Genomic DNA, 72,089 nt, shown 5'->3' with positions numbered 1-72,089 from the left:
AACCTCACCATCTCACACCAAACAAAGTTCTCTCTCTTCTAGGCCACCTCAATTTTCGCCATGCGAATCATTCCCCAGGGCCGCCCTTTCATCTCGCATCTCTCCTAAACTGCAAGCCACAGCAACCCCATCTCGAGAAGGCGTGGTATATCTAGATGCCCAGTGCCTGGCCGATCTCAAACTCTGGAGGATGTTTTTAGACGAATGGAATGGTCTGTGCATGTTCTACGACGACTGCCAATCATCTCCAGAAGACCTCCAGTTGTACACAGATGCAGCCCCCTCAATAGGCTTCGGAGGCTTTTTCAAAGGCCGCTGGTTTGCATCCCCTTGGCCGCTAGAGTTCAGAGAGCTAATAACGGAAAACGAATCGTCAGCTGTGTTCGAACTCTACCCCGTAGTCATTGCGGCCCTGCTCTGGGGGAAGGAGTGGACCTCCAAGAGCGTGCTAATCCACAGCGACAACGAAGCCGTAGTGCACGTCATAAATAACTCGCGCTCAAAATCGCCTGCGCTTTCCCCTCTTATTAGGCGTCTAATCTGGATAGCAGCCAGCTACCAGTTCATTATAAGAGCCGCGCACGTCCCCGGTTGCCACAATGAAATTGCTGACTCTCTTTCTCGTCTTAATTTCCAGAGATTCAGAAGCTTGGCTCCAGAGGCGGACCCGTACCCTACTCCACTCCCCAGCTTTTTAGGAGACCATCTTCCTATAAACCACCCCCCCTCAGCTATCTTCCAGCCCATCACGGCCGACCCTAGCCCTCCAAGCCCCTCACCCAGGACCATGCAGTCCTACTGGACTGCTTGGTCGTGCTTCAAACAGTTCCATGCAAAGCACACTACCATTTCCCAGTTTCGATGCAGTCACCATATCATCATTTATCACCTACGCCCACACTTCACTCGGGATCAAAGTCTCTTCCATTAGAGTCTACCTAGCTGGCATTCATTTCGTCTACAAACTCCTCCACGGCTCCGAATGCCCTTCCTTCTCTGACACCAGGATAGGCTTGTTAATCAAATGTATCCGTAGGCAACAGCCAGTCCCCCAAGACTTCCGTCTTCCCATTACCTCAAGCATTCTCGCCACCTGCCTCGCTACCCTTCGCAAAGGGTTCATATCACCACATTCCGATTTCACCATCTCCGTTATGTTTATACTGGCCTTTTTTGGGCTGCTGAGATGTAGCGAGTTTACATGCCCTTCGTCTCTCTTCATTCCCGATGTCCACCCGTGCATCGCAGATCTAGAGCAGCTAGACCAAGACACCATTCTATTTACCACTCAAACAGAGTAAAATCGATCAGTTTTGAAAAGGACACTCCATATTCATTTTTAACTCCGCCTCAGATCTTCAGCCTTTCCAATACCTATCTCACTACATCTCATACCGGTCAGTTCAAGCTTCGATCTACTAGCCAGCTCTTAGGTGTCAGGCGAAGGGCTACCCATCACTCGCCACAGATTCCAGACACTCTTAAAAAAACATACTAGTCAAATCTGGTTTTCCCGCGGATCGCTACTCCGCACACTCCTTCAGGATAGGAGCTGCCACAACAGCTGCGCTCAACGGCTTATCAGACAACAAATTAAAATACTGGGCGTTGGTCTCGGATGCCTACCAGTCTTACATCCGCTCAATCTAGCGGATTTCACGACACAAGCTCAGCAAGCACTTATGTAGTTGGTAGCGGCCTTTCTCTGTGATCTTTTGGGGTGCAAGCGGTCATCGCTCTATTGCGATGTCCGCTCCAGGCACTCCAGGACCACGGACAGCTACCTTGCCAAACACGCACTTCTCCCATACATTCTAGTCTAGCTGAAGCAATCATATAGAAGGGCGAACTAGTGAAATGATGTTTTTCTAAACAAAGTTCGGGAGGAGCCTTCGGGATGATTGACAGCAATTAACTCACCCACTGCCGCCGCAGGGTAGGCCTATTTAAGCCGACCTCCTTTTCCATACGTCACACGCTCCGACGTTCGCGAAATCATCCCCCCTCCTCCCCCTACTCCTCCATTTCACCAACTGCCCTGTTACTCCTTACTCCTCCTTACACGGGGGGTGCAAGCGGTCATCGCTCTATCGCGATGTCCGCTCCAGGCACTCCAGGACCACGGACAGCTACCTTGCCAAACACGCACTTCTCCCATACATTCTAGTCTAGCTGAAGCAATCATATAGAAGGGCGAACTAGTGAACATGGGGATTTTGAATTATTGTACCTGTTAAACTCTCGCGGGGACGAAGAAATCGGAAATGCAGACATTTTGCTCTACACAGTTTTGTCCTCTGCCTTCGAGTGGATACTGTGGTACGTGAAGACGGCACAGTTTGAGCCTTGTTACCCCAGAGCTAACTTACAATGCAACTTGCCATAGGTAGTAAGCTTCAATTAACACCCGGATCTCCTTATATGGGCAAAGATGGCAGCTTTGGCTCTTTTTTTTATAGGCGAACTTCAGAGGTCTACTGTATGAACCACAATTAGTTGTATGTTGAGCTGAAAGCCAGAGATGTGTTAAAATTTTGCAAAAACTAAGGCAAATGTAAGCAGTGACTGCCTTGTTGCTTGCTGATTTTGTTTACAGTTCAAAGTAAAAAATGTAAATGTTTTACAAAAACAAAATGTTAAAAGAAAACACATCCGCCAGTAACCTTCGGCTCTGTTTATGCTTGCTTTAGCCTCAATAAGGGGTTTTATGTCAATTGTAAATCCTTAGGCATAAGTATCTTAACTTTTCCACAGGCCTGGAGCCTGAGGCTGGGGAGCGATCTTCATTCTCCTGTCAACTGCTTTTAGGGGGTTTACCACTTACTCTGAGCCAACTTACCCAGGAGTACACTGAACCGTAGCGGTAAGTGATTACATAGCTTAGTTAAGAGACTAAAGCTAAATGTCATTTGGTAAGATGAAGAGTTAAGTACTACCTGCACACATTTTCTGTGGAGTTTTGCACCGAATATGTAATACTACCATCATGTATAAAACATTTTGTATTACTACTACTCTTACTATACATGTATTCCTGTATTAAAAAAATACTTCTAAACACAGGATGTTACAGTATGGTCTGATAATGGACATTGCAGAACTGAAACTGGTGTTTGTGTAGACATGTACTGTATGTGAGTAAAGAAACATTATATCTGCCTCTTCCTCTCTCACAGACCTTTTGACATTACTGTGGCAATTAAGGTATATAAATCCAGAGTTATCCACCTGGCTACCTCAGCCAAACGAAGAAACATTCTTCTGAACATAAAACCTGAATGTGCTTTGCACACTTCATCATGTGGTGGAAACAGACGAGGGTTCCTTCACCCCACAATGGGAAATTTCTGCCTGAGGCTTTGTGAACTTGTGCTGAACTTATCTCTTGTAGTTGTAAGAAAAGGATGTCAGGATCCTGCCTGAGCTGACCAAAGATCTGGCCTGGACTGCCTATATGCCACCCTGGTGGTCATTTTGTTATGTGCTTGTTGCTGTTCCCCATGTGCTCTGTGTTTACCTAACTTCTGTCATGTGACTGTCTCCACCCCTTTCCTTATTTGGTCCTTTTTGCACTTCTTGTCTTGTTAGTTTCCCTCCATTTCTGCTCTCACCTGTTCCCCATTATTTGTCTTGTGGTCTCGTCCAGTCCTCTGTCACTCTGTTAATTGGTCTGTGTATTTCTACATACATTTTGGATTGTCTGCTTTTCTATGTTGTCTGGAATCTGTCTACACCCCCACGCCTGTCCCTTGGGAGTTTGTGTCTGTCTGCTGTCCTGATTGTGTCGTTAGTAAAGTGTGTTTGTCTGTACCCCTGCATCTTTGAGTCTTGCAATTGAGTCCTGTCCTGCCATCCCTGACAAAGGATGCCACAAATGGTGTAAATGCAATAGCCAATCAGAAATGCACTTATCTCTGTTTCCGGGATGGTGAATTTGACTAAATCAGTTATTTATTTTTTTTTGTTGTTGAAAATTATGGTTTCTTGGATTGGGTTAATTTGTAATGTTAGTATATATGGATACGTTTAAAAGTGCAGAATTGTATGTTCTTTCTTTGTTTCTTATCCTTTCTCTTATTTCTTATATATGCTTATTAATGTATTTTTATTTTGCATAGTAATACATCTTATCTCATAGTATGGGATATCTGTAGAAGGAAGTTTTGCTGAATATTTTTGCCTAAGCTTTGCTAAATCACATAATTATTCCTGTTTTTGTTTACATATTCCTTTAATTTTAATATATAATAATTTCTCTATACATTATGTATATGTAGTCTAGTGTGTACTAGCCTACGTCTATGTCATTATCTGTAGTGAAAAGTGGAAAAAGTAGCAGATACCAAAAGTCAACGTTTCTTTCGCTGCTGGATGCTAATCATGGCTTCTGCCAAGTACAGTTGAATAAAGAGGGCTCCAAATTATGCAGTTTCAACACTCCATTTTAGAGATATTGGTTCTTGAGACTTCCTTTTGGTGTCAGATAGGATACTGTATGATGTACGATTGGAGCACTTAGAGGGAGTTAAGATAACTACTCATAATTGGCAATATTAATGTAGAGTTGAAAGAAGACAATGCACAATATGGATGAATGAAATCAGTTATATTCTGACCACAGATGGACCAATAAAAAAGTTAGAGCTGAATAGAACTTGTCAGAGCCAGAAGACAAAGCAGAACTGATTAGGGCCTTATGAATGTATCATTCTGGCAAAGTTCGTTTAAGACCTGCACCTTTACAGAAGCTCTTAAAGGTAGCTTGGCACTGGGAGGCAGAGCTGCGAGGGACTGAAGTCACTTGTGACCAATGCCCCAGTATTGAAGTTTGTTTCAAACCTCCACCTTTTACGGAAGCTCCAAAAGACATGAGACAGTTTGTCACTGCATAGGAGCTTTGGGAGACTGAAGTTGCTTGTGACCAATGTTGAGGTGTGTTGATGTCAACAAAGAGGTAACCAACACTCAGTAATTTCAAGTGCTGAAGGTAAATAAAGCGAGCAGGAAGTCCAGACAATAAAGAATCTGCTTAAAAAAAGCCCAGGACACAACACATCTGGGGGGGTATTCCAGAAAGGAGGTTTAACAAACACTGAGATAAAACTTAACCTCTGGGTTGTCTGAACCTGTGGTGACTAAACCCGAGCTGTCGGTTCCAAAACACCGGTTACCAGTTCAATCAACCCTGTGTTAGTTAACCTAGAGTTGTGCGCGTTCACGGCGAACTTATAAAGGCATCATCTATTGAGAGTCGAAACCATGATTGAAACCGGCGAAACGAAGAGCACCATATTTTTCAGAAGTGGAGTAGCAAGTTCTCCTCGAGGATTGCGAGGAGGAGAGAACTGTAATAACAAAAAAGAGCAATAGGCTACTTGAGCATCTGCCAAGGAACAAGACCTTGTTTTGCAGAGAATGGCTTAAAGGGACACCAGGCAAGCCTGATGCTTTTTCTTTACGAAACTCCCCCTCGCTCGGTCTGAAGCTCTTTTCCTTTTCTTTGCGGCTTCCGTCAAGGGTTTTTGCTGCTTCTTCGCCGGCTCTGCCATTATACACACGTTTGCAACAATCTCTAGCGTTTCGTTAGCCTGCCTCTGTGTTGTAAACTGATCCTGCTTCGGTCGGCGGGTAGGATACACCGAACTTGCAAGTGGGATATTCTTCCTACAGGCAGTAGGGGCAGGCGAGAGAGCCTTCATTCGCCCCGTAATGAGTCATTTAACCATATACCGACTTACGAAGATGATTAATTAACACGAAAACGTTGCCTGGTGTCCCTTTAATTGACTGTGTGTAAATGCGTAAGTTTAGGATAGCCTATTAATGTCAAAAGCACAATTAAATAATTCAGTGAACATTACGTATTGTATTGACTGCTTTGAATGATGCTTTCTTAAACTAGCCTACCTTGTCACAGATTGAGTGGGCCATAGACTCCTTGAGAATCCCAAATGTAATTTTCTATTTTAACGTGGGTTCTACAGCTGTGGGCCAAGTTAAACCTTTGCGCTCCAGCATCGGAAGGGTGATTGAATGTCGGAAGGCATGGGTAGCCTATCCTCTATCCCCCAGTAGCATACCCATCAAGTTCTCCTGTAATTGCACATACAGTATGACATTAAGTTACAGCCTACACATTAATTAGTCTGTAGTGGATCTGATAATATTCTAGTAAAGTGTAGCCTGCCCTAACACACCCTGTTGAAATGTGTCGCTCAAATTAGATTCCCGTTACATCCTGGCATCGTGTAGGCCTACTGGGCCCTGCCATTTCGCCTCCACGTTTGTGATAAGATGTGAAGCATCACATATCATCTGGCAATTATTAAAATAAAAATGTGTTTTTAAACACCAACACCATTAAGAGAGCATCCAAAAATAGAAGTGGCCTATGACCTATCCATTTGACCTTAAGGACATTCTGAAAAAGCCAAAGCCCGTTAATTGAAACTCACCATCTAAGACAGCTGACCAGCTAAGACCCTATTGTCGGTGCACATTTGGAAAGTGTGTGCTGACCTGCCAGTTGGTAACACTACAGTACAATTTAATAATTCTCGTGGGTTTCTGTCCAGGAAAACGAAGTTGCGCAGGAACAGCCTTAGCGGAAGGCAAATTTACGCACTGACCGACAGCTTGTCGATATGCTCTGCGTCTCCAACACTACAAAAAATCCCAGTCAGAGAGCGATCGTCGATGCACATAATTTGGAGAGGCAAAAAGTGTAGCCTATTAAAAAGCTATTTTATCCCAAATGCCATCAGCATTCTTAACCAAACTTAGTGACAACACGCATACCCGGATGAGCTAATGTAGGCCCAGTCTATATTTAAACTTATTTAGGCCTATTAATTTTCAATATGTTTTCCCTTTTTTGTACTGTAGCCTACTTGCTTTAATTATATCTTCAATGTGTCTGAAATGTGGTTTGTCCATCTGTCTGAGCCAAAGACAAATATCTGCTAGGCTAGCCTACATTAAAGATTTATTTTATTCTATCCCACCATGCGTAATGTAGGCAGGGATGGGCAGTATTTCTAATACATGTATTTAAAATACGTATTTCAAATACAAGATACTATTTTGTCATTTGTATTTTATTGAGATGGTGAAAATGCCTTCGTATTTTGTATCAAAATACTTCAGTATTGTGTATTTTTGTATTTTCAAAATACTGTAAAATACTTTCTGTGAAACACTGTGATGACATCTATCTAACTATCTATAAAGCACAAAATCTCTGTCTCTGTCTGTCTGTGGCACCCTCGCATGGTCAAGCCCCTCTGCTCCAGTAGAGCATTTATTTTCCTTTGCTGGACTGATTAACAGCTCCCATACTGTAGGTGTCATCTGAATGCAACACTGTTTGAGAAGTTAGTTGTGCTTAAAGGCATCAACTGAGGAGACACAACTAGCTAGGACAGCACAAGGACTTGCGTTCACAAGCTTATATTGCAACACTTGAGTAAATCGGCAATCGACTCCTACGGACTTTCCCCTAAAGAAGCCAGCTGCAGCAGCAACATTTCCAGAAAGGTACTGGCTTGATGAAATTCATTCTGGACTCTATCCGACCACATAAAGACCTCGGGATACTTCGGTTTGGCTTTAGGGACCCTCTACTCACTACCACGTAAGTGTAATGTTGTTTGGAACTGTAGAAGAGGTATAAAAATAGCGTTTTGCAGCGGCGAAATGACATGCCCGGGTCACTTCCAGGCTAACGAGTTTTGACTAAAAACGGTAAAATCGAACTTTCTCAAAACACATCCGAATGACATGATTTTGATGTCAACTCAACGTATGTACTCCCAATCATCCGTAAATTGATCTAAAGTGCATTTTACTCCGGATAATTCCTTTAAGCCAGTAAACCTGCTTTCTGGAATACCCCCCAGTACAACTGTTGAAATCACATCTGTGCCACAATGTACATAGAGCATCAAGGAGGGGCTGCTGACACCTCTAGGGGGTTACATATCACACAAATCCCCATGATTAGTAAGGACAATAATGACTTTTGTGATTGCTGGTGTGAGATCCTAAATTAATGCTCCTTAGACCTGATGGCTTTAACTATACAAGAAGCCCAAACCCAACTCTCCAGAGTAAGAGAGGAATTCACTGCACAAAAGAAACTTTTGACATGAAAACATCAGCGAAGAGGAAATCACTGCAACAATGATGGACTGTCATAGATTCTAGCAGAATGCAAAAAGCAAAACAAAAAAAAACTGGGAAAATACATTACCGCTTACAAACATAACAAAAGTGTGATGGAGTGGTGCTTTACTCCCTCTGATCAACCAGATGCACAAACGTGGAGGTGGGGTGGAGAGAACAAGTAACACTGTCCTGTAGCTCATCTTCACTGCACTCCGACAGCACCAATATGGCCAAAGGTGTCAACCAACAAAAAAGGAAAGATACCGCTGCAGCAAGATCCTATCCAGTAAGCCCATCTCCCACACACGCATGTCTGCCCCAAGTAACACGATAATTGCCATTCTTCCAGTCTAACGGCTCCTACACACAGTTGTGTGCGTTGCAGTGCTGGAGACGCATCCCATTCACTTTACATGGGCTCACGTCATCCGTTGCCGAACTGAATTGTGGGTCCGTTGCGTCGCGTTTCTCCCATCACTCGCGTTGAGAAGTTCAGCTGTTGCTGCACCGACAGACGGCACCGGCCAATCAAGCCAATCGACGGACGGCACCAACCAATCAAATTACGGTTATACTTCAAGTCATTTGCATAGCTACCATCGGGAACACCCACTGGCATGCGTTGGCGGAACGCAACTGTGTGTAGAAGCCATATGACAGGGATCCCCAAACTGTGGTACGTGTGAAATTCCTCTATAGTCTAAGACAGGGGTGTCAAACTCATATTACACAGTGGGCCAGATTTGATGGAATGAGATCTCGTGGGGGCCGTCACTGTCATGGTCCATTTAATCATTTCTCTGCACTGATATTAGTGTTGTTTGGTGATACTCTTTTACTTTACCCACTTGAGAGCAAACAAGTACAAATCATCTACTGCCATATTCTGCTCTTTCTCTCTTGAAACACCCTACTTCCATGTCAGTTTTTTGGCCTCTTTCTCCTGACGATGGTTTGTAGTCCTAGGTTCAATCAATTTATCACAGAATTTCCCCCCCTTCCTACCTAAAACATCTGGTTGGCCGTATGAAACCTTTGACACCTGAAAGGTTTGACACCACTGGTCTAAGAGGTCATACGGGCCAATCCAACTCTATGGCTCACTCTACAACCTCCCAGAATGCAAATCCACTTTCAGTCCACCGACACAACACAGAAATGTTTCTCTGGACACATACTGTCGCCTGGTGGAAAGGGAAGGTACTACCATCCTTCATAATACGGAATGTACAGGTGCTGGTCATATAGTTAGAATATCATGAAAAAGTTGATTTATTTCAGTAATTCCATTCAAAAAGTGAAACTTGTATAATGTATACATTCATTCCACACAGACTGATATATTTCAAGTGTTTATTTTTTTTAAATTTTGATGATTATAACCATGACAACCAGTGATGCCAGTAACGCGTTACTAAGTAACGCGTTAGTCTATTTTGACCACTTTTTTCGGTAACGAGTAATCTAACGCGCTACTATTTACAAACCAGTAATCAGATTAAAGTTACTTATCTAAGTCACTGTGCGTTACTATTTTTGTCATTTTCCTTGGTAAAAAGATATATTCTTTGCTTTCTTCTTGTCTCGGGGATTAACGTCATGTAGGCTATGCCAACCTTTTCAGTATGAGGACAACTCGCGTGTAAAACCATGCAGCGACACAAACGTAAACAATGGAGGGAGGAGAGATATGCACATTTTATCTATACAGTCATTATTTTGAGTTTGTGTCAGCTAAACATGACAACATTAAGGTACATTGTACATACTGTGCTGGCGACAAAGTGCTGTCTAGCTAGACATCCCAAGTCTCCCGAAGTTTTGGGAGTCTCCCACATATTGATATCCTGACGCCCGCAAATTACCTACATAAAATCTCAAGGAACCTAGAGCGAACAAGAGCACGCAAGCCAGACCGGACATCAAATCGTGTGTGCATCTGCGTTAAACGCGCACACAACGTAGAGGGAGAGAGAGAGGAGTGGTGTGTGTGTGCCTGCAAGCGCATCCAAGACAGAGAGCATGGTCTGTTTTGCTAAATCAACCAATCAGTTTTCAGTGTAGGTGGGCTTAGCTTATATCTCTTTTCTCCCGAACTTAATTAATCAGTTCAGTTAGTGTATCTAGGAACAGGAGCGTCATGGCAGAGTCAGTGCCCCTCAAAAAGAACATTTAAGACCCATTTCACATCAGACTACAAAAAGTGTACCCAATTGTCTCTTAAGAGTAAAACATAATGATAGTCTTGCACACTGCACTGTTTGTAACACTGACTTTAGCATTGCTCACGGCAGGTTAAATGATTGCAAAAGACTTGTTGAGGTGACTTTAACAAGTGTAATTTCATTTGCATATTACTCAGGCCTATACTAGATGGCTAGTTGCCAAGGCTACATGAAAAGGCCAAACTACAAAATCTACATATTTTACTATCACAATTTATATCAATAGGCCTTCCTTATTTGGTGTACTGACTAGACATTATTGAACAAACATCTGAATTTCAGTATCTAAGTAGGTTAGGTTGGGATGTCTGCTATACATTTTTGGCATTACTGTTAAAATGCACTTCCAGTATAGTGAGTATTAGCAAAACCTGTTATCATTTTTATGTTGAGGCGGTGGGGGTGTTGTCGGCAGTAACTAAGTTACTTTTTAAAGGAGTAATCGGTAATCAGATTACTTTTTCAAGGTAACTGTGGCAACACTGCTGACAACTAATGAAAACCCCAAATTCAGTATCAGAAAAATTAAAATATTGTGAAAAGGTTCAATATTGAAGACACCTGGTGCCCCACCAAGTTTTGTGTACCCAGGTCTTTCAGTGTCCCGGGAATCCTTGATGGAAATTTGGCCATGCGAAAAAGAAAAAAAGAAAAAAAAATATGACTAAACCTATAGTCACTGCGCGGCGGTCATAATAACAGGCTCACCGGTAGGCCAACTAAGATCCCTGGTTTCTGTAAACTGTAAATCATAATGCCAATTGTGCCGGTCCAGATTGAACAGAAAAGTTGTTGAGAAAGGTGTCTTTATTATAAGTTTCAGTTTCACTTGCGCAGACGCGCATAAACATTGAATGAGCGCTCACTTTAGGCCTACTACCCACCAAATGTAGGCTATGCCTCTTTATTTGATCACACAATTAAGAAATATTTTAATCTGGAACATGTTTAGTTTTTTTCCGGACAGCGGTTCTATAGTCTACCATTAATTTATGCCGCAAATGATCAGACGTGTGACAGACGCATGGGCATAGCCAAGGGCGCGGGAAGGGGGGTGCACCCCCTGCTGGCAGGAGATAGATTTTTAACATTTGTATAGCTATATTTTTAAATACTTACTAATTCGCTGTCTGTCATTATTTATATTTGTGTATGTGAAATGATGAGTCAAATAGCAAAAAAGGGTTATGGATTGTTTGGAATATAGGCTACTAAAAATTAACAGTTATAGAGATCAACGTGAACGTGAGTCAGTTACTGTAAGAAACGTAGCGTGGTTTCAGCTATGTGATAGCCAGAGAATGTCTAATCTGTAAACGGGCTCTGGTGATAGCGATCAAGTGTGTAGGCCTATGATTGATATAGGCCTACATATTCTATGCGATTTACACATTCAAAAAGCATGGATAAGCTGAAAGAAACTTTAATTGTGTTGTACAGTTTTGCAAAATTAATAAATTATAGCTAGTGAAATCATTTCACTAGTCGCAGATAGAAATTATTAGGACACATTCTTGCTGTGGAGACAACACACTTTAGGCTATTCAGGAATTATTTGCGAGATCATTGCAGCCTGATTATTAGCCTATATTTAAAGCCAAACATCTCTGGTGTGGTTTTGACGATCAGAAAAGTAATTTTCCTTAGCTATACTGAAATAGGCTAATGATGTCAAATGCGCTTCTGTGGGTGCAGTGGAGTCGGAGTGCTGTCGCGGAACATTGGAATTTGTGGCTGCCCAGGACGTAGATAGATAGATAGATAGATATTCTTTATTGATCCCTAAAACTTCTCTCTATCACCCGCACATCGCACTAAAATGATGTATTTAGCAGTCAAAATCCGAAACATGTCCAGGAGGGGAGAAATCGTCGGACATCCATTATTTTTGTTATTCAGAACCCCTGGTCAAAAATAGGTTCCCGCGCGCCTGGGCATAGCCTGTAACTTCGCTGCTTCGCGGACTCGCAATCTCATCGGAGAGGAGGCCCTAACGCTGCAGATAATAGACAGAGAAAGGCAAGCATATGCTCAGGGCACAGAACACAGTTGCATGTCCAGTATAGCCATGGGTCTGGTGAATATAGCCTACCGAATGCAGAAGACTACAAGCTCACGCTTTGCCTGGTCTAGACTAGTTTCAAAGATTTAGAAATGGGGCACGTAGCGCTCTATCTTTGGTAGCAACCCAGCCCCCTGGTGAAACAAACATGTTTGTCAAAGAGAAAAAAATACTGATCATAAAATGTAATGTAAAAAGGAACGATGGTGTTGTAGAAATTACTGTGTCAGTATTATAATTTAAATAATATAAAAGTGTTTTACTTTTACCTTTGTGGTTACTCATTCATTTTGTGATTTATGTTTTATTTAATATGCCATTTAAGAAGCTTTAGTCTTTAGGAACTTTTTAATTGCGGTTAATCGAGATTAATTCATTTCAAAATATATATTTTTAATCGTTTGACAGATATCCTGGCTATATCCTAGTTTTGTGCAATAGGCCCCTGAACAATGCAGAAATGAGTAGGCCAAGTAAACATACTATTGTAGCCTATGTTGACAACACAAACGTTATAGCTCAACTTCTGTAATTAAACCAAACGCTATATGGCCCGACATGTTTTGACGTTTCATGAATCAAACTTTCAATAAAAGGAAAATATTATGTCAGCCATTATTGTTAGGCCTACATACAGTGGGCAGTGCTTCGACTTGGCCAGCTTCACTCGCGGTCCGCACGTGGGTATCACGCGACTTTAATTTGTATTTTTCCAGTGAGACGCTGCAACAACCCAAACAACCGGTAGATGGCTCAAGTGAGCAGGGTGTCTCGTAAAAAGAAATGGAGCCTGGAAAACCCTACACAGACTTCACTACAGACTTTAGCAGACTGGTTTAGAAATAATGTAATAGCCAGAAATATGCCTGCCCTGCCCTAATAAAGAAATATTTGGTTAACTGCGAAAGTGAATCCCGCTTTGCAGCCAGAGAGACGCAGGACAAATTAAACATTCTGGTTTTCTCCGAGTGCAACGATGATAGACAGACATCATTTGGACAAAATATAGAGTATTAACCTCTGTTGCTCAGCCAAATGCCTTCCTGTTACGTCCTGTTATCACGGAGTTACAGGCGATAAACGATTTTTGAAGTTTACTTCATTAGGGACTGTTCGTTATTTATTTAAGGGCTACCGGAGGAGTTTTGGGAGCATTAGTCCAAAAAAGACGGACCCTCCCTCGCCAGCAATACATTTTTCTATGACCCTCCAAAGTGATTATGAAAAAATCACTGTCAACTTTTTTCCGGTTTATCGCCTACTGTATTTTAACGTTTTCACATATTTGGCCATAAGCCGTTTATCATAGGCTATCTAAAACCAAACTACAAAGGCTTAACACTTTAACAGGGGAATTAATTGGGCATGAATCATGCTGAACGCTATTTCGCTACCTTAGAATAATAAGGTTCTATCTGCGTTTTGAGTAGGTACAACCGGACGATTGAAACGGGACGAATGAAACATTCCGGTTTTCTCCGAGTGCAACGATGATAGTCACCATTTGGACAAAACATGGAGCATATTAACCTCCGTTGCTCAGCCAAATGCCTTCCTGTTACGCCCTGGTATCACAGAGTTGCCGATAAGCGATTTTGATGGTCACAAGTTTACTTCATTAGCGGTTTATTTTTTGGATTATTAAAGAATGTTTTTCATTTAAAGGTTTGACTTCGTGCTTATTCAGTAGAGCATTTAGTGCTCTCCCCAATCCCAGACGTTCACATTGCATGTTTGTTTGTAATGGATGCAACCGCGAGATAGGCCATGCGTTTGACAATGAGTTGTTAACAGAACCAAGACATATAGCCCAGCAGCAATCTAGGGACTGATCGTTATTTATTGAAGGGGCCACCGAGGAATTTTGAGTGCTTCAGTTGGAAGTTGCATGACCCTCTCTTGCCTGCTAGAAATTGTTCAATGACCCTCTGACAGAATTGTTAAAAAAGACATGACCCTCCCCTGCCAATTGTCTTCAGCCCGCGCCACAGCCACACACTTTGTGATATCGTTCTTAAATCAATCTTTCCCGTGGAGCTTGCATGCTACCAGTCCTTCCTTTTCAAATGTGTTGCCTGTTTGCACAATTTCACAAATAATCATATGTGATTAATAGTATGACAAATAATCCCTGTGCACGGGACCTAAAAACAATGCATGCCAACTTTTTCCGTGTTTATCACGTATTTTAACTTTCCCCCGCTGTCTTGCCGTTTTTTAATGTTTTCCGTAGAATATCCCATATTTTAATACTCTCATAACAGCCCTGCCATCGGGCCTGTCTCTGTGTTGCCCTGTTGCTACCCCCTTGCCCTTCCAACTAAAACAGATGTCTTCAAATCATCGTTTTCTTGCTTGAAGGCTTAACTTAGAGTGATGTTAACCTATTTAAGTTTACCGGGCTGATTGTCGGAGAGCACGATTCATTGGGCTTGCATGTTCGGCCTTATGTCACGCGGCACCTGAGGCTACTCAGCTGCAAGAGAAATAATTTCCCCCCTGTTTGTATGTTCACTGCAAGTTGGCCTACCATAACTTACCAACTCTGCACTGTAGACTGGCTATTTATATTTTTCTGTGAAATAAGCAAATGTATTTGTTCAACTTTTTATGAAGCAGAATTACGATAGGATACTTGGAACATAATACATTTGACAAAGGACAGATGAATGTTGCTAGTGACAAAATATTAACTTTCAGTGTTTTATGATGTCTTTGTCATGGGGAAGTGTTTTTCCCCATGCATTTATTCTAGGTTACTGTCAGTGACTGACGCGAGAGAAGCGGGGTCTGTGTTGTGTTGTGTTGCGCTATGCTAATTTATTTTCATTGGGCATACCGCGTCGCGTCAGCCCACAGCTCTTCAGTTCTGACAAAGCCAAAATTACTCCTTTTGAAACAATGAGTGCAGGAAGCGCGTTTGTATGGTTGTATTGCTTGACGGAGGGGGTCCCAAGCAGCTTTCAGCCATAAGGCTACTTTGAGAACATTTCAATTCACCCGACACTAATATTCAAAATGTTGAAAACTATTTCGGCATAGCCTATAAAGCAGTTTAATTAAATAGAATGTTAGTTGTAAACAAACGAGCTACTTGGTGAGGCTTGGCCTCACAGATGCCGCGTGCCTTAGATGGCAGGAAAAATCTTCACGATAGGCCTATTAACTAACCACCCGATTCCACGTTGGCTGGGGAAGGGGCCATCAGACAATTGTGCCCAGTTAATCCGGCCCTTCCCCCAAAAAATCACACCTTCCCACCTCTGACAGCTTAAAAGAAGTCAAGAGGACTCCTTACTCACAGACCTATTCACAATGTAGAATGTAGAAATTATTAGCCTGTATTGCTTTTAAATTACATGATTGAAGTTGAGACAAGATTGAAACGCAGACATGTTTTAATGTCATTGTTCTAAATGGCAAAGCTTTAGGCTAGGCCTAGGCTATTCCTTCTTTATTTCTATGTGCATGATATTATGGATTATGGACATTTTCCGGAAAGAAAAGAACGTAAATTCACAAACAGATAGCATCCTATATAAAACAGGGCTACCCACAAATTTCGCCTGACTCTTGCAATACAACACAACTCATTCCGACACTAGAGCGGGTGCCCTGGATCGCGCAATTCAAAGCCTTTGAATCAGATTCCGAAGCAGTCACGTGGGTGTGTGTCCCAAATGAAGCTTCAGACGTCACACTCACAAACCGAGGCCTCGTTTGTCATCAGTCACGTGATTTTTATGGAAACGACACAAGCCTCGAACCGGGGCTTCATCTGGCACGCCCCTTTCTGCTCGACACAAGCTCCGAAGCCTCGCTTCATTGGGCACATCACTAGTGGAAAGTACTGGATTAACTGCTGGCTTATGAAAGACAATTTTCTGTTAAGTATTGTCGAGGACATTTTTTTGTTGGATTTATATCCACTTTATTTTTGTTTATTTAGTTATTTTGGTTTGTTAATATTTTGCATTGTGGGAAATAAAACCCCTTTCAAACGTCAGTTGCTACTGTGACCTGTCCTTCCATCCTGCTCAAACACTTCCAACCCGTTTGCACAATCCCAAAACAGTGGTCTGCCCCGGGCAGTATCACATTTGGTGGCAGTGGTGGGATTGTGGCGCCATCCGGAGCGACAAAGAAGAAGGCAGGAAGAGGAAGGGGCCGAGGTCGAGGCTGCGGCACGAAGCTGGGCACCGTGGAAAACCGGATAATGCATCGACGGCTAGCCACAGAACCGGAAGAGGATCGTGAGATTCCAGGTCCAACTCAACCAGTTCCGGGATGAGCTAGAGGAGCAGCGGGGCACCAGACCAGCACCAGCGCCTGCACCAACACCAGCACCAGAGCCTGCACCAGCACCAGTACCAGACCCCAGACCCCATACATGGGCAAAGGCTGTGGTGCCACGACTGGAGGAGTCAGATGACGTTGAGCAGTACCTCACCACTTTTGAACGGCTGGCTACTGCGTACCAATGGCCCCAAGAGGACTGGGCGGTTCATTTGCTGCCATACCTGACTGGGAGAGCCAGGAGTGCCTATGTTTCCATGGACATGGAGGAGACACTGGAGTATTCCAGAGTCAAGGAGGCCATTTTGGCCAAATATGAGATTAATGAGGAAGTGTACCACCAGAGATTCCGGGATCCCGAGGTGAGAGCAGGTGAAACACCAAAGGAACTCTACAGCCGCCTCAAAGACCTCTTCAAGAAGTGGATCCGACCTGCAGGAAAGACTGTGGCGGAAGTGGGAGAAATATTGATTCTTGAACAATATCTTCGTTCACTCTCACCAGAGATTTGAGTCTGGGTCAAGGAGCATAACCCTAAAACTGCCCCATAACCCCATTGCCCCACCAGAAAAGAGCAGAGTTCTAACCTTTGCGTGGTACCCAGACTAGAGAGGGATGTCCACTGTGTAACGGAAAGAATGCAGACAGCCCCTGTAATGGTAAATGGTCGGCCCACTACAGCACTTATAGATACTGGTAGCACACAGACCCTTATTCAGCCACAGTTACTTACAGAAGGTAAATATGGAAAGGGATGTATAAAAATCTGTTGTGTTCATGGAGATGAGCATGCCTACAGGACGGCCCAGATCTATTTAGAGGTGTTGGGGCAAGCATTTAGCCTTACTGTTGGGGTGGTAAAGGGATTAAGTCATCCAGTGGTGTTGGGTCAAGATGTGATGGTGCTACCTAAAATTAGTTCAGGCTAGCAAGCCAGTAAATATGGTAGTTACCAGGTCCAGGGCTAAGAGGGGAACTTCTACAGAAAGGGAAAGGCGAGCCATATTCAGGGAGATGACTGCTATTACAGGAGGGGAGGCAGAGGAAAGGGCCGTTAAAGTAAAGAAAACTGTCAGACAGAAGAGACAAGATCAATTATCATGGGAGGTCAAGAAGGCAGAGGAAGCGGGCTTAGCACAACCTGATCTAGAGGTGAAAAGTGTAGTGTCAGATGACATAGGACCCTTACAAAAAGCAGATTCCACATTAAGAAAAGCTTTTGACAATGTTAGGGAAGTGGAAGGCATAGTTAAAGATGCTGGGCATTCTCTGTCAGGGGAGTACTACTTTCTAAAAGGGGGTGTGCTCTATCATCAGCCAGAGGGAGGACTACCTGAGCAGCTAGTGTTACCCAAGGATTTGCGCAAGGAAGTTCTTCATATGGGCCATAGCATCCCGTGGGCGGGGCATTTAGGCAGTGTAAAGACCTTGGATCGCATTGCCAGTAGGTTTTTTTGGCCGGGGATGTACACGGATGTGCAGGGATATTGCCGTATTGCCGAGTGTCAGCTCTCTAGCCATAGTAAGGTTAAACCTTTCCCTCTCCAACCTTTGCCCATAATTGGTGTGCCTTTCTCCAGGATGGGCATGGACATTGTAGGCCCCTTAGAAAGAACACAAGGTGGTCATAGGTTCATTTTAGTAGTCTGTGACTATGCGACTCGCTATCCTGAAGTATTTCCTCTACGCAAAATTACCGCCCGAGCCATAGGTCAGGCCTTACTGCAGCTTTTTTCACGGGTGGGAATACCGCAGGAAATACTGACAGACCAGGGCACAGCTTTCCTCTCCAAAACCCTTAAGCAGGTCTATGGTCTGTTGGGCACTAAGGGTATAAAGACCACTCCGTACCACCCCCAGACTGATGGATTGGTGGAGAGATACAATCAAACTCTCAAGGCCATGATTAGGAAGTTTGTCTCCTCTAATGGCAAGGACTGGGATCGGTGGTTGCCTTATCTTTTGTTTGCCTACAGAGAGGTGTCCCAGGCATCCACTGGATTCTCTCCGTTCGAGCTACTCTATGGCCGACGTGTGAGGGGACCACTTGATGTGCTGCGGGACGCCTTGGAGAAACCTAAAGAACCATCGACCACCAGTGTACTTGCCTATGTCCTGGCCATGCGGGACAGGATGGAGGAGATGGCTGAGCTGGTGAAAGAACAGCTGGAACAAGCTCAAAAGACCCCTGCTGTTGCTGCCCACCTCTGAGAACAAGTTAATGGCTCGGTGGCAGGGCCCTTATACCATCCTGAGGAAGATGGGACCAGCTACCTATGAGGTGGCAATGCCCGAGCGATGGAGAACCAAGCAGACGTTCCATGTTAATCTGCTGAAGGAGTGGAAAGAACGGGAGGAACAGGTCAGCCAGCAGCTTCTCATCCAGCGAGTTGGGGGGGATGAGGATGACCTTGAGCAGGTCTTCCCCACCGCATGACAGGCATCGTCCCTGGACCTGTCACATCTGTCCGATGACCAGCAGAGGGAGCTGGAGGCCATTATTCCAGCGGAACTGCTACAGGAGAGACTGGGATACACCACGCTGGTGGACCATGACATTCCTCTGAGGGACACCACCCCTGTAAGGCAGAGGATGTACCGTATCCCTGAGCGCCTGCTTCCAGTTCTCCGGGAGGAGTTGCAGGTAATGGAGTCCCTGGGCGTCATTGAACGGTCACAGAGTGAGTGGAGCAGCCCTGTTGTGCTAGTCCCTAAGAAGGATGGAAGTCTCCAGTTCTGCATTGACTTTCGCTGAGTGAATGCACAAAGTCGCTTTGATGCCTACCCCATGCCACGTTTAAAAGACCTGGTTGAGCGACTGGGTAATCGCAGTTTATCAGCACCCTGGATCTATGCAAAGTGTATTGGCAGGTGCCCCTGGCTGAAGCGGCACGGCCGGTGACTGCCTTCCGTACTCCTCAGGGATTGTATCAATTCAAGGTAATGCCCTTTGGCCTGCAGGGGGCACCAGCTACCCTCCAGCGCCTGATGGACCGTGTGCTGGCGGGTGCTGGGGACTTCTGTGCCGCATATCTGGATGACATTGTCGTCTACAGCAGCTCCTGGAAGGAGCACCTTGAACATCTTCAGGAGGTACTTGGACGCCTTCAAAGAGCTGGCTTGACCCTCCAGCCCAAGAAATGCGTTCTAGCCCAGAGGGAGGCTAGGTATCTGGGGCATGTCCTTGGGGGATGGGTCATTAGACCTCAGCAGGACAAGGTGCAAGCCATCCTGGACTACAAGCAACCTAAGACCAAGAAGGAGCTGCGATCTTTTCTGGGATTATCTGGATTTTATCGGCGGTTTGCAGGATTTCAGCACAATAGCCGCACCGTTGAGTGATATGACCAGTAAGTCGGGGTCAAATGGTATCCAGTGGGGGCCAGAACAGGAGAAGGCTTTCCTAGATCTTAAAGGGGCCCTTTGCCAGAGTCCTGTCCTCCAAAGCCCAGATTTTACTGCACCCTTCACAGTTCAGACTGACGCTTCAGGTGTTGGACTGGGGGCTGTGCTGCTGCAGGGGGAAGGCGGTGCCAACAAAAGCCAGTGGCCTATTTGAGCCGCAAGCTGTTCCCCAGAGAAACCAGGTACTCTGCAGTTGAGCAAGAGTGTTTGGCTGTAAAATGGGCAGTTGAGGCCCTAAAATATTACCTGCTCGGCAGGGACTTCATTGTGGAGACTGATCATCGGGCTCTACAGTGGTTGCACCGGATGAAGGACACAAATTCCCGGGTCACCCGGTGGTGGTTGGCACTGCAGCCATACCGATACACTGTCCGATACCGGGCAGGAAAGGACAATGTGGTAGCAGATTTTCTGTCTCGCCATCCTGATGGCAAGACCCTGGAGGGGGAAGGAAATGTGGAAAAGATCGGGTGTTCTTTTCCTGTCTCACCTCCGTGTTCTCCGAGGTCTACTACGCACCTCCCTGAACTATGAAACACCGTTCATTCATTCATTCATTAATTCATTCATTCATTCACTGATATGCGCAAGTAGCGCGCTGGTCGCGTATCCCCTTCGCATACATACACACTCGCATACATACACACACGCACACACACAATGTTACTGATTAAAACTTCTGTGTTCCATCTCCCCGTTTTGCTACAATGTAGGATCCCATTGCAGTGAAACCGTGTGCATAGTTGTGCTGTTCTGTAACATACATACGCACTTACTGATACCGACACTTTCTTTCACCGTTGCGTTTCTCCCGCCGTCTTCCGCATTCGTGATGGTCAAACAAGAGCGCACTATGCGCCAGTACTATTTAAAAGACTGTTTGGGTCATGGGAAATGGTGTGGGGAAGATCAAGTATTCTGTTTTTCGTGTGTATGTGTATAAGTATGTGTTGTCATCCGTTATCCAATTCTGTGTTGCCTGCATTGCTATAGAAAACAAACGGCTGTAGATGCGGAAATGTTATGGGGAGCCACTGGTGCCAAAAGCACTTAATTGATTTGCCAGGAAATTAAGATGTGTTACCTGTAGTTGGTTTTCTCCCAAATGTTGCATTATGGGTGAGGGCACCTATATGAAGCAGTCAGTTTGTGATATGAGAAAAGGAAGTAACAGCTTGTTGTGAGGATGTGGTGGTATGTTACTGTGTAGTGGAAAGTACTGGATTAACTGCTGGCTAATGAAAGACAATTTTCTGTTAAGTATTGTCGAGGACAATTTTTTGTTGGATTTATATCCACTTTATTTTTGTTTATTTAGTTATTTTGGTTTGTTAATATTTTGCATTGTGGGAAATAAAACCCCTTTCAAACATCAGTTGTTACTGTGACCTGTCCTTCCATCCTGCTCAAACACTTCCAACCCGTTTGCACAATCCCAAAACAGTGGTCTGCCCCGGGCAGTATCACAGAAGGCAAACTACTTCAGGTAATTCACAAGTAGTGGCTCCTTATCGGCAATGTCAGACTGCTGTTATGGCTTACCGGTAATATCAGAAAAAACTTCACAGACTTCACAGAGATGAAAATTAAGTATAAAGGTGCAAATATAATATTATTTGCTAAGTAAACATCAGTGTATTGAATAAAAATGAAGATAAAATCCTGGGAGAGGCCTTCCCCATATTCCCCCCTGAAATAGGTCAGACATTTTGTTGTTTGGTCATTTTGAAGAAAGTCTGATAAAATTGTGTGAAGTCTAAATATTATATAAGCCCATTAAAACAGTGCAATAACACAATCTTAAATCATTACTATGGGGTATTAAAGGAATCTTAAGGGTCTGTTATTTATGTGTCTCGGGCTTCATGGGAGTTGATCATGCCCGGATTGCAACACAGACTTTTCACAGTTGATTTATAAGTCCTGGGAATGTAATAAAAGCTGCTCACTCAAGCAAATGCCGTTGTTATCCAATTAAAACTCTCTCTGTGCTGGAGAATTATAATAAGTTATTTTCTTGGTTTTGTCAAAGGTGGTATACATACAATTTCGGACCACTTTCAGAGAAAAAGGGATACAGTGGTACCCTGGAGATATGTAGAAAGAAATGCTCCAGGTGGGTTTTAATTCAAACAATATTAAATAAGAACTTTAACTTTTTTGACTGTTTTTCCTCCAATATGAATGAAGCAGAGCCCATTATGTCTAAACTCACTGTGTCTGATTTAGCCAGATGACATTTGATCAGAGGATGAGTTGAGGATAAAAATATTAAAATTGTGTTTGATATTCTATGATATGTACCACAGAACACATACAGGAGTCATTAACTTTATTAAGCAATATAAAATATACACCAGGGAAAATAACTTCCTCTCTCAGTCTCAGATATTTTTTACATAATTGTGTGCTTTTTAATTGAAAAACACATGTTGTCTCCTTCCACTTGTAGAACCTAGTGAAAAAGAACAGTCAATACAGTACATCAAAAGTGAACAAATCTGCACAGTTTTAAAAAACAGAGTCTCTGCTGAATCCTCTCATTAGGAAATGAGTCAGATGGTAAAAAAAAGTAGTTTTTTGTTTTTTTGTTCCTGGCCTCATATCAAACACTGATTGATGTCAGGGGTTGTGCTCATTGTCATGCTCCCTAAATAGTATGGACAGTGTGTGAACCTCCGGGCCCCAGTCGTCCAGCTCTGCTGGGTCCAGCTCAGATGGCACCCCAGGGAGGTCCAGCGAACTGATGGAGCCAGTGGGGGAGCCGTGGCCCTCGTAGGCATACGTCTGGAGGGAGTCGTACGGCGGCCCTCTCATGTCCCGGTCGGCCACCACCACCCTCTCCCTGATGACCCTGTGGATGTCCTCCTCGTCCAGCATAAGCGACGTGCAGCTGGCCCCAGCGGCAGCAGCGGCGGCGGCCACCTCCCAGGCCTGGGCCAGGGCATCCCTCCGGAGACGAAGCTCCTCGGCGGCAGCTGGGTTCCTCAGTGCCACGATGTCAAAGGCCTCCGTGTCCTCCTCGCCTCCACCCTCGTCGTCGTATGTCACCACGTTCTCCCGCACGTCCTCCTCTGAGATGATGAGGGGTTCCTTCTTGCTCTTCTTGCTCCGCAGGGTGACAAACAACACAACGATGGCTGCATAAAACAAAAAAGAGCAGATAGAAGTCTTTACTGTGCCACCTGGAGCAAGTGAAGCACAGTGAGAGACAGTTGGGAACTCAAGGAGACAGTATGTAGAGCAGTGATGGAAGCAAAGCAGTTCCAACCAGATCTCCTTGTGGACCTCTGCATGACTGCTTTCAAGCTCTGAAGTGTTTTATAAAGGAAGATAAGATGAAAAAAGTTCCTAAACACACAAAAATACTTTGGTCTCTGAACTTGAGATTTACTCTGACTTTTCTCTTTCTTCCCTTCATCTCCCACCCCCTCTTGCTCTTACCCAGCAGAATGACGATGCAGAGGAGGATGGCGACGAGGGCTCCGGTGCTGAGTCCAGCAGAGGACAGGAAGGCCTGTGCCTGGCAGGCCCTGAGCCGGCCGCCCCTCTGGCAGGGGCACACGCGCAATGTGAGGGTGCTGATGCTGCTGAGTGCCGGCTCGCCGCCGTCCCACACCTCCACGGCCAGCTCGTACAGCTCCTGCTCCGTCTGGCTGAAGCCGCGTCGCTGCGACACGATGCTCGCACTGTTATCTGGTGCAGGACGAAACACAAACGAGATGTTGTTATGGTTTGGTTGCTTTTGTTGTTGTCGAAGTCTGCAGATGCTGGGAACCCCTAAGGGAATGCGCTTGGTGTTATGGCAGATGGACAACTAGGCTGTCGGCTAGTTCATTATTGGGAGGCTACAAAATGCTCTGAAATAAAGAGGACTAGAATTTGGCAAAACTGTAGGTCATTATATATCAGAACTGTTCTCCTGACAGATGGAGATGATAGTGTTTCAACTGAATAAAATCAGGAAGCTTTTCCCCTGAGATTGTGTTCCATGTCTTTCACCACTCTGCTGGTCTTCTCTTTTTTTTTTTTTTTTGATAAAATAGAGGGAGCTGGTGGAGCCGTAAAAAACGCCTGTGCGGCGCCAAAAACTTCACGCCTTATTAAATCCACTCTGGCGCCTGGGCCTCAGCTCGTACCGGGGAGGCTTGTGTGTGTGTGTGTGTGTGTGTGTGTGTAGTGAGCATTTCAACCTCGCCTCCCCAGAGCCGAGGATCAGTGTGTGCAATCACGGCCCACCTCTTGAAAATGCAGATTCATGTTCCCCTCGGAGTGCCGAGCCTCCCAATAGCCCGATGCCTGCGGCCGCCAGGGGAGACGCAGGCGGAGGGGGAGGAGCGCCAGTCTCCAGGCAAGAGCCTGCCTACTCGTGAATGTCAACACGGCCATGTGCAAACTGGAGCCCCTGGAGGCCGGTACCTTCCTCCACAGAACCCTGTCTGATTTACACTGGATCCGTGCCGAGGAGGGGTCAACGCAATGCTCATTGCCAGGCTGGGAGTTGAAATTTATTACGACACCGTCACCCACAGCTAGCTACCTAGAAGGGCTGGCTGAATGCCAGGCAATTTGCAGAGCCATGGAAGAGACTGCCAGCATGATAATACAAATAAAAGCACAAACCCTCCTTCCACTGGTTGCAACAGTGGTGTTCTAATGTTGTTTATTAGTAATTAGTAAAAAATTGAGTCATTTGTTGAAGCTGAACAGGCACCCACTGGTCTCTAGGCATAAAACACAGGAGACTCACTCAAACACTCTTAAACCCTCTTTCTGTAAACACATGTACTTTTTCTGTTGCATAAAAACAGCAATTTTTTGAATTGGTGTATTTTTAAATGCAATGGAAGTGCCTTGCGTAAGTAGTGCAATTAATTTCTCTGAAGAGGGATCCTGTGTGAAGGAACATAGCTTTGGCACTCTTAATAGCTGTAGTGGTCCAAAAACATGAGTGCAGCAGCTAAAGTGTGTAGTTAAAAAGGATTTCATGAAGGCAAGACAGATGAAGCAAATGGGGGTGGGGGGAGGGGACTAGAGCCCATAAGAGACACTTCTGTCACTAATGTCCCCTGTGTGACAGATGGGACACGTGGATGTGCATTTACAGGGCTCTACAGCAGCCTCGCACTCCCCTTGACGATGATCACATTGGTAATCTGTGTTGTCGCGTGAAACGTGTGTGTCAGCTCGAGAGAGTCGTTCGACTCGCACCGACAGAGTGACAGGCATTTTAGACACAAATAAAGAAGTGAATAAATTAATCAATCAAGAATGAACTAAGAAGGTCACTTGGAAAGAGCAAGGATGGATGGCATATCCCACAACCTTAACGAATGCAAAACCAAATTTGTCATGCCACCTTGAGAATTGGATCCACTCCACAATTGAACATCTTCATTCTTTGGCCCATGGTACACCTTTCCATCCTACACTGACATTGGACTGGAAGATACAGTACGACTAACAAACAGACAAACCACACTGCAAATATAACCTCCTTTGTGTGGATAATTAGGGGTGTTAATTAAACCAATGTGTTACCTAATGTACTAATGAATGAATTAATTGAGGGTGTTAATTAATTGACACCCTATTTATATGAAATGAATAAGAACAAAAACAAACCAACCAGAATGTTTCTGTTTGTTCTAAACAAGCACACTGTTTTATTGTTTAAAGGCTCAGTGGTGCTTCATTGATCAAAGATGCTGGCCTTGTACCAATCAGTGGCAGGAAAGACTTCTCCAAAGTGCTCTTAAGTGTTACAAGGGGAGACTCCCAGATGAGTAAACAGGACTGAACCAATCCCTCCATGGGGATGATGTTGCCTTAGGGCAGACAGCATGCTGGGCTTGAAGGCACACAGTTGGTGAGTCCTACACCCCTGATACAAAAACAACCAAAGGCACGTTAGCCTCTAAACATCTCAGGCTTAGTACACTCATTGTCTTCTGCATTGTGACAAGTACACCGAATCATCTGCTGGCCAGCGTATCCATGCAGAAGCGCACCACTAGTTTTCTTGGGGGGAAGGTGAGAAAGAAATGTGTCTTGATTTTTAAACAGAGGAAGCCTTGAGCTAGTGAGGAAATATAATACTGGTTGCCTGGGAAACAACACCATTGATACAATTCTGGTATGACAAAAAATAAAATAAAAAAAAAAAAAAAAAGAGACGTAAAGAAGGAAAAAGGACTCCAGGGGTAAGAGGGTGCACATGAGGATTATCCCTGTGACAACAACCAGTGCAAACTCTGCAGGCTTTGATTACAGAGAAGCTCCAGCAAACCGGCTCTCTTGAGACAGTTGGGTAAATGAGAACACCCTCACAAATCCATCATGTGACAATTTTCTGAAGGACTAATCACTTTTTAATGATCTATCTCAAACTGTTTGCGTTGTGTATGTGTACTTGAACCATCTGTGAGCTGCTTCAAAGCCCCACATAAATGAACACACTCGAGACTCAGCGTGTTTACAGCATGGCGCAGGTCGTACCTTCATTGTCCTTCAGGGTGAAATTGGGGTTCCCCGGGGGGTCACTGGGCAGGGTGAAGGAAAAGTGTCCATTCGCAAAGTTGTCTTTGTCTGTGGCCTTAATCGTTTGAATCACCTTCATGACAAAAGAGAGAGAGAAAGAAAGAAGAAGAGATTAAGAATAAAGCAGAAACAAGGAGAAAAAAGAAAGAGTAAAAAGAGAGAGAAGGGAGGCAGGATGTTATGAGGGGGGAGGCAGCAACATGCATTCAAATGGAGTTTGAGGATTACTGGTGTAATTGGACTACCTGGGGCTTTTCCTTCCCCTAGTTTTTGAAGGACATTGAAAACAGACTCTATCCTTTTTCCCTCTCTTTCTCACCCTCCAACTCTCTTGTTTTCTCTCCCTCTCTCCTTCCCTTCCTCTCTCCCTCTCTGCTGCTGTGTCCAGTTCTGCTGTTCCTCTGTGGGATGTTGTGGGCAGATCAGGGGTGGTGGGCGACATGCTAGGGCTCCTAGCTGATGATACTGTGTCAGCTTGTTAAACTAATTGGCTCCCACTAGCAGATGAGTAGACAGTGAGAACCTCCCTGCACTGTTGAGCTGCCTGCTCACCTGTAGGCTTGGGGATGCCCAAGTGAAAAAAATAGCCACCATTTGAATAAGCAAGGGACACAGTGGCTTTTACATCAGATATCATGCAACTATTAGTAGATTTTTTTCATTTTTACATACCTTAAATAATAAAGACGAAGTAACAAGAGCCAAAGAGAAAAGGGAGAGCATATCCTCACATCTCTCCCCATTTAGTGACTGGACTTCAAAAAGAGTGTCTTGTGTTTCAAATTATGCCTGAGCCTAGGGGGGGAAGCCAGACTTTTTTAGCAGTCTGACTCAATAAGGGGTCGTGCAGTGACATTCACGGCAACTCCGCGGAAGTGAGTGACACTTGGAGGTGTCGGAGAGATGAGGTTGCCGTGGTGAAATGTAAATTGCCGGAGAGAGTCACGATGGTCTGACTGCATCCTATGGTTATGGACTGATGAGACCCATACGTGAATTTCACCATTAGGACTGGCAGTGCCTTAAAGATGCTATATGTCACAAACACCTACATGCTCTGTGTTCTGTCGATATTACCTAAAGGTAGCATGTTAACCAGTAGCTTCAGACATCTCTAGTATCAAATACAGTGCAAGGCAATGCAAGTGTGCTGTTGCTAATGTAATTGTACATTCAAAACTACTTGAATCCTACAGAATCTTACACATAGCCTCTGTTAAGGTAGTTCCTCCACTAACCCATATAACTATTCTCTGGAAAATTTAAATGTAGAGACTATATTTAGTCTGAAATTGAGAATAGTCCTGTCATCATTTTGAAGAAGTGCAACTGTTTAAGAATCAATTCATACCGCATCACCATCCTCACAAGATCACAATAAAAAACAATTCATCATTCAGCCCTTTTACCTCCAGTTAATTTGTTACTGATATTTGTGAGAAGCATCTTGACACTTAATCTAAACAGACCTCGTCTGTCACGTGCCCTCAGTGCACAGATTATGTGCCACTGCCTAGTTAGTAATCTTCATTCAAGGAGAAAAATATGAAGAGAAAATGCTTGTGTGATGTGAATCTGGGCAGCCGCTCTTTGCTGTGCACAGACCCAATTTGAATGAGTGATGATTAACATTTCCTGCAAGCCAGCGCCGGAGAGTGTTCAATGCAGCACCTATCTGTTGGCGAAGACATTGGTGCATGCTGAATAATTTATAGGTTCAAGAGGCTGCAACGTCTGCAGAGCCACAGATAAATCCATCCCTGATGGTGTCAGACATATCATAAAGGGTGTGTGTGTGTGTGTGTGTGTGTGTGTGTGTGTGGGAGAGAGGGGGGGGATAGGTGGGAGGAGTGCAGTGGAGTATTTATTTATTTATTTTTTTTTTTTGAGTTGTCCTGCTGTCAAAGTGAAAGTAAAAACTAAATGGTGGTAATTACAAGAACTGGGGTTGTTTCAGAAGTAGGAGCCATGACTTGGCCAACCCTGGAGGATTCACACACAATGATGTCATTTTCAGTTTCAATATACGGCGCATTATCATTCACATCCAAGACTTGTACTGTGACCGGAACATAACTGACAAGGCTGGGATTATCTAGAAAGAAAAATGAACATACAGAAAAATAATCTTAATGACTAGGTTCATTCTTGCAAAATAATAGATATAGTAATACTTACAGCCATAAGACATACTGATATAATACTACTTAAATCAATGCAAAATGAATACATAAAGACATTGAATCATTATGCTGCCAGTTCTGAGCTATTAAGTGATTGTTTAATTATCGTGCCTGTTCAGGGTTGTAATAATAACTTTGTCTGGGTCTGGGGGAGTCTTTTTCTGAATGCACTGCAGTGAATTCTACATGTAATGTAATGCAAAGTAGCTCTCTATTCATCAGTCTAAATGGCTTGGCTGCACTGGGAATAACTCACTTTCATTTTTCATTTTTCCTTTTGGAGCTCAAATCCTCTCTGGACTCAGTTTGTTATTCTATTTCTCGAGGTCAGCTAAGTTACTCTTACATCATGTCAGGATTCAGTGTCTGTCTCACATCACATCAGCATTCAGTATATGACTAACACGACTTGTCAGTACAACATAACAAAATACAGACAGAGGACACAAACATCTTTCTCAGTTGTATACAGTATATGTATACATAAAGACAGATATACTATCTATTGCATATGACTTTCTCTGCAACCAGGCAATTGCAAACTCAACCAGCCCAATGTTCAGTGTACATTTTTAATTGCATCAGGGTCTCACACTACCCTTACCCCTGTCAACATTCAGCAATACAGTATGTCAACGATAGCATCCTATGCTATCTAAATGTTGGATGTGGCTTTGTGTTGGATCCAGACGGAAACATCACTCTATATTCCATCCCTCTCTAGCCATTCTATATGCTTAACTTCAATCCTAGCCTGGGTGAACCCAGACAAAACTGTTAAAAAAATTGAATTTGCTGGGTTCCCCCAGGCTACTTCCACCCCTCTGTAATCATTCTATATGTTTAACTTCCATCCACCAAACATCATTCATCTTATCATGATGTTCAGAATAGACTTTATTGTTTTAAATCCATAAGATCCAATAAGGCACCGCTGAGTTGTCACAGCAAAAAGACAAACAGCCAAAATGTGTCAATGTTTTTCCCCTCAACCAGCGCCCCCATGGGCACCCCCCTCCAAACACGTTGGGAACCACTGATCTAACAAGACATGTGACAAAACATGGCCCTACATAATTATATTCCACTTGACAAACAAATAGGAAGATCATGATCTGCACTGTCTCCACCTGTATGTACCATGTCTCCACCTGTATACGGCATAAACTGTTCATGAACTGTTCATGAACAGTTTATGTTAGACTCCAGAAGACTGTACGTAGACTAATGAAGGTAGTACATTATCATTTCCATGCCAGCTGACATTATCAATAGGCAGCAGTTTCAGTCCATTATCTGAACACCATTGTGCCGAAAAGGTTAAAGTAAAGGGTAATTGCTTAGATAAGCATGAAGGGAAACAAAGTGACAGAAATTGATTGACCTGGGAGTCTGGGACATCTCCAGCATTACACTGTGACAATGACTGTCTTAGCATTAGTCAGAAGTGTCAGAAGTTATGGAATAATCTGCCTGTATATCATCTACATATATGTTTCAGACAAAGACAACACAAAGCAGATAATAGTTTTTGCGAAGTCAAACAAAAATTAATGGAAATGTTACACAGTGTGGCTTACCAATCTCTGATGCCATCACTGTGATGTTGTGCCAGGCGGCCTCTTCCCGGTCAAGCATTTGCTTAGTGGTTATACGCCCAGTGTTGGCATCAATGCTGAAACTTGTATCTGCATGATTGGTTTGGTCAATAGAATACCTGAACAAATAAGACAAAAAGTGTCCAAAATACAGTTTACTTTCATTTGTGAATCACAATGGGCACTGAAGGGTCCTTTGAAAAAATGGACAACACAAACTATTCCATCTTTTGTCAAAACAAATACATTTCCACAAAAGAATAACTGTCAGAAAAATATCTATTCTTCACTGTAGAGACCTTGTCACATAGGAATACAGAATTTGAATAGGGCTTTGTCGTTATCACCAATATCGACCTGATAGTGGGTGGAGGGTAGCCTGGCGGGCCATCCTATATCATTGAAATGTATAGTCTGGAATCAAGCCATTCACCTCGCTTAATCCAAGGGGCGGGCAGAGAATTGTCTTTCAAACTGCCTAGGCATGCAATAGGCCAGCGCCAATGACCATATCCATTATCCGGTCGGCAAACGGCAAATACATCCTTCTTTGAAAGGAATGACTTAAGTGCATTGTGTTGCTCAACTTTCAAAGAAAAGCACAAGTCCAACTCCTCCAAAGCTGATGCCAACGCCGATTCAAACAACTGCTCTTCGTTTGCCATAGCCACCTTCCTTGTTGTTCACCGTCGCAGGACTGTCGTCATCCTGTTGAGCCCGCCTTAAGACTCTCTAACAAAATAGAGCGCTGTGATTGGATGACGTCCACGGCGTCAGCCAATAGATATCCCTATGGTTTGATACTAGACATACAGGCTGAGCAAATTAATTTGCCGCCGCTAGGGTGCGTCTAGATTTCTAGGCTAGGTGGAGGGGGCTGAAGTTGCTGAAAATATTCTGGTTGGTCGAGCCTAAATAAAATGTGATGCAACACTAATGTAGCCTACCTCTCAGACAAGAGGGATTTTCATCATTTTTCAGCTGTGACAACAAGACCAGAGTGAGGTTCCCAAAAAACAATCTGCTTGATGAGGGTAGAGTCACTATAAGAAGCATCTCATGGAGCATTACCTTACAGCGCTCTTGGTACTGTCGGGGTCCTGCGCAGTGACCATGCCCACTTCTGTCCCTGCGGGGGCGTTTTCGTAGACGTCCAGGATGTAATAGTCCATGGAAAACAGTGGCGCCTCGTCCACATCTCCAATGATGATCTTCAGAGAGGTGGTGTCTTTAAAAGGGCCCAGGTGGGAAAAACGGGAGTCCAGGTGGGTGTTGATCCCCTCAATGTGAAGAGTGTAAGCCTTCTTCTTCTCATAGTCCAGATGCTGAAACATCAGCAGACAAGTTCAAATGATGGCCTTAAACTGTCATAATTACATTTTTTTACATCATAATAATTGCATGTAAGGCAGGAACCTTTTTCAGCACGATAACTCCTTCTTTCTTGTCACTGTCAGTAGAGATAGCAAAAATGGCAGCTCCCTCTGAATTGGTGATGCGGTATGTCATTTCAGCATTGACACCAAGATCGTCGTCGTTCGCTTTGATTTTGCCCACTGCTTTCCCAACCTGTGCTGATTCAGGAACATAGAGCTGGTAGTTCTCTGTAGTGGAGTGAATCATAACAACCACTCATTCATTTCATCATTAGACTCTATGGACCACAGAGACAGCTTTGTCAGAGCAATCCATTTCATCAATCAGTGAGAGAGCAACTGGTTCTCTACAAGTTATTTATTAGTGAGTAATTCTGAGTACTGGTGCATTGTGCATTCAAACAACATTGAGGGAAATTCACATGCTATTTTCAGGACATTATAATTACTCATTGCATGTCATGCTCTGGATGTAATTGAATGAAATCTGTGGATGCTGGAGAGAGGGAGAGAGAAAATGAGCACCTACTCTGTGGGAACCTGGGGGGATTGTCATTGACATCCGTCAGAGTGACATTGATGGTGGTTGATCCAGACAGACCTCCCACCTGACCAGCCATGTCTTTGGCTTGGATGATAACAGTGTAGATCTCCCTGGTTTCTCTGTCCATGTTTGCCAAGGCAGTCCTAATGATACCTGCAGAGAAAAAAAAAAGATTAATGATCATGTGTTTTGTAGCCATACAATAAGAGAATGTGTGTGTATTGACAAATGAGGCTTTTAAAAATGAGTTTTCAAAATGATCTTTAAAAATGGAAGTTGGAAGACTGTATTTAAACAAGTCTTAATGGTTGTGCAATATTTACAGGGGTTTAAATACACCCCCAAAAAATGTCACATGGCGCAACCAAAAGTTTCTAAAAAAACGCTTCTATTTTTTGGTAAGTATATTGTACCTGAGAGTGTCTACAGTGCTTAACACATTATTATTTTGTAATTGACCTTGGTATTAAAAGTAACTTTAATCTACTATTTATTGGTTAAATGAGTATTTTATCTGGTTGTACCACCTGATGATGCGGTTGTGCCACCTGACTTTAAAATTATAATTTCAAATTTCAAATTATACAGACATCTTTTGGACACCTATATAACCTTTTGACTTTGGTAGCAAGTTCATCCATTAAATTTTCCAATACAATAAAGAGTTTAAATTAAAATAATGTTTTCTTCAGTTCTACATTGGTTGTACTACGACATATAAACTGTACAAGTCCAACTATGAAAAGAAAGTAGCTACTTTTATTAATATCTGAGGGAGATTTACAAACTTTTCACTCATCAGTAAAGGTCAACATCTTCTCCTCTTCAATTAAAAAAAAATGCGGAAAATATGAATGTGGTTACACTGCCCTGACATTTCAGATAACAGGCAGATGCACTTTGTGAGAACATTCTACCTTCTAAATGAATGTGTGTGTGTGTGTGAGTGAGTGAGTGAGTGAGTGAAAGAGGGTGAGAGATGTGTATCTGGGTGTATCTGTTTTTGTGCATGTTTGCTAGTGCATTTGTTTGCAGTTCATCTCTGTTGAAGAAACAAACATTGAACCTTTCCTGGTAGAGGGCACATGAGGAGCAGTAATGACAGTACTGACTTCTCACTGGAAACTAAATGATTGTTGGGGGAATGGGGGTGGTCCTTACAAGGCCATGTCCTAACTGTCCCCTTTCGCCGCCCCCTTGGCCTTTCTCCCATCCTTGCATGCCATCCTGCCAAGCCGCTCCCACACGCTTCACAGGTTTCAGAAAAGTGTGTGAGCCATCTGCCTGAATCGTGCCTTGGGGTTCAGCAGACCATGGAGTGGCCGCAGCAGGCAGGGGGAAACAGATTGAGTTTGCACGGTGCACCTGTACAAGCATGATGCCGCAGGGAACACAACCCAGGAGGCCAGGAGCGGAGGTGTGCAGCATCTGACATTTGGACTGGAAGCAAACACTGATTGGAAAAATTGCACAGTGAACTGTGTTTAACTTGAACAGCTGATTCAGGAGTAGATCACTCGAGAGTGAGTAAAGGCCAAGGGGCCTCATGGAGATGCTGGCTGATTGGGAGGTCAAGTCATTTTGTAATAATTTAAAGCAGACAGTTATCTATGAGCCTCTAGTTGCTGTAGCATATTCATCTGGTTCAAAGCCATGGCAAATGTGACCCAATTAAAAAGCCAAACACAAAACCCCAATCTCCCTGTACAAACACATACTTTAAACGAAGTGCTAAGGTTAACCAAGGTTAGCATTTGAATTGATGATAAATTGATGATGTATGTGAAAAACCTTTCAGGGATTCCATTGTTATTTGTTTATGTATTCTGTGGGAACATGGTGTGCCATATATTCATGTAAGCTGTTAGTCTTTTGAAGTAGAAAATTGTAAATTGTTTTTTTTGAGAATTTGGATTCTATGCTAGTATGGGCTGTGTCATTCATTGTAGGAACGGAGGAGAGAAAAAAGCCAGACACCTCAATCCGCCAGAACAAATAAGCACAGCCTAGAGAATGTCATACAGATTGTACCCTGCACATCCAGGCCAGATCCCACCTGCCAGAACTGGACATTTCACTCGAAAGCTTTGTTTTTTTAAGAGACATGCTAATGTTGAACAGTCTTTCTGGATTCAGCTAACAGCCAGAGGCCAAAAGTAAATAAACAACCAAACAGGAATGGACAATAGTGCATGATGAAGGAATGCTCATTAAGACCTAGTCTGTTCAAAAATCTGTGTTAAACATAAATTAATGATGGCAATAATAACAGCAAAAATGCTTGAATGCATTTAATTAATTGCCAAGAGATCTCTAGTGTTACACTAATTTTATTACAATACTATTTCTCACAGTAAGTAACTGTGATTAATATCAATAAACATGTGGAAGAATCAATTTAGACTAAAAATTAGTCATATCAAAAGGATAAAATGAGTCATATCAAAGGATGAAATTGCTCATGGGCTAAATGCCATGAAAAATATTCCAGGTGTACCTTTCAGGTAAACTAAAATGTTCCTCAGACACAGTTACAGACACATGTATATTCATTTCAACAAGAGATCAGTTTTTGACATTTCCATCCAAAGCAGCTGCGTTTGGAAATCAAACATGGGTGAACCAATGCAACAGACCTCATCACAGCACTACCGCATGCCCCATACATGAAGCATATGACATGCAATGCTGCACTAGATAACTCTGACCAAACAGCCTATGGCATGTGAAATGGTATTATTTTACATTCAGTGCATGTTCATGAGGCATGTACAGCTGGGTAGGTTTGAATGAACTAATGCTTATGTTGACATACAGTGATGAGACGTTAAGAGATAGTGCTGCCGTATGGAGCTGCCTGGAGAGTTACTCTAAATCACTAATGCAGTGACAGTGTTGACACTAATTAAAGGCAATTCCACAGACTGGGCACAACTGCATAAAAGGCCGCCTCCCATTGGGCTTCATGCATAGGTCTATATGTCTGGCTCTCAACTCTAGTGCAATTGTCATCATATGCAATCTTACTGAAATCCACCCAAAGCCATTATTCACTCTCTGTCTGTCGATTCCCCACTCTGTTGGAGCAGTATTCCCCACGGGCAGAATAATAACATGGTGGCACTGCTTCATTTTTAAAATGAGACAAGCCTAGTAGAATAACCTGGGACCATTTTACAATACTGTGTCCAAACATTACCAATGGAATCGTGTTCGGTACATCTGAAAGAATTAAAGGAATGTCTGTTGAGATGTACTGCTGGGCTTTGTAACTGAGTCTGTGGGGTTGTAGAATGCGTACAGCACTCAATGCTTCATCCAATTCTTCTAAATGAGCGTGGATAATGCTGTTCCACTCTCTGTGTTCTATGGCCCTAGCAATTTAGAACATTTCAGGAGTCATTCACATTTGAGGAAGAGAGCTCAAACAAATCAGCCTATTTTTCCCACTCTCCCTCTTTCTCTCTCTCTCTCTCTCTCTCTCATGTATCATCCTTTTTTGCTTATTTTTTACTCATTCAATCATTCTCCTCTCCTGTTTATACATCTACTGTCACACACACAGACACACACACACAAAACGCATGCATGCACAAACACACGCACGCATAAAACACATACACACACACACACACACACACACACACATTTAAGTGCTCTAAAGTTATGCTGTTAATTTTGACCAGGCTATTTTAAAAGCCTCAAACAAAAGACATACTCTGCCAGTGGTGGTTGCTTTCTTGTTCTTTCAAAAGCCTTCTTTCAGGCTGACTGTGTCAAAAGACGGGGCAGCATTTCATAGAGCCTTACTACAATTGAGAGCATGTCAATTACGGACAGCAAGGCCAGCACTGTTATGGAGAGACTCTGGGGTGGTAGAAGATATTCCACAGGCTCTCTACATTTAGGGGTTTGACTGATATTTTAGACCTTTATATCATTATTATTATTTGAAGCTATTTATACATATATATATATATATATATACACACATATACATATACACACAATAAATATATGTATATGTATATATATTTATATTCTGAAGCAACTATCACACAGTTGTTCCTGCTTATGTGCAAGGCTGTCTCTACAGGAGATCTCTCTTACAGGAGATTTATTTTATTCCCTGCAATGGAGAAAAAATCCAGTAAGATCTTACCAATTTTGGGGTCGACAGAGAAGTATGGATGTCCTTGTAAAATACTGTACACAATCCTGGCACTGTTTCCATAGGTAGGGTCATCTGAATCGGTTGCAGTGATTTGAAACACTGATGTTCCTTAGAAGAGTAGATTTAAGAACACGGTTAAAAGGGTTTGGTTCACTAAACTACAGTCTAAACACATGCCAAAACTGACCAGAATAGCAAACCCATAGTCAAAACTCACCATAGCAATTCATAACTTGCTACTTCTCAGATACTGCAATTAATCATGTCACAGCAGGCCATAATAACAAACATAGCCTTATCTTCTTCATACTTGTAAATCCTCTAGGTTTGGAAATGAAGATGACTTAATCCAACATGTTATAATCCATAGAGTAGGCCTAGCCTAGGCTATGTTGGTGTCACAAGATGAGACTTAGGTACATGAACTATAAACAATTTGTTTGAGACAATGCGTTTGAGGTAGCTAAAACTCAGTTTACGTGTAAACAAAAGGGCCAAAAGCATACAAAAGTCATGCTTTTATACAAATATCTAGATACATGTAAACGAGCCCTTAATCTCTTGAACACAAAACCCCTGCCATCCCAGTCAATCCTTCATTACTGGCATCTTTTGCATGTTGAGATCAGTACTTCACTGATTCTTTGGAAAAACATCTAGGAACTAGACACTAAAAAAAGCAGTGAGTGATCATTTTCCTTTTTAACTTTACATTAGCAAAGACCATGCAGACAACTAAGACATCAAACAGGTTGAAGCATAATGCACAGTTTTCAACAGAGCTGGACGAATGCCCCTTGTTTAGAAATGTTCAGAAATGAGTCAAGTTGCCTGAGGAAGAAACCCACAGTATTACATCCTTTTTGTCATGTCAACACGTTCAATTACCACTATCTCAGTTACACTATGGGACAACTATGATATAACCCCTAAAGGATCATGGGACCACTACACATCTCACTAGAACACAGAGCCTCATGAAGCACATGGGAGCTCTCCCTGTTCAGAAAAACAACATTCAAGGCACCAGCCATAAGCCTCTAACCTGACTCTCGCCAGATGAATTTCGTTCTGCATGTGCTCCGCCTAGCTTCACTCACATCCATCTGTGACCTCTTCCATTGAGAGTGATTTCTGCACCCGATTTTATGGTACAGCCAATCAGGACGCAGGGCGGGAGTTTCATAGATGTGACATAGCGTAGAAGCGACTGTGTGACTGTTATCAGCGTCACGGGTTGGCTTCGATGTGAGTGGTTGAAGTAGCACGTCAATAGATGACGGACAAGTGGCTTATTCAATCATATGCAAGCATTTTTTGATTAGGCCCAGCCTTCTGAAGCAACACTCCAATGGATTGGTCCCAGATGGATGAGTGGAGCTAGGCGGAACAAAATTCATCTGGCAAGAGTCAGGTTAATAAGCCTCCTCCGTGATCCCAGAATCCCCGTAGTCTCACCAATATCTGCCATCTCTGGCACAGAGGCTGTAAAGGGGCCATCGGGGAACTTGGGTGCATTATCATTAACATCCTGGACCTTGATGATGAATTCCGACTCAGGCTCTATGGCTCTGCTAGTGTGCGGTCGATAGCCTGGGCATGGAGGACATAGTGGCTCTTCTTTTCCCTGTCCAGGCTCTTGGTAGCATGGATGTCACCGGTGACCTCGTTGATGATGAATATGGTACCAGCACCTTCCCCTGAGAGCAGGTAACGCACTGATCCATCGCCTTTGTCTGAATTAGAATGTAGCTGATAGAGTTCACACACACACACACACACACACACACACACACACACACACACACACACACACACAGAGATGGGGGAGAGTGAAAGATAATATAGTATACCTCAACCATGGTCTAGTCATGGTCTACAACTTCATATCTCTATCATTACCGGTACACTTTATTAAACTCTGGCATTTTCATTTACTTCATGATCAGAGTGTCATATTGATTCTGAAATATTCAAGAGAAATTGTAATGAAACAAATTCAAAGCTATGAAACCCATCAAAGAAGGAAAGTATGCATGCCACAAATATGCCACAAATACTTTCTCCAGTGTTAGGTTTGAACCCTTTTTGAAGTTGTGAATTGACAATGGCAATCTCTCTAGCCGTCCACCAGTGGCCTTAACATCTCACATCATGAAAGATCAAGATACCCCCCCTCAGACCACCTCTCTGGAACCATTGCAGTTTGCCTATACCACCCTGAGTTGGGTGTTGTGTTGTGTGGATGCCATGATCTACAGTACCTGCTTCAGCAAGCCCCCTCTCACCTGCACAAAGCTGGCAACATAGTGAAGATTATGTTCTTTGAGTTCTCCACTGCTTAATTAAAGCACAATCAAAAACTACCTGATAGAAAGACCCCAGTTGAGGGGGGTTGTGTCTGAGCATTTGGTAAATGCAGCTAAGGAGCACAGCATCCAGACTGGGCTCTTTTTAATTTCAACTCTGAGTTCTGTCATCTGCAAAAATCCAGTTGTAAGGAGGTGACTGAGTAGCGCTGAGTAGGCAACTGAGTGTGGACAGCCATCTGCTATGAGATTCACCTCATGTCACCAAATAAAGTAACATTCATCACTGTGTACATGGACAATGTTGGCTAAGCACTTGAGTGGAACACACATATTACTGTTACATGCTTGTTTGGGAAATACTTGTAAAAACATACCAAACAGTGATTGAATCATTCAGACCGCAAAGATTTGTCATTATAGGGAATCCGGTTCCTGATCTGAAAGTCTAACACTAGGTGGGTTTACGTGGACAATCTTTTGTCATTCCGAAACTATTCCGATTGGAAAATGTATGCCATCTGTTCACATGGGGTAGGCTACAGTACGTTGTATTCTGATCAGGTGCTTAAAGGCACTCTATCTTTGATCGGAATTGCCATTGTTGCTTTACTTTTCCTTAAGAATATACAGCAGGCACAGCAGGCAGATACAGTAGCCTACACCACCTCTTTCATTACGATTAAAAATGTAATCGGATCGGCAGTTTTATTCAGATCAAGGTGTTAATATGTGTCATTTTTATTCTGATTGATCCATTTTCCCAATTCTAATCGGACTAAAAGTGTAGCCTACATGTAAATTCATCTAGTGAGGTATTCTACAGGAATGGCAGAGCAGACTCTTATGCTACAGCACTTCCTGATAAAGCTGAGGTCCTCTAATGTGTGCATCAAGATGCTGATCTTTTACCAGTCGGTTGTTGCGAGTGCAATTTTCTTTGCCGCCATCTGTTCGGGCAGCAACACCAACTCGAGTGATTCAGAGAAAGACTACCCCACATAATGGACAGCACTTCACATCCCTTGCATGACCTAGTGGTCAGACAACAGAGGGCTTTAAGTCAGAGATGCCTTCAACTCTGTTGCATTAAAGGAACCATATGTAAGAAATGTATTTCAATTAATCATAAAATGGCCCTGATATGTCACTAGACATTAAGAAATCATGTTCATTTCAAATACAACTACAACAGTAGTCCGGCCAGGATATTGTCATTTTGTCATGCCATGTTGTGTTTTGGCCTGATGCGCCACCCTCCACCTATCTACTAATCACAAAGTCAGTAGTGTTTCGGCATCTGGGTTGGCAACCTCGAGTCAGGGGGGAGGGGGAGGGGATACACCGCTCTACAGTAATTTGAAAGTAATTGCAGTACCAGTTTTGGCCACAATCTTACATATGGTTCCTTTAAGGACCACCACCAGAAATTAGGTGAGGAGATCTTCTAAGCGACAAAGAACAATGCACAATTCTATTTCTATCTGAATGTCCATGGTAACAAATGTATTGTCTGCCTGGAATACAAATGAGTGCCATGCATGTTCTTTTTGTTATAACAAATTGCCCAAAAATGCCACTTCAGTAAAACTCTAATGTCTTTGTTGCAGTTTAATAATATGCCTCTGTGCTAAATAGGTTGGTGATTGTTTAATTGCATTACAATCTTCTGCAAGCTATAAGAATGTCTGGTGCATAGCCTTTATGCCATATATATATATATATATATATATATATATATATATATATATATATATATATATATATATATATATATTATTATTATTATTACCATGTCAAGGTAATAATAAGATGAATAATAGTACAACAATACTTTCATGTCTTTTTTCATGTCAGATTTTTCATGTCTTCAGTAAAACTGCAGTCTTTGTTGCAGTTTAATAATACATAAATGCTATTTGCACCCATTAAATAATAATAAATAACAACAACAGCAAACATATATATACTCTTTTTGATCCCGTGAGGGAAATAAGTGCTCTACCGACAACAGCAAAGCAACATAAATTCTTCAACAATCAAATGTTATACAATATGAAAACAAAAATCACCGGTAGCCTGCTTTAAACGTAAAATATAGCCTACCTACAATTATATGTTTATATTATGTTTACCTGCAATTATGTTTATAGCCTGATCACCTAAAGTTAGCCCACTTTGACAATAGTTAACAGTGGTGTAATGGTTTGAAGAGGTATATCTCATGCAGGAGTCCTGGGCTTGATACCCAGGTGATGCTTGTTTTTTCGAATTCACCTTGCATAAGTGCATTTGCTAAATATTTTACCATTAGCTTTACAAATAGTTAGCCAGCCAAATACCTCTACTGATCTCCAACAAGGAAAATAGGCATGTGCAATTAGTGTAGGCGAAGCAAAAGAAAAGCTGTGAATGCAAGTTTATAAATTCTAGTTGCCAAGCACAGCACGCGCTAGGCTTCAACTCAACTCTAGAGTAGTGGCAGATGCTGTACCTCCAGTACACCTTGATTGATCCCCCATACACTAAGAGAAATTCAATTTGAAGCAGCCCAAAGGATTGCAGTTACACTAACATCAAAGACAGAAATGTTCATAAATGCTGCATACACACAGGTGCATACATGTACACATGCAGCGTCCATATACCATATTCAGGTTCAAGTGCCACAGGGACCCAGGTTTGAATATGACCTGCAACACCATTTCCCAACCCACCAACCCTCTGCCCTTTGCCACCCGTCACTCTTCACTGTCCTGTCTGAACAAAGGCAAAAACATATGCTATATTCTGTACTGTATGTATGGTCTATAATATTAACACGTTTATCCTAGTGCACAGAACACTACTCAGGATCAGAGTTAATGTAAGTCCATGTGGTGGTCCCTGAGACGCTACCCCTTTATCTTTGTCCTTTATGTGGTATAGTACAGTGTTTTCAACCTTTTTTGTGCCACGGCACACTTTTGACACTTAAAATGTCCCACGGCACACTAACATCCTGTGTGAAGAAAGAATAAACATACCATAGCCTAAAATTTCAAATAATACACAGATATGGCCTTATTATGGCTTCTAAGACCTGCTCAATAAAACATGCACACTCTGTTTCATTTGTAGGTGACTATATCTAATGTAACTGTTGTTATGAACTGGTTATGTGATGGTTCTGTGAATACTGGATACGGGGCCCACGTTGTACAATGCCTGCATACCACAAATAGTGCAATCATACAATCAATAAGAGCATGTGGTTATAAATTCTTTGATGCAACAGTTGCTTTTCTGGACCAGTGAGTGACATTTGGGTAATTTTCTGCGCCACACCTGATGATCTCTCACGGCACTAGTGTGCCCCGGCACAGTGGTTGACAAACACTGGTATAGTAGATGAAGACTCTGATAAAGATAAAGACTTTGTTTCTAAAATACACATTCTGCAGATACTGTACAGTTTCTGTGTCCTTGGGTGTACATAGCATTGCCGGCAAGGCAACAGACACCTGGGTGTGTATATCTGCCATGCCAAGCTATACACACCCAGGGACACCACATGGGCTGTTCCCACTGGATACAAGTAGCATTGATGGGTGTTGAAACTTGTGTGCAAATAATCTCCCTTTAATTACGTAATGCATGATCTGAAATTGACAGCATGGTCATTGTATTTTAACATTTTAATCAAATTAATTTTGCCCTGGTAATAATTCTACACACATGGGATGGTGAATCCTGATGTCTCAGGAACATGAAGGGATACCAATGGCATAGCTCAGGAGTGGTCAGCTGTAAAGTTGATACCCTTTTAACATGAACATCTTTACTTTAAGGTAAAATTGTGACACAGAGTTTCTTTGATTTCGCAGCTTTGCAGCTGGCATAATGTTTATCTTGTATGATTACTGAGGTAGACAATGTGAAAAAAGTTGGGAGCAGTACAAAAGCCTTCCCAGTGAGGTCTGAGCGGACAACATTCACAGACATAGACACATAAATGAATGAATAAATTAATAAATAATACATAAATAACAGGCTGCACAGTAACTAATTCACATACCATAACATCATTAAAGTATGTAACACCCATGAGGGATTGATTACCACTCACTGGGAACAAATAGTTTTAAAATGGCTTGTGTCCTTGATTGCATGTCCTTATACCCCCACCCTCACACCTTACATGAAACAAGTGCTCCATTTATGTTTCAAAAATGTTTTCTTCCCTGAGGACACATTTTATGATTGTTACACAGTATTATGCTGTGACCCTACACCTGTGTCTAGGAGGATGAGCTGGGAGTTGCTGACGTCTGATTGTTTGGCCAGCCGTATTCTGGCAGACCCTACATGACTAGACGAAAGTTGAGGCCACGTGCTGTTTGCAATTTCCTCAGAGCAAATTCATCTTGTTCTACGTGTGCAGAATGATTTAATACTTAGCACGGCACTGATCTACCTCATATCTCAGGTGAACCAAATCCATAGCTGACAAAAACACTGCAGCCACTCATGAAAACCGCTGATACTTAAATGTTAAAGTTCCTAAATGTTAAACTGCAAAAACATGTAGAAATACAAATACATATCTAATGCTGTGGATGAGAATGTCATCCCATGAGTTTTACACTTTACCTATATGTACGGTGTGCCCAGTGTAAAATTTAAACCAAGGCATCTAGATATAATGTGGTTGGGCAGACGTGCCTCTAATAGCCATCAATGGCTGTCTGTTAGCATCACAGCAGTCAAAACAAATCTAGCCAGTGTAACTCACATGTTCAGCTCAGGTGTCTTGGGAAAAGACCCACGGGTCACTGCTGATTCTCATTTTTGACCTTAGCCATCTGTGTCCTCATCACCTTGCTATGTTCGCAAAGTGTCAATACATCATGTCACTATAGATTTGCAACATTGTTGCAATCCACTACTATCTGCACTCAACAGAGGACTGGTGGGATGCAACTTTTGGTGATAGTTTGCTTTAAAAACCCACTCTGCTGTCTGGTATTATAATATCCTATGTTGAGTTTTTCCCCCAGGGGTTCTTAACCACTTTTGATGAGGAAGGACTCCTAATGAAGCTGGTTCTAATAAGATATTTTGCATTTCAAATACCAGAGGACCTTTTTAAGGGTACACAAGATCTAGGAAGCACAAGCGGAAATGTACACAGGAAGTCATTAATGCCATGATCTCCCTCACATTAATCTCTCCCAACTCATGTGAGACACTGCTTCATCATACTCCTATTTAACACACCCAGAGTGTGAGATTATGAGTCAGCCACTTAGGAAGTCAAATTAATTTCTACTGCAATATATATGCAGTATTTGGAGAAGGAAAACACACGTTTCTGGACAGGAAAGATAAACAGAAGAAAGAAACAAAATTCCTCTTGGTAGTCACAGAACAATGTGACTAGCCGTGCATAAAGTGATGTGACACGGAGTTACATAATTAAACATTTTACAAAATCATGGGCAATTAGTGAAATCAATTTGTAAAAAAGCTTGCACATGTGCAACTTAAAGTCATGTAGTTGTTGTATAGTAGCACTTATATAGGCCTATTAGTATAATAGCATTTTTGGCACCTTAACGTGCCAAATGCATAGTATATGTATTACATGCTCACCAGTGTAAGGACACGCTTACAAATTGGCCTAATTATGAATGCATATAAAAACCACCCATTTACCTTTCCAACATGCTGAGCCTCTGGGCCTATGTGTTCCTCCAGAACATAGAACTGATTCCAAATCCACCCTCTCTTGGGCCGGTGATGCGTGTCTTTTTCCTGGTCTGCTGGTTTGGCTTGGTTCAGGCTTTGGTTCTGGTTCTGTGCGAGTGCAGTTCTGACGGGGCTGGCCGGTGAGGGTGTGCCTGCGGTGGTCAGCACCACACCGAGACGCAGCAGCAGCAGCAGGCAGAGGCAGTGAGAGACCGTGCTGGATAATCGCATGGTAAGAGCCAAGGGGTGGCAAACCCACTCTGTGCACCCCGGGGCACACTGTCCACTCAAAGGCCACTGACAGGCAGCTGTCCACCAAGCATTTAGATCAGACCTATCCAGAGGCTTCTGCTGTCGCCCATTGTGTTACATCCACCGATCGGGAAGCTCCTTTTAGATCACACACGCTGAGGAAAGAGGTCAGGCATACTGGGTGAAAATGGTGGTGCAGTTGGTTCATCAGAAACAGGAGGATATATCCATGTTGTATCTGTGAAGAAAAGAAAAAAGGACAGAATCATAGATTAAAACTTGACATCTTTAATAGGTCAAACTTCACTTTCTCAGGTGCCATTTGGAAATACTACAGCAAGTGGTGCTATATCCTCATAAAATAGGTTTAAATGCAGATATTTTTGATAGATTTGACTAAATTGGACCATGAAACCCTTTCTAAATGTGTCCTACGATGTCTCTTGGTTTTGCCCAAAACACTTGTACCTCTGAGTAAAAGTGAGCTTTGGGCACAGTGGCACATGCTTCCGTTGATGCACTGAACACTGACTCCCTGGCTCTGCACATAGTATACATCTCATCTGGCTTGAAATATAGTCAGGGTAGATTCAAAACTGCCATTGTATTTAATGGATTAATTCAATACTTAAGAATTCCACTCATAAATGGTTTTGTCTTGATATGAATGTAAGTATGATCTTGGCAATAAATATACAAAGGAAAAATGTAGAAATATAGGGCTTGTCATTTATGATGTTCAGATTTCACTTATGAATACGGTAGTTACAGATAATATAAATCTGGTAAAATAAGCCCAAACCCGCTGAAATTAAAGCGTGAGTCTTTCTCTCTCTGCCTCTCAAACTCATATTAAAAATGCTTTATTGGCATGGCAATCTTTGCCTGTCTTTCTTTCTCTCTCTCCTTCTCTCTCTGTCTACCCCCCCAGTGGTGTGTGAAATAGATATATAAGCTTGACATGTGTATAAACTGTTAATCTCCGGGGAAGCTGTAACATACTTTTCTCCAGCAAAAGCATTTTCTGTTTTAGCAGGAGTATTTGATCTGATAAAAACATTGTGCATTTTCATGCTTATTCTCAAGCTTCCCCAAATAAATCTGTACACCTGTCAGTGACAGACAAGCTTGGCTGAGAAATAGCTCAGAAAAAATGCTATTTCATAAATGATTTATGTGGCTGAGGTGAAAAACTTTACAGAGAATGTTACTCATTACTCCCTACTCATTTTCACTTCTCTAACAACGTAGGATGTTACATTGTTATTGAAAGAACAAATAAAGAATATATTACAGCCACAAGGACAGAAAAAAGGGATGTAATTTGTGTTGAGGGTTTTTCGGATAATTCTGTCACACTGTAATTATGAGTCAATCTCAAACATTCACTTTATTCAGTAGTTCCGTATCTTTGTGTCCATGTACTCCATTCTGCCCCTCTCTTGCACCCCTCTCTTGCTCTTGTACCCCATAGTCTATATAATGTATTGTCTGTCAAAGCCATGTTTCAGTCTGGCAGTGATTTACTCTCTAATCTCTTATTCATTTTGGATGTGCCATTGGCAGGTCCAAACATCACCTGACATCACTGCAACTCTCAAGCCTCTGTGTCTGCAGCCCACAGGGGCAGGGGGCTCTTAAAGCACGTCGGCTGCTTATTATGTCAAGATGCCCCTTGACCTGTTGTTGTCATGTGAAGGCACTGGGAATGGAGGATGACACGAGTGGTCTTGAATGTGATGCCGTGCCTCTCTTTTCACACCATGATTCACTAGCCAGTGCTTGGAAGGGCAGAGGCGTTTGACTGGTGCGAGTTAAAAAAAAAAAATCAGCCTGTAATGATAACAGAAACTTCTGCAGAGACGTACTTCCCAGCCGCCTGGTTGTAAATGGAGTGTGATGACTGGAAATTGATTTACTTTATTACTTTGCCTGGCTGTTCCTGATGTAACTCAGTGTAGCAAACTGATGGCTTGCTCAAAAATACCAAGCAACTTCCCCCAAGCTACTGCTCTATGAGGCAGTTACGCAAGAAAGATTGCAGTAGAGTGAAGGGTCTCTCACACTGTGATGATACTGAACCGCCACAGCCATTCTTTTCAACTGACACTCTGATCAATCCTAAAAAAAAAGTAATTTAATGAAATGTAAGGCAGGAAAAATGGTCTGCTTGGCTTTGGGAGGTGTTCACAGCCTGGGGAGCCAGACTGACTCCAGTTCCTGCACTGCAGAGTTATGCAGTCGGTAATGCAGCATCTCATATGCTGTTTACTTATATGTTGTTTACAGATACCAGAGCAATTTCTGTATTTTAAACTCACTACACTTAGCTATAGCAGATGTTAAGCAGCATCAGTGATAAGGCGAGTGTGTCTCAGCTGTAATCCATCACTCTGCCTCCCTTACAAGATTACAGTCGTTGTGATGATGACCAGCCCAGACCATTTTGCCTAATGGTTAATAGGTGTGGTCTCTGCCTGAGGAACTCACTAGGATGGAGTCTATGATTGGATAGCTTTACTGGAAGGGGCCGATAGACTTGTGCAAGGGCAATTGACATTTTATCAGTAATGAGACGTGTTAAATATATCACGAACCTACTAGCTGGGTGGCAATCAGCTGGCATAAGCACATGCATTACATGTCCACATACCATACACACTATAAAGTGTCCCTTCAGAGCCTTAACATGATTAATGCTAATAAAAGGCCAGTATGTTATATGAATTCCTTTTTAGTTCTCAGTGCATTTTGCTAACCTTGAAGTAACTGAACCAATATAGACTAATCATTATCAATTATCCCAGTCAGATTTCAGCTCTGTTCCTATGCATTAAAGCAATTATTCTTCTGGCAAATTGTGAAAAGGTCTCCCGAGCATGGTGCTTTAAAGAGATTTTAGTATTGTAACTGGGTTTTTGAGCAATACCGCCCATGTTAGCCACACATTCATCTTGTAAATGTGTTGTTATCAAAATAAAATTGGCACTGTGAAAAACTGTGTGCTACAAAGATTACATAGATGTTCACCATATAAAATAAGTATATAATTTAGCTGGGATAAGCATGTTGTAGAAAAATAGGATTTAGGCTTGCAACTCTATCCTGTAATTGCACTTCTATAGAGTAAATAAACAAAAAATAAATCATATACTGTACACCTCCTGCTATAGTCCAGTGATAGCAGTATGTGAAACTACCTTTTCCCCTGCCCCCTTTCAAGCCCTGAGATAGCCTTAATTCTGTACAGTATTTTTGTGCATATGTATTCCAAATAATCAATTTATGCTTCCTGTGTTTGCAAAATGATAAGCACCTTTATATTTAACACTTATTTTATAATTCTCCAAGGTTAGAAACTATGAATTTGGCTCCCATTCACTTGAATTGCTTGGAGTGCTATCTCTGCTATTTGGATTTTTGCAGCACTCTAGAACAATCCTTTTAATACTTTCAAATAACAGAGACAGATGTTTGGTGATTTTATCAGCTTTTACACCAGAGTCAAAATTGATGAGGACATAACTGGTGACATCAGTGATATATCCTTGTTCTATGTTTGAAGAGTAAAAGAGTTGACTAAATCAGACTGGATTCTCAAGGTCTTTTGAAAAAAAATTTGAAATACTGATTAGTATCCACTATAGGTTTACCAGGAGACCATGTGCCTGTGGTTTGAAAACATCCTCAACTGAAAATATGTTTCCAATTGGATGGAATTCACAGCAGTGTGTGTGAGTCAGGAACCCTCGTCATCCCAGACGTGTGTGTGTCACTCCTCTCAATGGTACCACTGAATACCTCCACCTCTTGCTGGCACACGCCAAAGCCTGGGCAATTGACTGCTCTTCTTCGCATTAGTGACACCTCTCATCATCTCCCCACATCCGTATCTCAGCAGATATACACACACACACCGACCACAAATCCTGTCTTGATATGATGACAGGAGCCTTTGGTGAATATCTCAGGAATATTCCAGCTGAAGGACTTTCTTTGAGCCAGTCATGGCAAAAACGCTGTGGCTGTTTTGCAACCTAAGAATATCACCCAGTTAGGAGTCCCCACTGTGTAATCTTGTGCAGCTAAAAAAAAGCCCTAGTAGGATGGGAGCAGCTGATTGCTCATTACAGGCTTAACATTAACAAAAGGGTCCCATCCAGGAAATGATCGAAAAACATGTCAGCACCTTGGCATGCTCACCATATGCAAAAAATAGGAAAGACTTCAACAACCTGGGATATTGTGACCCACCACCCCACCCCACCCTGCCTACACCAGATGAGACAGAGGTAAAGCACTGCCAGTGAGAATTTAAGGAGAGCTGTTAGCTTAGACTCTATGTCCACTATACACAGCATGAAGCGGAGCCAATCCAAAATCATACAGAGCCAGTCGATCAGATATACTGATCAATGAACATCTCACACTGGCATCAAGGATGCACGGTACAGGCGCACCTATACATGTTGTATGATAAAAAAATAAGATCTGTAGCAGAGCAAAGTTCAAATTGTGTCTTAAACAGACGTCCCATCACATGAAATATTACCACATTTAGGAAAGAAACAGAGAATCTATACTGTAATAAAAAATACAAACAAATGACTGAGGTATGGATAACCGAAATGAGCCCAAATCTCCAAGTTTCTAAATGATTCCCATTCCCATGTCCTCGGGATATTTTTTGACCTGGACACGCTACAGTAAATGAGGCGGGCCAGTGAGGAATTACCACCTAACTTAACTGTTACGGAGGCGCAGATAAAGTACTGTGACCACAAAATCAGGTTAAGGGATCGATTTGCACCCAAATGCACTGTCACACTTTGCCCTGGTGCTGCTTTCCACACCAGCTCACCCTTGCCAAATGGGGAAACAAGCAGAAAATAGTTTGGACTGCTTCCTAACGTGCATATGACTAAACTAAAGACAACAAAGGAGTGCCTGCTGGCGCCTCTTACCCTTTGTATCAGTCCCTGAAGAGTGGTAGGGGATGAGAAAGAAGAGAAAGGCTCCGAGTTACCATCCTGATTCCAGCTGCCACCCTGTGAGTCTGTGTGCGTTTTCTGCTCCCAATCCACCTTAGAGCAGAGCGGCGCAAAAGCAGAGCTCCCCAATCTGCCAGCCTGCCGCAGCTCAGGAGAGCCCTTCTGATTGGCCAGTCCAGCCCACAGTCATACCAACACACACACGTGTACACACGCACACACACGCACACACACACAAACAAGGATTGACATGCACACACGCTCGCCTGCCCTTCCTCTGACTCTAACATATGGAATCACACATACACAGAAAGTCAGTCCTATTTTTTACCCTCACACATTTCCAGCTGTTTCGCTATCTCCCTCACTTTCTTTCTCTCTCTAATGATTTCTCTCTCTCTTTTATCACGCTCAGCAGACTCCTTTCTGCATGTCTTGTTCTTTTCTCTCTCTCTTTCTCTCCTCCCTCCACTTTCTCTTCATCCTATCAGCCACTCTTTCTCTCTCACACGCACACAAACTATCTCTCTCCCTCTCCCTCTCTCTCTCCATCCCTTTCTCTCTCCCTCTCTCCATCCCTGTTACCAAACAGCACACTAGCTGTGCTGAGACTCACAGCAGCCACAGCACATGCAGCATTTGGTTTGAGGCTACAGCGTGGTTCCAAAAGGAAACCCAATTAATAATAGAAGAAGAGAGCGGGTGCGCACGGGTGCGGGCGCGCGGGTGCGGGGGAGGGATGACTGATGCGCACCCTGAGTGTGAAGCCCCTCCAGACCAAAGGCCGTGTCTCCCCTTCCCTTCCTCTCTCTGAGAGAGAGCGAGAGAGAGAGAGAGAAAGAGGCATGGCACAGGAGATGGAAGATGAGAGTGTGGATGAAACAAAAGGCTGATGGGTGGGGGTTGGAGAGGGGGGTGGAGAAGGGGGTGTTGGAGATCTGTCAGGGGGGCAAAGAGGGAGGTTTACATACCACACAGCTTCCAGCCATCACCCCTCAGCCTCCTCTCAGGGCCCATCAATCATTTACCCTGGCAGTCTCTGCTCTCCCTCCTTATTCAGGGGTGGGAAAAGGGTGATGATTTATCTTTTCAAGTTCATTTATTTATGTACTCCCTCATCTGTGCCCTTGCAGGTGGGCCCCCCTAAGTTTGACTTATGTAAAATGATCCAGGATTATCATTTTAATTTAGGCCATGTGTTTTTATGGCGCTGTAGGAAAGCACAGAAGATTCTATCACACTGTGGCACCACAACTATTATTTATCACGCCCCATAAAAAGAATATTCACTCTGAAGAAGATGAGATTGGTAATAATTTCCTTTTACAGCTTTGAGACTGTATTTCATATTCAGAAAATGCTCATATACTGTAAAATGACTATTAGGTCATAACGTGGCAGTAATCTCTATTATTCATGAGTGAAAGGGATGTGGTGTAGTAGTGTATAAGCAGAACTCTATGTGACGTGTGTGTGTATGGGGGAGGGGGGTGCAGTGGCAGAGGGTGACACATAAGGGCTTAAGACACTAAATCAAAGGTTTAAATTCAACCACAGGGAGCCCTATATTCCCTCTATTTATTGTTTTGCAGATATGAGAAAATCAATGAAAGGCAGAACAGGGGAGAGGCACAGGGCTTGGTCAGAGAATAAAACTCATTCAGACCGCAAAAACTCTACTGCACATAAAATAAATGCCCTTTATTACTCTTGGTATCTGTGTACTTCAGTTCACATCCCAAGCCAGGATTCATCATGGTTTCTGAAAACACAATGAAATTACAATGACAATATTGATCAGAGAATCTAAGGGTATTCATCCTTAAGAATGAGAAGAAATAGCAGCCTAGCAGGGAACTGTGATAAGCACTGCCAGGGGCATGCACAGGGGCTCTCGAGTTGCTTTTGCTCTATGTGTGTGTGTGTGTGTGTGTGTGTGTGTGTGTGTGTGTGTGTGTGTGTGTGTGTGTGTGTGAGAGAGTGAGGCTGGTGGGGAATCAATGACAATGACCCTTGTCGACTGCTTTCTGTCACAGAGCTACTGGATTTCAATTTCAGTGTTAGAAGTTAACCAACTTGTGCTTTTGCCAGTTAGATTATTTCAACAGATGGGTGCCAAAGTGAGATTATGCTCTAAGAGAAAGATGATCTCCCCATTATGGTGGGAGTAAATAACACTACTGTGCTTAAAATGCCACTGGGGGTTTCACTGCATTCCTTCAATGAAAAACACAAGTGCAGCAATTAAAATCATTGCCAAAACAAGAATTGAATTGAAAATGTACATTGTCATCTTACAGACGTCTTTGGTAGCACAACTTAAGTATTCTGAGTTAAATGTGCAATCAAGATCAGTGTAAAAATGTCCCACTGTGTCAGAACATACTGTACCTTGCAGAATATGCATAAAAAACGTCATGACTGGGTGTTTATGGGGTTGTTAAGGGCACAGACCTAAAAGCAAGGCAGGTCAACTAAAACCTGAGACAGACTAAAAAAACAAAATTCACACGGTCTTAATGCATGCTAAAATATTCGGTCAGATTTCACATATAAACTGGCCTCAAATTCCATGTGCTGTAGGTAGGCGATTTCCCACAGTGGCCAATCAACAAGCCTATTTAACTTTACAACGCACCTTTTTCACAAGTATCACATCACATGCGCTGCCTACTAGTAGCCTGAATGCCCAAACAAAGAACCAAAGCAACAAAAACAAAATTAACAACAAAGCAACCTTTGTGCACATAAAACAGCATCACCAACAGAGAAGCCTTCATGAGCATTTCACTGGGGTTATCAAGCAGGCACCTTCCTTCATCTGTGATTTTGCTTTAATTGGGGCCACGACACCTCCCAAAGGCTCAACAGCATCACAGATCCACCCCTCTTCACACTCATGATGGATCCTCTACCAACCAATTTTTATTCCTCTTCATTACTTCTTATCCGATCAGCAACATAACCAGACACAACGCAGGCCCTTGATGCAGACACCAACAATTACCACTCCAAAAACACAGCAACACGATTTCTAAATCTCATTTCAAAGTCAATTTGGGTTACAGCATGACCCCAAGTAGTCTGTGAGTGCCTCAGCCATAGCCTTTAGCTTGCCTTCTCAGCAGCCTCAGATAACTCTCACACCTTCTGAATACTGGGTCCACATAAGTCCACTGTATTCTGCATAATTGTGATATTTCATGGGATTTGACATTACTAATGAGTTACCCATCCCATTGAAATACAGCATGTATGTATAAAATTATTTTGTTTGTCCATTTAATTCTACTATAAGCCTCAGATTGTAAAGTGCCTGGCATGCAGAATGAGAGGTTAGTTAAGTGCCATGTGCACAATCAAACAAATCCAAAGCCATGGAAAGGCTACACGGGGCTGAAAAGTCCAGCAGAAAAGCACCACCAGTGTTGAAATGCGGCTCATATTGTGTGGCCTCCACCACAGACATGTGCGGTCATGCTGCACATGTTTCCTGATGTCAAGACCAAATGCTTTCTTCCCCCTCCATTTAACACACACCTGAGTTAATGAAGTGTAGTGGCCAGGCATGAGTGAGAAGGCATTAGCTCCACAGCGCATCAGGAGTTAATGCACTCTGCCCAGGCATACTGTATGGTTCCTCTCAGGTTCCAGAGAGAGGAACAGTTTCAGTGGCAGGTGGGGCTGTGCACAGCCCTGACTGTTGTTTTATTGCATGCATGTGCTTTTACTAAATCAGTCTACAGGTTACACCGTAATACAACTCATCAAAGACCACAGAAAAATACAGCATGCCAGGTTGCATAAAAAAGACAAAATACCTCTTCATTGCTCCTGGCTCCTCTGTCAGGTATATGAAAACAACTTCTTAAAAGCCTTCAGGTTTAGAATTGCTATGAATTAAAAAGCACTTCATGAAAACATTACAAGCATGAACCAAGTCTTGTGAGCTTCTGTAAACTGTCAACATAAATTCAACTTTGAGGCCAAAAATAAAAATACTGAGTAGAAATAAAAGAGAAAGGAGAGTATAATTTCCACCTTTTCATCGCTAAAACTGTCTTGTCTGTAGAACTACTTTTTTCTGCCATATGAATGTTTTTGTTGGCAATGAGTTGGCAAATTTATATATAAGCGTAATGAGGCCAAAAATCTGGAACTACCTCATACAGTAGGTGTGCAAATATCTGAAAAATAATTGACAGTCTAAAGGGTGCATTAAAATTGGAAATTCAATCAAGCTGTGGTATAAGTCAGGATTATTTTATGTAGGCCTACTTTGTAATTACTGATAATTGCTACCATTGTATTCTAGGGAAATGTGTTTGTCATGTATATTTTGTAATGTGCTCAAGTATTCAAGTCGAAGTTCTGTTTCCAGAGCAGCCAGTGTTTTTTTTGTTTATCACAAATTGTTGTAAATAAGGCAGCAAAGCACAAGTTGACCAGGGGGGCTCTCTTGCCTGACAGCATTGATTGTACCTCTCTTCCATTAGGAAGTCAAAGAGACATAGGATATCTTATAAATCACACGGCATTAGCAGGTCGAGCTGCAGTCAGGAGGTTCTTTCTGTCCATATACTGTACTGTAGGGGCTTTAAATTACTCCTGTTTGTGATTTATTCGCTAATTACGATTTGTTTGGTTTGTGCTCGAGATTTTACCCTTCAATTGGGTTGCTGGTCCAGGAACAGCGTTTTCTGGTAAAGCCAAAGTAAAGTTTAGTAATTTTGAAGGCAGCTGCCTCCAGCACACAGGAACTCAAATTCTGCCCCAGGCAGCATCCTGTCAGGTTCTATTGCATCACACTTTTCATGTATTCAAAGTAGTTTCAAAGAGAGATATGTTCTGTTTATCTCCCGAAACAAAACTTTCACAAGGAATTCAGGTTGATATTCTGTTACAAATTCCCCAGCCCTGGAGTTTTGGGACTGGTGGTGACAGCAGACTGATTTGACAGCTTGAAAGCTGTTGTATGAATACTTTCCAAGATTAGCAGAATCCTACTCTATACACAACTGAGACATGTTTACTTTCTCATATTATTCAGCTTTGTCCCCTTTCGCTACAATAGTCTTTATGATGTATTTTATTTCAGGCAATAAATGCCACCATCTTTGATAACTGTCTTCTTGGTGGTTTGCACATGCTCATGGAAGGACTAACTGTGTTGCAGTGACTGCACTATGAGTCAAGGTAGTTGAAATGATACTTGTGTTATGTTTACACTTTACTGCACAGTGCAATGTAAATTTTGACCTACTTTTAGATTTGCTTTGTTATGTTTAGACAGACAGCTATGTGTGAATAATTTGACTTCATTGGGATAGTCAGGTTTTCCCATTTCATTTAAACTGGGGTTCCCTTCTAGCAAACCCAGTAGCAATGAACAGACTTAAGTCAAAACATCAGAATAAATAGACAGAATATGCAGAGCTTATGCTTATTGGTTCACATCACATCCATTTGGGTCTTGGAGATACAGTACAGTATATGGATTCATTCCATGCTGCAACTGAGTGAGTTAATGTTGTATTTATTGTATACTGTATGATCTGAAAAGCTTAAAACAGTGTGGGATGAACAGGGTACACTCCTGGGTGACAATAACTGTGTATGGTCTCAACATCTCTCAGCATTTGCTGTTAACTCTCAAAAATGGAATATGCTCATTTGGAAATTGACATTCTTCTAGCTCCTGAAGACATTTTACTGCCTTCAGATTAAAAAAATTAACAAGGGCGTATTATCTAGTCTCTTTATCTGAAGTCTTTGTTACAGCATGTCAAAGTACATCTACAAGAAAAGAATAAATTCCAATTAGTCCATCCATGAGAAATGCATGGTCAAACAGGAACCCTGTATAACCATGTGAAACAGGCTATTGTCTATACATATTAGCACAGTCTTATTCTAGATGTACACATAACAGTCACCTATTTCTGTCCATCCTCTATTATCGCCCCCTTACGCGCATGTGTGCCACTTAATATTAATTTCTAACCAGGACAGCAGATTCCTAAAGAAACACAAGCTCCCATCCCAAAAGGGTATCTAAATTATCTAAATAATTGGGATAATTATCTAAACAGTTTTGTGATACAGCATACAAAACTGCATGGAGCTAGTAGTGGAATTTTAATTTAGTGACAAGAATTCTCGGTCTAACATTTTTTTTACCTCTTGAGTTTTCTTCCCAGAGTTTTCTGTGGTAGTTCTCCACTGATCTCAGCTAATGTTGATTAACTAATGAAGTAGTTGAATGTCCCTCGTAGCACCTTGAGAGACCGAGTGAGTGGGTGGAAATAGGGACAGCACAGTGCCAAACTGGAGCGTGGTAAACACAATTAACACACTTCTCACCACTGAAAAATGGAAGATGTTAAATTAAATATTATGTTGAAAAAACATGTCTTTGTTTTTCACATTTTAAAAAAATGTCTGTTTTTCACACTTGCAATCGAAAGGGGTGGAAATTGATGCTATCACAAGATCTGTTTTATATTGGTGCAAAAGTGCAAGTGCAGGTACATGTTACTCATTACAACTGTTACACTATAACAAGAGCAACATATTAAATGTGAACAGCTCTTTGGCTTGCATTACACTGATAAACATTGTGATTCATAACTAAGAAAATACTGTACAAAACCACTTAAGAGAGCAGCACATCTAATGTTATCCCTTTGTTGTCCTTGATGTGGATGTTGTAAATCTATGTATTTTTGGTCGGTGCTATGTAATCTGAAGCCATCATGGTCTGGTGGTGTTAATCCAAAATGGTGTTGAAGTACTGTAAGGTATACATGTTGACATGGAAACAGGATTCATCCCAACAGCTACAGTAATGGCGTGTTAGAGCTCAGAGAAAGGCAAAGGCCAGCAGGCTACTGGCAATCACTGCACAGTGTGGCACTCCACTGTCTCCTGTCTCTGCTGCTGAGACAGAGCACAGGCTTAAGCACAGTGTGGACAATGACAGTGGTGTATGCTATACATCACAAACATGTGAAATGACAAGCTGTTAACATGCTGAAGACTCCTATTCATTTCCCAGTAATTATACATGTCATTGTGTAAAAGGACATGAGATGATCTCTATTAGTGGCTATACATCATTACCACCCCCCCCCCAAACACACACACACACACACACACACACACACATGCACCCATGCACGCACACACACACACACACACACACACACACACACACACACACACACACACACACACGCCTTTAATGCTTAGTCGTCCTACCACATTGCCCTTGAGTTGGCATCGCATTGTGCAATCTAAAGTGAACTGCTGCATGGCATCGAGAACACATGGAAACACTTTTCTCATGAAAAATAAATGAAAGTAAGTAATATGTGAACACGTACACTATACATCCAGAGGAAAGACGCAATCACATTCAATTATTTGTCAAGCTGAGGCAAATTGAGGGCAAGAGGAAGAAAGACAAACTGAGAGAGAAAGACAGACAAAGAGACAGACAAAGAGAGAGACAGAAAGAGAGACAGAGAGAGATGGAGAGAGAGATGGAGAGAGAGAGAGAGATGGAGAGAGAGAATCCCATTAAATGATCAGGCCGATTTAAGGTACGAGACAAAGCAGCGAACAGTGGTAGACGGATGGAAACATCACTGTCATCACATGCAAGGACATGTGGGCGTGAACAGCACACACTGTCACCCTGGTCCCTGTGAGAAGACTGAGGAGGTACTCATGATATGTCACAATGGCTCACCTCAATCACCCACTACGAAGATGCTCCACAGCCTTTGGGCTGAACTCCATGCCGTGATGTTTGTCTTACTGCATCAAGACCTTACACACTCATATTGCCTATTTACTTGCTTCGCTTGATTCCATTAAACACAAGCTTTAGGAAATAACCTGTGGCGATGAATGTTATAATATCACAGTGAAGGTCAAGCCACTGAAAGCTGTCAGCTGTCTTGTTAGTGTGTTTTATACTCCAAAGGCCACTTATATTCTTCCAGCTAACTTGTACACAAACATAATGCTATGCTCTCAGTCTGGCCTAGTTTCGAACAGATACAAACAAACAGATCATGTGGTGGAACCAACATGGCTGCAAAGCAAATACAGCATCTTTATTTTACCTCTGTAGGTAAATCTCAACTGTTCAATTAATGAGAATCCCTTGGCTTGGATTTGCCACCTAGTCTCTTCTGTCTAGGTAACATGAAAGCCCAGTTTTCATGAAACATGGATTATTGATCATACAACTCGACATTAATAGAGATATTTACAACATCATAATGGATTGATGTTGTGAGTGATCAGTGGTCTACGGTACAGTATGTACTACTCACACAGTCAAATTGACTACAACCAATCATCATGTTATATAATATGTATTTTTCCTGTATCAAAGCTCATGTTTGCATTGCCCTTCCGCTAATCTGTAATATCCATAATATTTTCAGCATGTGACCACACTGATGCAGATTCTCTCGTAGTTGAAAGTGATATATATTAATGTCAGCTAAAGTGACAGGTCTGGCAAGAAGACTTTATTTCTGTTCAACTGCAGTACTTCTCAGGGCTAATGCTCTTAATCAAAGTGAAAGCATAGTCCAGTGTGAACCCGGAGTTGGGAGGCATCTCTTACTCAGATTCAAATGGTGTGTCAATTTCATACTTCATATCTAAATGCAATACTTTATACAACACATTATGTTTATTGGATTTTATTTATTTATTTGGGGGTTACATGGCCCTGAAATGATCCCAACAAAAGATCCTAACAATTACAGTTATACTACATTGTCCGATCAGATGTGTTTCACCAGACATGCCAAAGATATGTTTGATAAAGTAGCTGTCTGTGACTATCTGTTCATTTCTTTTACTCTTAGGTTGGGCTATACATTAATTTGATGTGTTAATTAATTGTGTGTATGAGAAAAGTTTCAAATAAAGAATGGCCAAACTGTGCCTGCCTTTGTGGGCCATTACCACAGAGTAGCCGATTGATACAAAAGTAAGACACAGATCCAATCTTCCCACATGCTGATGGACTACTATGAGCTGGCGTTTTAAATGTGAACATTGTAGATGTCTCCCTTCCATTTGGCAACCTGATTTCTACAGACCAGATAGCCTCCAGCATTTTTAATAAGCAATGCATTGTGTGCAACATCAACAACAACCGAACCGACTGTTTTATTTAATATCATGCACTCAATAAGTCACTGTCTGATTGAGCCTAATTCGAGTTGGATGTCAAACAATGTACTCTTATTATACACAGTTGTCCTATGTGGGCCACCGTAGGGGAAAAGGGCACTCAAAACACTTTGTCAAAGGAAACAACTCCAGAGAGAGTGAGCACCTGAACCTCAGCTGTCAGCACTTTTCAGCTCAGTCTTCAAACTCTAGCGGCAGGCTACTCTGCTGCTCCAGCACTGGCCTCCCTGTCCCATTATCCCACAGCACTGCAAGTCCTCCTCCTCTTCCTCCAACGCGGCTTTGAATGCCGTGCCCTGTAAGCTCTTCCTATTCCTGCCGACGTGACAAAGCAGCTTTCTCCCTGAGTGGCGTACTGGGCAGAGAGCAGGAGCCCGCGCGCTGTGCCAGACATTAATCACTTGTTTATTCTGCCTCCAGAGCGGAGGGGGGCAGGGGGACGGGGGTGGTGGAGGAGGCAAGGTGGCGCTGCGGTGGCCATGGCCATGGCCGGGGGGGCTTTATGTCACTGTAACCAGACAGGTGCTGTGATTTATACCCGTGTCAGGTTGGCACAGCACCATAGCTGCCGGCCCTCACTCTTTGTTCAGCGCGCGATGAGGCCAGAGCACAAATCCTACAGTACATTGTCCTCTGGCGCTTGCTTTGTGCTACAAGGTCTTCGTCGATACGTTTGTGTGTAATGGGGGAGACATCGCTGACAAGCAGGCACATGCATTTTTTGATTGCTATTATTACAGGTAGTTCAGCAGCTCAAAAAGCAGTAGGCTACCTTAATACCCGTCATCTACTCTATGCATATATTACATTTGTAAATGTATATCTGCAATATACCTTTTTGATAGTATTGCACAAGGTTTCATGTTGATGTCATTAGCTTTAATTTTGCAAAAATGCCATAAGCAAAGCAACCATCCATATTCTATTTTCCTCCTCTGTTGCCCGTTTTTTGCCTGCTTACAAATGGTAGAACCAGTGATACCAAGGAGATATGTTTGAGATAGGAGATAAGTTTGTATCAATTTCACCAAAGCTTTCCCCCAAATTCAACAATTAATATGTATTCATGGAAGAACTTAGGATAGGCCTATCAAAAACGAAAACCAATGAAAACCATCGTGAAAACCACAATGTGTTGAAATGTGTCTGCTGTTACACCACACAGTACATGTGAATTAGTAGACCTGTTCCAAGACATCGAAGACACAACATACATGTCATATGTACATGTAAGTAATTAACTGGTACACTTAATAGGTTTATTCCACTGTATCAAAGAGTAACAAGGTTGTAGCAGCACAGCTGTTACATGTACACTGAAGACAATGAGGCCTTGACTGGAGCTAAGAATGGTTTGTATATCAAATCTATCATGACCAGATTTACCCCATCCAGCAGGTCTCTCTTCAGCTCTTTGCCTCTGATGAAAATGTAGGCAAATTGGCAAAGTTTTGTAAAGTATTACTAATAGTATTACAATATAACAACTATATGTAGTTACCCACAAATACATAATGCAAGTACAATGATAGTACCTGATAGTACATGTTGTTACACAGGTTGTACCACTGTACCTAATTAGGTAGGTACACTGTAACAGCGACACATTAAAATAAAGTGTTACCAAACTTTCTTCATGAGACCTGTAGCCTTTCTGGATTCTATCAAGCATTACAGTACATACACTAGGCCTAATGTACATACAGTGTCACAATATCCCCCTTTCAAATTAAAAGTCAACATAAAGGCAGAAGGCCACTTCATTCTTAAAAATATATAATTAAATTAATATTAAATAAAAAACAAGAATATAACATGTACGGTAAACAGATCATCTTTGTTATAAGGGGTTATTTGCAGTGAGCTACCCCTGCCTTGCCTATAGACTAGGGGTAAAACCTGAAGGAAGGGCCTTAAGGTCAAAGGCAAAATCGTATAGCCTTTGTTTAGGCTATAAGATAAGATTGATAAGATTTTATTTCTTCTACCCTCAGTAAATATGTTAAGGTGAGTTTAACAGGTGTGACTTTTAAGACCACCTATTTTTGAATGTGATACCTTGACTGGCAATGTATGTGAGACAGCAAGGGTCTGTGTGCGCGCTTATACTGCATATGGTAGTGGGACAATATGTAAGAAATTCCAGGGCCTTTTTTTGTCCCTGTCCATCCCTGATGAGAACATCTCGTGTCTTGGGTCGGCTGTATACGAAAGCTTTTTTTCTAACGAGTGGAATAGTAATGCATCCGAGAGTACCCATTAATGATTCAAAATGCACACCTCACTTTAAAATAATCACTAATCTTTGCAAAGTGCTCTCCTCCGGGCCATAAGACCACTTGATATTGCCGTGATTACAGAGAAAAGCTGGAAATACACACACTAATGGCCTAAATGGCAAAAACACAGCTGAACAGATTTATTTGATGAGTAAAGCCGGATGTATGCCATGTTACACAGAGTTTTAAGTTGTGTTTAATGCAGTCCATGTCATTTAGTCAAAATGTTTATGCTGAGTTCAGTCACACGCTGACCATCTGGACCTCTGAGTGGCCTGCCATAGAACTTTGCACACATGGGGCCCTATCGTGCACGCGTCGCAATGTGGCGCAAAGCGTCAGTGATTGATGAACATAGTCAGTGATTGATTTTTTTTGCCATGCGCTCCACTTTTATTAAACCTTGCGCCCAGGGTTATGGTAATTAGCGACATAAGGTGTGGTCTGGCGCAAAAAACACTATCTTACACCCTCTAAAAATCATTACGCCACTGACAAAGAAAAACCTGGTCTATAGCGAAAGGCACATAAAGCACAGCTGAAGATGCACTGTCATGATGTGTAAGCAGCCCTTTGCAACCAGTCCCAAACAACTCCTCTGCAGGATAAATATCCTTAGGATTTTTATTCAGTCATTTGAACATTATTGGGATAAGTGTTTGGAGGTAAGGTATGTCTGTGTGTGACTATTTAATATGATTACAGTATTCAGTATGATTCTCAGGGAAGAGAGAAGCAATATTATATTGATGAGGGGTGAAAAACATGCCTCTGCTGAATTGAGTACTTGGCAAGCAATTTTGAATAAAGCATTTGAAGTAGCTTTATTTGTCATATCACAAGTGGCTCACTGATTTCAGTAATTCATCACTTATCAGTGCCATCACAACATGACACTGTGTTACACACAAATGACTGACACTTTCTTAATGCATCCTGAATGACTTTAAAACGCCTGGAGAAACCCTCATTGAGGACCTCAAATATATGGCAATCTTAACATACCAAGCCTGGAAACGATGGTAATTACACTGTGCTGATAAAATGGCTTTGAATTAATCCAAACTATCAGTGGTTCCATGTAGTCAAATGATCTTGTACTAACAAATCATTAAAAGTGAATTACAGTAATCTGCTTTGAATTCCAAACACAGCATTCATTAATATTTTACATGATTCATTTTCCACTGAACTAGCTCATTTTTCCCACCATTTCCTATTGCAACATTGGCCCATTGATAAGGCCATGAAATAACATTCTGCATCATATGTATGTCTTTTGAGGAATCCAAGGGAGAAAGATGATGTGTTTGGTTACAATTGTTACAAAGCATGAACAATCCAAAATAAAGTAAAATTAAAACATGCACCTGCTATGGACATCTACGTGTGTGTGAATGAAAGCTTCCCATGGCAGATGGAGCTGAGGAGTATCTTCAAAAACATAACTACCATAACAGCAGGCATGACTAATTTGAAAACTATATTTACTTACGATAAAGGATCTTGACATAACAGAATCATTCTGCAGCAGACTGTAGACAGAAAAAGATTTCAAAGACCATTTTGAAATTGTCATCCATGGTAAACATGATCATTTAAGACATTTCAGCATGTAATTTTGAGTGGTTTCATAGGCAAATAAAAAAAGTCTCCTATTTGAAATCTTTCCTGTGTTCAACATGTTCATATCCTTTACAAATCAAGTGTCAAGCACCAGAACAACAACAGTTAAGCACCTTTGTATTCTTGAGTAATCTTTGGCCTCTTTTTGTAATTTTGACATGTTGCAAAGTTACACAGCTGGCAATTGACACCTTCATTGAAAGCAAATATTACCCCACAGTCACAGGCTGCATGGAGCAGATCATCTTTCACACAATCAAGAGATAGATACCGCTGAGCACAGCTTCATGACTAGGCGTCACACAGAACAAGGTGAAGTGACTCCATTACTTCTCACTACATGTGAGGGATGAGTCCAGTCCTCTGGATGGACATCACTGTGCATGACTATGATCCTACTGTGCACAAGAACAGGAATGTTGTGCATTCTGTAAAAACCTCTAACTTGCAAAATAACTCCTCTCCCCCAACCTGGCCTAGTTACTGTATGCCTACATAGGCCAGAGTCTCTGTCCATGCTCCATTATGGGCCAACAAAGCCCCCTCACGATCTCTATACATCTTGTGCAATGGTTGTTCAACTCCAGTTACCACTGCTTATAAGCAGCTTCCCCTAAAATTCCAATCAGGTTTTAGATCAAATCACAGCACAGAAATGGGCCTAGTAAAAATAGTTAATGATCTCAGACTTGCTGACTTAAACAAAGTCTCAATCCTTATTATTCTAGATTTGAGTGCAGCATTCAACATTGATAACATTCATACATTTTATTCACTGCCTTGCAAAGTGGGTTGGTCTCTCTGATAATGTTTTAAACTGGTTTTAAACATTATTGGCTGATATTTTTATGTCAGTCTAGGAGATCATGTGTCTGTCTCGGTGTGGCCCAAGGGAGGTGTCTTGGTCCTCTGTTTTTTCCCCTATAAGCTTCTATTAGGAAACATCATAAGTCAACATAATATAAACTGTCAGGGTTGTGCAGGCGGACCCAAGTGCAAGACTCCAACAGGCAGAATTACGGACAAAACACGATTTATTTTAACACAAACTTAACAATTAAAGACTTACTTACAACAAACAGGACTTGGGCTAGACAAGAAGAAACAGAGAGACGACCCGACAAGGAACAGAGAAACAGGAGGTTAGAAATAGACATACCAATTAACAGAAAGGCAGAGGACTGGACGAAACCAACGAGACAATAACAGGGAACAGGGGCCTGTTGCACAAAAGCAGAATTAAGACATCCGGGATAAGTTACTGAGCTGCGCTCAATGAATCCAAAACAAGAGCGTACAGGCTTAATTGGTTGCACAACGAGCAAGCCAGGATGAGCAGACACGGATTCATCAAGCCAGGTGAAACCTATCCTGGATAAGTCTTGGGCTCCACGGCTCCCTCAAATAGACCCCGCCACCAATCACAGATTCACTGATTCACCATGGCAACTAGAGCGGCTTCATTGCTTCTTCTACGGTGTGAAGTAGGTAGATAGCCTTCTCACAACAGCAACACCTCTGTTAAGGAGAATATTGCAACTAGTTCCGCGACCACCACGCGTGAAATGGTTAGGCACTCCCGTGACGTCACATTGTCGCATGACAGGTCGGGAATGGCAAGTATGTAAAAGTTAATTAATGATCACAAACGTTTAAATAATGACAGTGGGTCTAGGTATATGTGATAACAATGTGTAGTGGGCAGTGGAATAACTATTGGTTTCCGTTTGTGGTGACTGCTGACTGAGATAAGGGATGAGATTAAATAGATCCTGGAACTTAGCCTGGTCTGGAGCAGGCTAGCTCCACAGAATAAATCGCCATGGTGATTTATACCATAACATATCCTGCTGCCCCCTATCCCACTTTTGTGCAACTGGATCACGAATAAATTGAGCCAGGATATCCAAGATATCCCGGCTTAATCCCTTATCCTAGTTTTGTGCAAAAACTAAGTCCAGGAGGAGAGATCACCCCTGTGTTAGCTGAACTGCACTGGCTCCCTGTTTCCTATAGAATTGATTTTAAGGTTCTGTTAATTACTTATAAAGCTCTGAATGGCATATCACCTTCATATATCTCTGAGTTTTGAATATCTTATCAACCACAAAGGAACCTTAGATCTTCCAATGCTAATCTTTTAATTGTGCTCAAAGTGTTCCACAAGCAAAGCGGAGAAGCTGCTTTTATCCATTATGCACCGAAGCTATGGAACACCTCAAACAGGCAAATTCTGCAAACATCTTTTAAAAAGATCTGAAAACATACCTGTATATGAGAGCTTTTAGTTAACTCACTTTTATCTTGTAGCCTATTTCTTCACATTATTTTACAATCTACTGCTGCTATTTACAGGGTCTTCCTATTCTCACTGGCTTCTAAATCTCTGATGTTTTATTTACAGTATTTTTTTACAGTAGTTTTGTTTGTTTGTATTATTACAATTTTATCTCTCTATTATTGTGTTAAATGATCCAGATGTAAAGCACTTTCAGGTGCATTCTGTGTATGAAAGGTGCTAAATAAATAGAGCTTATTATTATTATCATTATACAATTAATTGTAACAATACTGTACAGTAGATGCATGTACTGATCATGGCAGAAAAGGATACTGATGAAGAACCTCTGCCAGATTTAACAAACAACACACACACACACACACACACTGGACTCAATAGTAACCAGAACAAGCAAAATCATTTTACTGTAAATGCTAAACTGAACACATTTAATGTATGCCATCAGTATAATGCAGAGAGCTAACGCATGAAGGAGAGGACATGGGACACTGCATGCTACACGAATTGCATTTGCAGCAGAGGATATTTCCAGAAGCATGCTGCATAGTAGATTGAAAACAGCCAACACCATTCAATACCTGGTTCCCATTTTAAACGCACTGCCTTATGCATTCAAGTTCTACAGATATCTCACATCTTCATCATGACCAGCTTTTTTCCTTCCCTTGCATAACCTGACATTTTCATAATCACTTTTATAGCAATTTGGTGATGGTCCACTGCTCAGAGCTGTGCTTCTATGGGTTTGGCTCTGAGTTGTCACATTTCCCTATTCAAGTGTACATCATAAGGAGGAGTGTGCCAAGGTCCTCTCTATCTCCAGTTAAATATTAGTTTCAAAATATATTCAAAAAAATAAACGCACGTGTGTGTTTGACTTATGCTTAAATGTTATGATGACATCTATTGTAATTGAATTATGGTGAAGTTGCATCAAAGCAACAGACTATTAAATGTCATCCTTGTACAATGACAATCAGATGCAAGGGAGTGTGAACGGTGCACTGTAGCAGTCGCTGGAGTGGTAATCTGACCTCATTTCAATACCATGATTGTGATTCCAGACCAACCACTTCTGCCTGCATTTGTCCCATTCATATCCCAGCCTGTCCACATCCTCGCCCAGACCTCTGCGGTGCAGTGTAGCATCTCAGACCTCATCGTCCTCAAGTAAGTGCCCGCCTCTGGTCAAATGGTCCATTACCCAACCTGCTCCTCCTTGTGTAACCCCGTTATCACCCATTTTGTTCCATTGAATTACACTCAGCTCTTGGGTCCAGGGCCAAGGTCACGTGGTTAATACAATTTGGTGATTTGTACAACTGCACTTTTTCCTCGGACAAAAACTGCCCACTAAGATGGACCGTCATAATAGCTCACCAAGGCTCCTTGTGTTTGGTCAAGGATTTTGATTGCCAATCTGAGTTTCTTTGAACAGAAAAAATTGGCCATCATACAGTACCTTTTTGTGTGTGTGTGTTTCCTGAGAATGTGTGAATACGCCTCACTTGATCAGTACAAGCCCTTGAACAGCAAAACAGCAAATCTATTGTGAAGATTTGTGAAATCTTCTATTAAGAAATTAACACTTAAAGCAGACATAGAATGCAAAACCATTTTTACCTTGGCTTTGTTGAATAAGGAGAGTTTGGTGCATGGCTACAAAGCTACTGTGAACCAAAAACACAGTTCTTTCCTCCTTTATATGGAAATCTCAGACTTCTCAGAATCTCAAACAGGTGAATATTAACAAAGACAGTGACGCAAATATAGAAGGTGACACAACTGCAGACTGTGATGCAAGCCCTCCCTCAGATCACCACACACACACAGACACACACACATAGTGGTAATACTCACGTAATTATTTCATGTACAGTAAGAGACAGATAAGCATGAGGCCCTAGATATCTGCTAAAATGGGCCATTTAGGGTTGTAAATCGACTTGTAAAAAAGCATCTGAGCATGCTTATAACAGACCAAAGTTGCATACCTTCTGGGTTAACATCAGAGACCAAGGTAAAATACTCCATTCATCCACTCTATGTTATCTTTAAGAGTGGAGGCCTAATTATATATATGAAAATGGAGTAATTATTCCACTTGTTATTTAATTTGCGATAGTCATCAACTTGTTCAGTGCCTTCAGGTTTTGCCTCTTTTTTCCTAAGGGGATTAAAAGAACTGATATCTATCTTTCTGTTAATCATAAGCAATGGGGTATGCAAGTAATGATGAACCAAGAGAGATGATCAATTTTGGCTTGGCTGAGGTCATTATTGTACATTGTATTTTGATATCTCTTTCATTCCTAAAGACACACTATATGGCCTGTCACACATGATCAACAAAACTTATTTTTCACATACATTACATTACACCTTATAGTAACCTATGTTTGCATCTATTACACTACAATCTATGAAAATAATGTAACTGCAAAACATATTAGTATGTAAGTACACGGTTCAAAATGCCACTGAATCCCAAAGCCTTATTTGGGGTGAGACTAAATCCTTTAAGACTGTAGAAACTTTAGATAAGATATACTGTAGTTACTCCATAGGATGAAAAATAAAAAAGCTAGTCAAATTGGCAAGCATTAGCGTTTTATAGCTAAATCCAGGGTAATGCATCATAATGCTCATATTACGTGTAGTATGCTTTGGGAAAGCATTGCATGTGAGTAGCATGACATCATTCTTAACTTGTACAGGATTGGGAAGCTGAGGCTTATGGCCAAATCAGTTAATATCTGAATAAATAGCACTTATTCCTGCTGCTGCTGTATTCAGGTCCTCAGTAGGTGCTGGAAATATTTTTTTAATGCTGACTGAGAAGCAACATTCATATTAATCATGGCATTTACCGGTAGTATTTTTCAGAGGTCGCACTGTGCAATATGAATATGACCTTACCATACTTAAGTACCATGGTGAAGAGTTTCATTCAACATAACAAGCACAGGGAAGTCATTTGTTCATTCATCAGCATGAGAAAAACTATATTTGTATGTGCTTCAATACCTCAGGAGAGCCAGTGGGTATCTGTAGATTAACATTTAGAATATGAAGCTACCATGAAATTGCTTAAATATGTGCAATTCAATAAGTTCTTTCATAAATTGCCTTTTCAGTGAGGTTCTATCAGTAATGAAAGAATTGAATAGATTTCTGCATATGAATGAGATGGTTTCAACATGTGTATAATATCACTGGATATGCAGATATTTCTGCTAACATGTAGCCGCTGTGCACTTGAAGGATGCTGCTCTAACATCTATTAAATGAAATGCAATGATCTTTACAAAGGCCTAGCTACTGTTTATAGTCTGATAGTTTAAACACTCTCACTTACCCCAAAATAACCTGTTTTGTTTTGTTTGCACAACAAATTGCCCCATTGGGGGACAAATAAACTCACTTGACTTGACTTTTACATGAGGAATGAGGAAAGCTTCTCCATTCTTGAATAAAAAAAACTATCATTTTCCTTGACTCGATCCATTTTTTTTTTTTCTTTTTTTTTTTACAGCAAATTACAAACAAAAAACAAATGGACATAAAGGACAAAGAAAGAAAGAAAGGAAAAAAAAAACACACTCACACACAAAAGATGTAACCCCCACCCCCTTTACTCCCCAAAAAGAAACAGCCATCCCGATATCAAAATGTATATTATCGCAAATCTTACCCAGATCTTCTATTTATCCCATCCTTCTGCTTCTTTAATTTTTACCCATCTTTCCATATATTGTTTCCTGTCCATATCATATGCCATTAAGCACTCTGTCATCGAGTAAGACCTAACATATTGTTTAAATCTGGGTAGGTTAAGGCATTTTAGCTCCTCTGTTCTAATTATAAATAATTTCCCCAAAAAGATAACAATATTTTTTATACTAGTTCCATTTTTCTCCAAGTCACCCAGTAGTACTGTACATAAATCCAACTGAAAATCTTCATTACATGAGGACAACCATTTTGTAACCTCAGTCCAAAAAAGGGCAACTATGGAGCAATACCAATATAAATGTTCTACAGATTCATCATCCTCTTGACAAAAGCGGCAAGATGATGACGCAACTAATCCCCAAGTATTTAACTTTTGTTGAGTTTCTAAGAACCTATATATTAATTTATATTGCATATATCTAATCTTTACATCAAGTGTTGTCTCATATATTATGTTAAATACTCGAGTCCAAGGTATAGGTGTATCAACAACATTTTCCCATTGCTCAAATGTCCTGTATGGAATAGCTACAAATTTATTTTTTGTCAAGTAAAAATTATATATCAGCTTATTTATTTTTTTCTTTTTAATCCATGATGTAATTTTCATACTGGGTCTACATACTAAGTTGAATTCCTTTTTTTTCTTAATGATCTTCTTCCACGTTAGTGGCAGAGATCCTAATAATTGGTTGTATTGCTGAATAGTAAAAGTTGTTCCATAAATCTCTGTTATTTCTTTAAATGTCATAACTTCTCCTTTTTCATTAATTATATCATTGACAAATATTATTCCTTTTCTTAGCATTTGTTCAAAACAAAATGTGTGTTTGTTTATTAACATATTTGAAAAACAGACATCTTTGCAGATATATGACTGATCATTGAAAAGTACCCAGGCTGTATTTGTAGAAAAGGAAACAAGCTTCTGTTGAATAATGGATGAACTAATTTTATGAGTTTTGTTGAAAACCAATCAGGATTATGGTAGTATGTTGGTATCAGAGAAGCTTTCAATGATAGAGTTAAAGCCTTCAGATTCAAAAGCTTAATTCCACCTATACTGTAATCATTATACAGGTATGAACGTTTTATTTTGTCTTTTTTGTTGCTCCATATAAATTTAAATATTTGCCGTTCATTTTCCTTAAAGAAATCTTCTCCAGGTATTGGCAATTAATGTTGTTTTCCCATAGATAGATAATTTACTTCCTTGCCAAGGTTGAAGGATTTTTGAGACCCTACTTAGTTTTTCATTATAATTAAGTATTGTTACATTTTTTATTTTATCTGGTATAATGATACCTAATACCTTTATATTTCCATTAGTCCACTGAATTGGTATACTACATGGCAGAGTAAAATTTGTATATTTTAGTTGACCAAGTCGCAGCAAGAAACATTTTTCATAGTTTGGTTTTAAACCAGATATGTTTGAAAAGTTATTCAATTCTGTTATTAAGTTTTGCAAGGATGCAACATCTGGTGACAGTAGAAAAGTTGTATCGTCTGCATACATAGATACTTTTGTATTTATACCTTGAAGGGTCAAACCTTTAATTTTATTATTATTTCTTATTTTCATTGCTAGTATTTCAATTGAGATAATAAAAAGATATGATGATAGGGGACAACCTTGTTTAACCCCTCTTTGCAATTTAATCGAACCCGAAAGGTATCCATTATTTATAATCCGACTTGAAGAGTTTTTATAAATAACTTTTATCCACTTTATTAGTGAGTCTCCAAAGTTAAAATAAATTAAAGTTTTGTATATGTATTCCCAATTTATTTTGTCAAAGGCCTTTTCAAAATCAGCCACAAACACAAGACCTTTTTTGCTGGTAGAGTCATAGTGTTCGACTATTTCTAATAATTGCCTAATGCTATTTGAGATATTTCTTCCTTCCAAAAAACCGGTCTGATCATGATGAATTATTTGTGATTTGTGACTCGATCCATTTTCCAAATACACTGACACTGTTCTCCAATAGAATATGTGCAAATAAAAAGTATATATTGTATGCTGAGTCTCATTAGACAGCGTGCCCCCTTTTTACTGCAAGGAATGAAAGCTCACAAACTAATGAAAGGAATTTCTTTGATCAGAAATGTAAGATAAGTCAGACACATGAGGCTGACTGGATGATACTGGCTTAGTGCACCCCGTTGAGTTTGTAAAGCACCCTGCCGTGTTGGGTAATCCTGCTGCCTAGACGGTGCTAATGATGAGGCGTTTGTCTTCCATCGCCACCATAAGTAAACCTTGTGAACTTCATGTCACTGTGCTACTAGGATAGTATAAATGAAAGACTATATATAATTTCATCTAACAGAAAAGTCACAAATGATTATGTGTTTTCTCGGGTGACAGGGTTTATTTCTTTCAGTTAACAACCTGAGCTCCAAAGTGACATGGTGACATAGGATCTGACCGAGGCTGAAATCAACTAGAGAAATGTTTCATATTAGCACAAAACTCAGCAAGCACAAGGATCAGATTGACACTTAAAACATGTCTATCTCAGATTAATCTTCAGCACTCGACTACGTCTTAGTCAAAAACGAATTTGACATGATTATGATGCGGAAACAACACTCACAAATAATTTTGAGGAAATCTGAGTGCCACAGAGGAATTTCAGTTATTACTTGTCTCTCTATTCATGTACCCCAGTACTGTAACAGCTGATCTCCACTTAATCATGCCGTTGAGAAACTTGAAATATGTCTTAACTGGTCTTGCTTTGGGACCCACAGTTTCCCATGTTCATTAAGTCGTGACCCATATATTTTTTTACTGATCAAGCCAACGGATACCGTGAGCTACATGAGACACGTGAAGTGCCTGTAGGCCTACTTGTTTGGAACATGCTGGTGTTTGGCATTACATTTGTGAAGTCTTCAACTCTTGATGTCACCTTTCAAAGTACTCGACAGGTTTGTCTTTGACAGGGGTGCTTTGTTTCCATGTGGCATTTTCTCTCATGTGCCAGCAATTCAGTGAATACCGCACACTGGGGTTTCTGTCCAATTTAGTCTCAATTTAAGTGAAACCATATCCTACTTCAAAT

The 72,089-nt window shown here is 41.7% G+C and overlaps 1 protein-coding gene across 1 annotated transcript; it reads right to left on the bottom strand.

Annotated features, from left to right (window-relative positions):
• Positions 1-22,471: 22,471 nt before the first annotated feature.
• LOC125306473 (cadherin-18-like) lies at positions 22,472-49,983 on the bottom strand. The gene is given in 13 exon segments (XM_048261880.1): positions 22,472-23,294; positions 23,599-23,850; positions 26,653-26,767; positions 28,668-28,789; positions 30,458-30,594; positions 31,547-31,800; positions 31,892-32,079; positions 32,381-32,548; positions 36,558-36,677; positions 38,028-38,138; positions 38,141-38,321; positions 44,576-45,098; positions 49,825-49,983. Coding segments are annotated over 12 exon segments (2,430 nt in total). The 5' UTR covers positions 44,840-45,098; positions 49,825-49,983; the 3' UTR covers positions 22,472-22,776.
• Positions 49,984-72,089: the final 22,106 nt, after the last annotated feature.

Source organism: Alosa alosa, chromosome 1 (assembly GCF_017589495.1).
Source record: "Alosa alosa isolate M-15738 ecotype Scorff River chromosome 1, AALO_Geno_1.1, whole genome shotgun sequence".
Taxonomy (NCBI): Eukaryota; Metazoa; Chordata; class Actinopteri; order Clupeiformes; family Clupeidae; genus Alosa; species Alosa alosa.
Note: the sequence above shows the minus strand (reverse complement) of the source record. Positions and strands in the feature narration are given on the sequence as shown.